The sequence below is a fragment of the Narcine bancroftii genome, chromosome 1 (assembly GCF_036971445.1).
Source record: "Narcine bancroftii isolate sNarBan1 chromosome 1, sNarBan1.hap1, whole genome shotgun sequence".
Lineage (NCBI taxonomy): Eukaryota > Metazoa > Chordata > Chondrichthyes > Torpediniformes > Narcinidae > Narcine > Narcine bancroftii.
This window is the reverse complement of record NC_091469.1, coordinates 491,911,834-491,983,922: the sequence shown is the minus strand read 5'-3', so window position 1 is coordinate 491,983,922 and position 72,089 is coordinate 491,911,834. Positions and strand designations below refer to the sequence as shown.

Here is a 72,089-nt window from a genome sequence, read left to right as displayed (position 1 = left end):
TCTATCGAGCTCTGGAAAATAATTCTTAAAGCATCTGCTAGCTGAATGGCCACTTCCTTGAGTACCCTAGGATGTAGATTATCAGGCCCTTGGGATTTATCGGCCTTCAATCCCATCAATTTCCCCAAGACCATGTCCTTAGAGATACTGATTTCTTTCAGTTCCTCCCTTGCATTAGTCTCTATGTTTCCCAACATCCTTGGGAGGTTATTTGTATCCTCCCTTGTAAAAACGGAACTAAAGTAAGAATTTAATTGGTCTGCCATTTCCTTATTCCCCATTATATATTCCCCTGATTCCGACTGCAAAGGACCTACTCTGGATTTCACCAATCTTTTCCTCTTGACATATTTATAAAAGCTTTTGCAGTCGGTTTTTATATTTGCCGCAAGCTTACTTTCGTAATTTAGTTTTGCTCTCTTGATTAATCCCTTTGTCCTCCTTTGGTGCATCTTGAACTGCTCCCAGTCTTCGGTTGCGGTACTTTTTTTGGCCAATTGATATGCTCTCTCTTTGGACCCAATGCTGTCTCTAATTTCCCTTGTTATCCACGGTTGAGTCATCTTTTTTGGTTTATTTTTATGCCAAACCGGTATAAATGATTTTTGCAATTTCTCCATTAGATCTGTGAATGCTTTCCATTGTCTATCCACAGTCAACTCCCCCATAAACACCACCCAATCAATCTTACTCAACTCCCGTCTCATACCATCATAATTCCCTTTATTTAAATTCAGGACCTTAGTCTCGGTTTTAATTTCATCACTCTCCATGTCGAGTGAGAATTCGATCATATTGTGATCGCTCCTACCCAAAGGGCCTCGTACAACAAAATTGTTGATTAGCCCCTTATCATTGCATAATACCCAATTTAAAATGGCCTGCTCCTGAGTTGGTTCCTCGACATATTGGTCTAGATAACCGTCCCGTAAACATTCAAGGATTTCCTCCTCCTCAGTATCCCCTCCAAACTGATCAGCAAACTCCAAAACCTCCAGACTATGATCAATTGGTAAGAATTTCTCCTCTACAATCTCCATTAGTACTGGAGCACCACAGGGTTATGTTCTTATCCCCCTGCTCTACTCATTTTACACCTATGACTGTGTGGCTCGGTCCGACAACAAATTTGCCAACAATTCCATGGTGATCTCCCAATGATCACTAGAGCCTCCACCTCTGGTTTTCCCTTTCCTGAAGTCAACAGTCAGATCCTGGTTATTGTTGACATTGAGTGCAAGGTTGTTGTTGGTGCACCATTCAGCCAAGTTTTCAATCTCCCTCCTGTGTCCTGTCTCATCACCCAACTACCATGGTATCTGCAGATCGTGTTGTTGTCGTACCAATCCACACAGACTAGAGTGGTTGAGTGAGAAATGGGAAGAGTAAAATGACTCTGTTGGCCGTTATATTATGACCTCCAGGCAGCAGCTGGGATGTGGACATCAAATTCTAACAACAGATAGAAGAGATGGCCAATGTTAACGTCATCATGATGGATTTTAACATCGATCTCGCGATAGATTTGGTAAAAACCCTACGAGATGGTGTTTTAGAACAGCTTGTTGACAAGCCCTTTGGAGGATCGGGTGCACTGGACTGGGTGTTGTGTAATACACCTGAGGTGATTAGAGAACTTAGAACAAAGGAACCATGAGGTGCAGTGATCACACGATGATTGCGTTCAATCTGAGATTTAACATGGAGAAACTAAAGTCGGTATTTCAGTGGAGTGAGGGAACTGGCCAATGTAGATTGGACGGGGGCACCGAATAGGGAATGTGGAAAAGTAGCCATGGGTGGAGGTTCTACAAGAAATGGGGAAGGTGCAAGATAAATGTACATCAAAAAAAAGGAGCTGTTCGAATTGGAAAATGTCACAACAGTGGCTGCCAGGGGAAGTCAAAGCCAAGGTGAAGGCAGGGGGCATGTAAGGAATCAAAAATGGGTGGGAAGAGAAAGGATTAATATTCAAAACTGAAAGAAGGTGACTATAAGGATGGAACAGATGACATATGAACTAAGCCAAGCAAATCAAATCAAAAAGGAAACAAAAAACTTCTTCAAGTATATAAAGAGGTGAGAGTAGTTACAGGACTTCTGGAAAATGACGTTGGTGAAATAATAATGAGAGACAAGGAGCTGTCAGAGGTCTTCCCAGCGGAAGACACTAGCAATGGGCCAGATTTCGAAGGATGTTGGGGAAATGAAATGAGTGCTGTTACTATTTCAAGGGAGAAAGTGATCAGAAAGCAGAATTATGGCAGAGTGGGTAAGTCTCCTGGACCAGATTGGATTCACCCTCGGGTCCTGAAAACGGCAGCGGGGAGAGGTTGTGAAGGTATCTCTAATGCTCTTTTGGAAATCAATAAATTCTGGCATGGTCCCGGAGTATTGAAGAAAGTAGTGGGGGGGGGGGGGCGCAGCAGAAAGGGAATTATCAGCCGGTAAGGCTGATGTCAGTGGTTGGGAAGGTGTTGGAGGCGATTGTAAAGAATGAGGTTAAGGGGTATTTGGATGACAGGACAGATTAGGGTGGTTTCCTTCAGAGAAAATCTTGCTTGTCAAAACTATTAGAATCCTTTGAGGAAGTGACAAGCAGGCTTCACATGGGAGGTGTGGTGGATGTGTATTTGGAATTCACAAGGTGTTGTACATGAGACTACTGAACAATGCGGAGCACTCATGCCCCATGCCAACACGGCAACTGGGGCCAAGATTTTCTCTCCTTCAGGATGTAATGAGAGAGGATTGGAGACAACAAATCATCCTCCATAATTCGCAACACCGGAGCACAGCCATTACTGACTACATGGCCAAACTTAAGCTCGATCCATACATAAATGACACCTCCATCATGGGCAGGATCTGTGGCAATGCCGAGCCGGAGTACAGAAGGGAGATAGTGGCTTGGAGCGAGGAGAACAGCCTGTGCCTCAATGTCACAAAGACCAAAGGCAGGTTATTGTCTTCCAGAGGAAGGATGGAGCCCATCGCACAGTCTGTGAAACACGGTCACCAGGTATTAAAAATATACCATCACCAGAAAATACACCTGGAATGTATTCCAGGGAACCTCTAGGTAATTTAATTGAGTTTTTTAATGTAACCCAGAAGGGCGGCCTGGTTATCATAGCGGTTAACGCATCACTGTTACGGCGCCAGCAACTGTGACAGGGGTTCGAATCCCCTGTAAGGAGTTTGTACGTTCTTCCCGTGACTGCGTGGGTTTTCCCCAGGTTCTCCAGTTTCCTCCCACCCTTCAAAACGTACCGGGGCTTTGTTGTGAGTGAGGGAACAGGTTTGGTCAGTCTCAAAGTCAAGGAGTCTGGTCACAGAGTTTTGGTAGTGAAGGATTTTAATTACAGAATGCAAATGTGGGAATGGCAGTAGAGGCAACAACACAGACACCAGCGCGTGCACACCCACACACCCGCAGATCTGCACGCGCACTTACGCGCGCACTTACGCGCGCACTTACAAGTGCATATGCACGCAGGCACACTCATTCACACACACCGTACAACAGCTGTTGGAAAATACCACTGCCAATGAATCAGCATGTAGTTTAATAGCCAGATCAGCAATAACACACATGTACAATTAATAACGATCATGGGAAAATCACGTGGGAACAAAGTACAATGAACTGGGTACATACAGTAATCCAGGAAAAATCAGTACGATGCCTCACCACCCCTAGTCCAAGGCACGTCTCTATACCACTAGGGACACCAAATTAGCATAATACCTCCAAACCCTATTAGCACTGCACATCTTACTGACAATTTCTTCAGTGCCGCTCCATGGTTCTAGGCCTGGAGTGAAGCAGAATGGGCCCAAGATGGCAAAGAGGGTGATTTGTGGCGCCCTTTATAGTGCTGGAGGGCTGGGAAGTCCAACCCAAGTCACTATCAGGGTCCCAATGGGTCAGTGTCAGCACAATTAATCCAACTATAACAGCCAATGGCCCAAGGCCAAGTACAGGCAGGCTGGAGAGTCCAGCCCAAGTCATTTACATGGTTACAATGGCCCGGTGGCAGCAGGGTTAATCCAATTACAAAGGCCAATGGCCCAATGCCAAGTGCAATGGCCAATTTAATAGGTGGGTTGGGGCCAAATTTGATTGGCAGGTGGTGTATTTTCTGGCTAGCTAGTGGGCAGTGCTGTCACGTGACAGCCATGACCCAATACAATCCACCCCTCGGAGGTCACACCACTCACCAATCATTATGAAGGAAATCAATAACTTGATGTATATTTTAAAAATAGAACAAAACGTAGAGCAGTGGATGTTGTCTATCTGGACTTCAGTAAGGCCTTCGATAAGGTTCCACATGCGAGTTAGTTAGGAAGGCTAAGTCCTTGGGTATTAATTTGGAGATAGTCAAATGGATTCAACAGTGGCTGGAAGGAAGGTGCCAGAGAGTAGTAGTAGATAATTGTTTGTCAGGATGGAGGCCGGTGACAAGCGGTGTACCTCAGGGTTCGGTATTGGGACTGTTGCTGTTTGTCATATATATTAATGATCTGGAGGATGGGGTGGTAAATTGGATTAGTAAATATGCAGATGATGCTAAAATAGGGGAATTGTGGATGATGAAGAGGGTTTTCAAAGATTGCAGAGGGATTTAAACTGCTTAAAGGAATGGGCAGAAAGATGGCAGATGGAGTTTAATGCTGATAAGTGTGAGGTGCTTCATTTTGGAAAGAATAATCAAGCAAGGCATATGTGGTAAATGGGAGGGTGTTGAAGAATGCAGTGGAGCAGGAAGATCTAGGAATAACGGTGCATTGTTCCCTGAAGGTAGGAGCACATGTGGACAGGTTGGTAAAGAAGGCCTTTAGTATGCTTGCCTATATAAATCAATGCATGGAATATAGGAGTTGGGAAGTCATGATGAAACTGTACAAGGCATTGGTGAGGCCAAATTTAGAGTACTGTGTGTAGTTCTGGTCACTGATTTATAGGAAGGATATTAACAAGATGGAGAGAGTGCAGAGAAGATTTACAAAAATGTTGCCTGGGTTTCAGCATCTGGAATACAAGGGAAGATTGAGCAAATTAGGTCTTTATTCCTTGGAATGTAGAAGGCTGAGAGGGGCTTTGATAGAGGTGTTTAAGATAATGAGAGGGATAGATAGAGTTGATGTGGAAAGGCTTTTCCCATTGAGAGTAGGAGAGATGGATACAAGAGTTCATGGGTTGAGAGTTGGCGGGCAAAGGTTTAGGAGTGACATGAGGGGGAACTGTGTGGAATGGGCTTCCGGAAAAGGTGGTGGAGCAGGGTCAATTTTGTCATTTAAGAAAGAGTTGGATAAGTATATAGATGGGAGGGAGACGGAGGGATATGGGCAGAGTGCTGGTAAGTGGGATTAAAGGAGGGTACTTGGATCAGTGCAGACTAGAAGGACCAAATTGGCCTGTTTCCGTGCTCCAATTGTTATATGGTTATATGGTTTTTAAAAAGATACTAATCAAGGGGTCAATATATAGACCAGTGCCTTCCGTATGCTGGACAAGACACAAAAATTCAATCACAACACCTCCCCCACCTTGACCAAACAAGGCCGCTGGGTTACCAATGGAGTGGGAGATGCTCCCCAGTGTGAGAGTGGAAGATAGATAAAAGGAACTTGTTTGGCTACTGCCTGGTTTCTCAGGCTTGGCTAGCCAATATGAGCACCCTCCCACCCACATCAGCGAGCAGGCCGTGCAAGGTCATCCATCAGGTGCCAGGGCCCTCTCTTGGCTTGTGCATCCCATGCCTTGGCCTCGCACTTGGACATTCCCTATGCCCAGATCCCAGATGCATGTCCCCATGCTATCCCGTGGTGAAGCGGGAGCAGGGGAGACCAGCAGGCATACATCCAGGGTGAACCCAGGTGCCCTTTTTCTGGCCTGGCGTTTGGACACCCAGACGAAGTTCCCGCTCACCTTCTCTTTCAGTGGGTGCTGCCAGTGCCCTTGCAATGATAGCCAGGAGGGTTCGGGACTGAAAGTTAGAGAATTTCGTGTTTTTAAATAAAAGCTCCCACAGGCCCCCACCTCGGGAGGGAGTTCAGAAGTGAAACTAAATATATACTGTAGCGGGTCGCTACAGCAGAGAGGGGAAGAACGACCCACACTCACCGCGGTTGAAGTCAAGACTGGTTTATTGAGATCAATATTATTGATTTTAAAAGATTTGGAGCCCATATTTGGATTATTTTAATTTGAAAATCTGAAACTGGTCGTGTGCAGCTGGACCTCCACATTGAATAGTAAATAAATGATTGAAGATGTTCTCCTTATCTTTTTTTTTCTTTTTTTATGTGGAATGGGGGGTAGATTAAGGTTAAAAGGAGGAGTAGAGGGAGGGTTGGGGGGATTAAGATGTAGATTTTTAAATTTTAGATTCTACAGTTTTTTTTCTATGTAACCATGTAAATTTCTTTTTGATAATTCATTAATTTTAATTCTGTAATTATGGTAGTTACTTTGTTTTCTAATAAATAAAATATTTTTTTAAAAAGACTGGTTTATTGAACTGTCCTACTCCTGTTTATTTAGGCCCGGTTTTCTGCCACTGGGATTGGTTTTCCCACCATGGTCGGTGGGTGTTCCGGTCACTGATTGCCCGGTCTTCCCAGCCAGCCGGGGCGAAAGGTTGTGAACCTCCGCAGGCCTTGCGAGCTCGTGTGTTCATCCGCTATTTTGTGTCGCGGGCTGCTACAATACAATGCTTCCTACCATGGCCTAATCGATGGTAGTCCACCTACAAATGGTAACTGCACCTCGAGACCGCAATTATGCATGTATAAATTGTAATTTCAACTCCTCTGGGTTTGGTTAGAGACATTGTGCCTAGTAAATACCAAGCTCAGGGTGCCATTAAAAATGGCCAATACAGAGGACATTGGAATGTCCAGTGATAATGTTTCCAAAGCAAGAGCTGGTCCCTTGCTGAGGCTTCTTTCCAGAAGTGACAAACTGTGGGCGCATTGTCCTGCTGGCAGAGATTTCCTGTCTCAGCAGGTCTCTGAGCTCAGCTTTGAGGGCAGGAGAGACTGTTTTGTGTGGAGGGTGGGGGGAGGGGGGCAGGGGCAGAGGCAGTGTCAATGTATCTCAGGAGGGAAGCAATCAGGCCAGAAGCCACACCATTGACTCAGCTTAGCCTTGAGGAAATCCAAATTCTTAAGGACGGAGAGCAAGTGGTGCCTCAGTTACTCACCACACAGGTCTAACTGCTCGTACCAGTCCACTGGCTTACCTTGGCCTGCCAGCTTGCTGGCCAAGCTCTCAAATCCACCCCCTAGTTGGTCCACACGGGAATCCTATCCTTGGGGCCTGCACTGGCCTTCTTGCCTCTGTTCCTGAGCATTTCCCCATGCCTGTGTCCAGCCAAGATCCCAGAGGCCCTGTTCTCAGTGCCAGTTGCTGTGAGTGAGGGAACAGGTTTAGTCGGCCTCAAAGGCAAGGAGTCTGGACCCATAGTTTTGGTAGGGAAGGATTTTATTTACAGAAGACAAATGTGTGAAAATGGCATAGAGGCAACTCAACACACACACATAAACATACATACTTACAACGAACTGGGTACATACAATAAGCAAGGAAAAATCACTGTGATGCACCCCACCCCTTGACTCAGTGCAGGCTTGTCTCTATTCTACCAGGGACACTAATTAACACTCCCAACCCTATTACCAGTGCACATCTTACCAACCATTTCTTCACCTCCTTTCCACGATTCTAGGCCTGGAGTGGATTAGGGTGGTCCCAAGATGGTAAAGAGGTTGATTTGAGCACACGTGGTGCCCTTTATAGTGCTGGAAGGCTGAGGGGTCCAGGCCAGGTAATTTACAGGAGCCCAATCGTTAGGTGGGAGCAGGGTTAATCCAATTACAAAGGCCAATGGCCCAAGACCAAGAACAAAGGTTTTCCATGAGATTGCCAGCTTGTCCTGTTCCAGTCCCAGCTGCCGTCTGCTGGCTGTAACACTGTAGAAGTGATCTCTCTCTCTCTCTCTCTCTCTCTCTCTCTCTCTCTCTCTCTCTCTCTCTCTCTCTCTCTCTCTAAGAGAAAGCCTGTTTTACTCTCTCTGCTTGCAAAAGCACATGACCCTCTTAGAACAGCACATTCCACTCCAGACAGAATGTGATTCCGACAAGATCTTTCATCTGTTGTCTTTTTTTAAACAACAATCCATTAGTGAAGACTCTTGAGCACTCTCCAAAGCTTCTGCAAAGTCTCTTGGTCCAGACATGTCCAGCATGGGGCAGAGCTCCAGTATTTTAAGTAAGATCTGTTTTAAAGTGTTTGTATGTGACCTACTGTATCAAATCTTTCCCAATTTATCTCCCAAAAACATATCTATATAGTCACAAGTTGACAAGCTCATTATGGGTGCATAAGATAGCCCCGATGTAGTTGTCTATATACCAGAGGAGAGGAAGAGTTGAGAGGTCTTTCCTGTGTAGGCTTGCTGCATGCAAAGCCCACAAACAGGCAGGCATATCTGGGACCCATGGCTACTCCTTTGATTTGGAAGAAGAGGGATGAGTTGAAGGAAAAGTTATTTGAAGTGAGGACAAGTTCTGCCAGGTGGAGGACTGTGGTGGTGGTGGGTGTTTTGTCCAGAAAGATGCAAAGTGCTTTCAGACCTTTTGTGAGGGGGATTGAGGTATAAAGGGATTGGGCATCCATCGTGAAGATGAGGCAGTCTAGTTGGGGGAATCTGAAGTCATTAGAGTGTCGCAGATGTAGGTGGTGAGGGATTGGACCAGGGGAGAAAGGATAGAGTGGCGGTAAGATGAAACTAGTTCAGTGGGGCAAGAACAGGTATAAACAATGGGTCTACCCAGATGGTTGGGTTTGTGTATCTTGGGTCGAAGGTAGAGACGAGCAGTGCAGGGATGGCCATAGGGGAAGTGGAATGGAGAATGGCAATTGTCCTCCCGAGATCAGTGACTAGTGGATTCTGTGGGGACCAGTTCTGGGACCCCTGCTCTGTGATTTTTATAAATCATCAAGATGAAAAGGCGAAAGCAGATGATTCGAAGGTAACAAAAGGATAGAGACAGGATGCAGAGTTGGGCAGAGAAGTGGCGGATGGAGTTCAATCCGGAGAAGTGCGAGGTGATGCATTTTGGAAGGATAAACCAGAAGGCTCCTTAAGGGTGTAGATGAACAGAAAGACCTTGGGGACCAAATCCATCCATCCTTCAAGGTCACTCAAGTTGATGGGATAGTTAAGAAGGCCAATGGGATGTCTGGCTTCATTGATAGGGGAATGAGTTCAAGATTTGAGAGGTCATGTTGCAATGGTGAGACCACCCTGGTAATATTGTGTTCATTTCTGGTCACCTCATTATAGGAAAGATGTGGAAGCTTTGGCGAAGGTGCAGATGAAATTTACCAGGATGTTGCTTGGATTGGAAAATATTTCTGAGGCAAGTTTAGCTGAGCTACGACTTCTGCCTTTGAGAGGTGACTTGAGAAAGAGCTACAATACTCTGACATCACAGTTAAGGTGGACACCCAACACACTTTCCAGGACAGGAATAATAGACATCAGAGGATGTCTGTACAAAGTGAAAAGAGGGAAGTTTAGGGGAGACGTCAGGGATAATCTTTTTCACCCAGAGAGTTGTAGATACCTGGAATGATTTGCCAGGGAGGGTGGCAAAGGCTGAAACATTAGGGGTAGAGGTTCTCAACCTTTTTCTTTCCACTCACATACCACATTCCCTATGCCATCGGTGCTCTGTGATTAGTAAGGGATTGCTTAAGGTGATCTGTGAGCGGAAAGGAAAAGTTTGAAAATCACTGTTTTATTCGTACCTCATTGATTCATTCTGTGCACTGTTTCAGAACTCCAAAGGAAATGGACCAATGACAATTTTTCTCAATCAAAATATTTTCAGTAACAATTGGGTCTAGAGCAGTGATTCTCAACCTTCCCTTCCCACCCACATCCCACCTTAAGCAATCCTTTACTAATCACAGAGCACCGATGGTAGAGGGATCACTTAAAGTGGGATGTGAGTGGAAAGAAAAAGGTCGCGAGCCAGTGGTTTAGGGCCAGTTACAAATGCTTGCAATGACACTTGGGATTCACTATCAATAATACCAAACGGCTGGAGATACAGCACGACAGGCTTCTAATACCTTAACACTTGGACCATTCTCCTGTTCTGGCCCCAATCCCAGGACTGAGGGAGGGACTTGGTGTAACTACCTTTATTAGGGAATTCCAGGGGGTGGAGTCACCAAAGGAAGGCAGGCTAGCCACACATATGAACCACATACAAAGATAAGCGCATACAGAGCCGTTGTCATACCCACACTCCTGTTCGGCTCAGAATCATGGGTCCTCTACCGGCATCATCTACGGCTCCTAGAACGCTTCCACCAGCGTTGTCTCCGCTCCATCCTCAACATTCATTGGAGCGCTTTCATCCCTAACGTCGAAGTACTCGAGATGGCAGAGGCCGACAGCATCGAGTCCACGCTGCTGAAGATCCAGCTGCGCTGGGTGGGTCACGTCTCCAGAATGGAGGACCATCGCCTTCCCAAGATCGTGTTATATGGCGAGCTCTCCACTGGCCACCGTGACAGAGGTGCACCAAAGAAAAGGTACAAGGACTGCCTAAAGAAATCTCTTGGTGCCTGCCACATTGACCACCCCCAGTGGGCTGATATCCCCATCTTGGCGCCTCACAGTTTGGCGGGCAGCAACCTCCTTTGAAGAAGACCGCAGAGCCCACCTCACTGACAGAAGGCAAAGGAGGAAAAACCCAACACCCAACCCCAACCCACCAATATTCCCCTGCAACCGCTGCAACCGTGTCTGCCTGTCCCGCATCGGACTTGTCAGCCACAAACAAGCCTGCAACTGACGTGGACATTTACCCCCTCCATAAATCTTCGTCCGTGAAGCCAAGCCAAAGAAGAAGATATATATATACACACAGTGCCAGTAACCAAGTAACAGCATACAGTGGTGTATCACCGCAGCATGGATGGAGGATCCTTGAGGATTACGAGGGAGGAGGGGTTTATTATTTTTTTGGTCAGAATGTATAGGTTCATGGAACATCGAGGCACGAGGGGCCTGAACTGTGCTTTAGTGTTCTATGTTGTATGTCTGGCACCAAAAGGGATAAGATCTTTAACTGTTTTCCATCTAGATTTACTCAGGAAATTGGCAGATAGTCTATGAAAGTGAGGGTAAGAAGCAGTGAGATAATGGAAACGATTCAGCTTGCTGTCTTAATGTAAATAAGAGTGGATACATCCTCAGGGCCTGACAAGGTCTTCTCCTGGATCTTGAGGCAAAAATGGTTGGGGACCTAGCTGATATATTTAACACATCCTTATTCCGGGGTGAGGTGCCAGAGGATTGGACGGTCGTCCATATTTTAAGAAAGTCGCTGGTAGAAGATTGTTATGAGGCAGGACATTTTATTTATTTTCAAAGAATGAGAGAGGAATATGATGTACCTTCGAGTACTCATTTTACTTATTATCAGATTAAAGCGTTATTGTTAGATAATTTTGGGCCTACCCTGTGCCTTCCTAGAAGATCTAAATTTGAGAGTTTACTTACTGATGGTGGTAGGAAAGGATTAATATCGAACATGTATTATTTATTGTAGATATAGATAAACCTAGAGTGAAATGGAAAAAGGACTTAGGAATAAGTATCCATCTCCCCAGAAGAGTGGATGTCGATATATGAAGACAGTGTGATTAAAATTGTGAATGTGCGATACTGTTTGGTTCATCATAATTTTATTCATCCATTGTATTTAACTCGAGAGAAATTAAAGAAATTGAAATATGTCACCTCAGATTTATGGTTTAGATGTCATAAGAAAGTAGGAACCTTTTTACATTCGGTTTGGTTATGTGAGACAGTTAAATCTTTTTGGAATAAAATTAAAGAATTTTTGAAAGTTACGTTTAAATTTAAAATTCCATTTGTCCCTATGATATTTTTATTGGGTGATATTAGATCATTATGTTTAGAGTTAAAATTAGATAAATTTAAATTGCTTTTATAAGGTTGGCTTTAGCAGTAGCTAGGAAATGTCTAACATGGAACAATTAGATTCAGTTGAATATTTAACATTGGCATGCGGAGATGGGATCATGTATTCCTTTAGAGAAGATAACGTATAATTTACGAAATAACTATCCTTTTTTTGGTTAAGGTTTGGAGTCTGTACATGGATTGGATGTGTTCTAATTGTTCAAATATTTTCCCATACATTGGTGGCGTGGTCCCCAACCGTGACATGTACTGCTTTAATTACTCTTCCCCATCTTTCCTTTTCTTCTTTCTGTCTTTGTGGTAGTTTAGTAGTGGGTTGGGTGGGGTGGGAGGGATAGGGATGGGGAGTAGTGGTTGTTTATGGGATAAAATATGTATTGCATTATATTTTGTATGTATCATTTATTATTGATTATAAATAAAGTTTCCAAAAAACACCGAAATGATCCAGGAAATTATTGTCCGGTGATCCTGTCGTCAGCAGTTGGTGAGTTATTGGGAAGTCTTCTTGGGGGTTGATGAAAATTCACCTTCCATTGTGTAATCGTTCACGGAGAGCGGAAGGAGAGGCGTCGGGGAAGGGGTAGGTCATGTCGAGTTTTCAGAAGTGATTACTTGGAAAGGCGGTGATTGGTGACTAATGACCTGGGCTGGATCCTCCAGCATTATAACCTTTGTTAAGATCCCACATGGCTTGTCAGGAATTTAGAGTTGGCCCTCTGTCTGGAGGGCTGTTATTTGGTGCTGTGCCTCAAGGATCAGTGTTGCTTGTCATTTGTCTGGGTTGGGGACAGAACTTCGAGCACTGATGCACATCAGACCTGTGTGACGACCCGCTCACGTTCACGCTTCTGACCCACGACTGCATCGCCAGATTCAGCTCCAAGAGTGTCATCGTTTGAAAATGGCAAGAAGGCAGTTGGGCCTTATTAAGCAGTAACAATAATTCGCAAAACCAAAAAGAGGTGGAACATCTTATGTCGCGGTGCGAGAGTTACATCCTGGACCAAAGAACTTTTCTGAACTTACATGCACATTACACACACACATGCTCTTAAAATTAAAAGGGGGTTAAGTTGGGTTAGTTAAGTCAATAGAGATAAGTTAAAGTGTGATTCTGTTTTCATGTTTAAAGATAATTAAAAGCAGCTTTTGTTTGAGTCACCATTTGTCTTGGTGAATGTTTACTGCTGCTGGGTTTTGGGGTCCTCTGGGCTCGTAACAGTGATTTATAACAAGGGGATCTGGGAATACTGATCCATACCTGTTCGGGCACTGCACAAACAAATTCCTGTACGGGTGCACGGACATATTCAGCACCTCATCGTTCCCACAGGGTTCAAAACAGCCACCTTCATCCTGTTATGCAGGAATGAATCAAATACAGATCTCAATAGCTTCTGCCCTGTGACAGTGACCTCCACCATTATGAAATGCTTCAAGCGTCTGGTGATGGAATGCAGTCAAACACACCTCCCAGAGACGTTAGACCCATTTTAATTCTCTGACGTAAGAAGCCATTCCAGAAACAAAGCTATAGCCTTGTCCCTTCACCCCGTCCTGATCCACCCAGAGAACTATGCCTCAATCGCCAGCCTGCTGTTCATTTAGTTCAACTCCCAGAGGCTGGTGAGAAGCTGTCCCCGCTGGGACTCAACACCCCTCTCTGTAACTGGATTCTGGGCTACCTCATTCTCATGTGCAAAATCATCGAGGACCCTTTCCACCCCACACACGGCATCTTCATCTGCTCCCGTTGGGGAAGAGATCCAGGAGGATCAGAGCCAGCCCCACCATGTGGAGGAACAGCTTCTTCCCACGGGCAGTGAGAATGACTGAACAACCAAAGGATCTGCTCACACTGACCTTCCTAGACTCTCATATTCATGAAACAATATCAATTTGTTTATAGTATATATGAATACTTGTCCTGGTGAATTGTCAGTCTGTATGTGTGCTGTGTCTGGTGGTGTGTCTGCATGTTTTGCACTGAGGACTGGAGAACGCTGTTTCGTCGGGTTGTAATTATACACTCAGATGTCAATTAACTGGACATAATTCCCTGAAAGTGCCGTCACAGGTAGATACGATCGTAAAAAGAGACTGTGGCATATTGACCTTCAAAAACCAAAGTATTGGGTACAAGGGTCTGGAAGTTATGTCGAACTGGTGATGGCAGCGCTCATAAGACACTGATATGCAGAGGGGTTTGAGGTTCACATCCATGGAACCATGTGACAGGCAAGTAGATAGGGAAGTAAAAAAGATGTATGGGGCACTTGGCTTCATTGGGTGGGTCGTTGAATATAAAAGGCAGTCTTATTGCAACTAAAAATAAAAATTGATGGCTCTGTTAGAACTGCTGTGCACCCAGGAGGGCGGAGTGCAGAGATGAAGTGCTGTTCCGAAGAGTTCAACCACTGGGTCCTAATTCCCACGGTTCAGCACTAGCTTTAAATGGCCCTGTTAAAGGAGCAGAAGGTGTTTTATTTTCGACTGCAGACTCTGTGCCAGACTCCCAGGGAGTAGCTGACCGGCGCAGGGCATTAAAATCGGGGAGAATACCACCACCTTCATCGCAACCCCTCCCCCAGCCACATTGTGGAGAAGGGAAGCAAAGGAGATGACCCTCTGGGGCAGACTAGCGGGGGTGGGGGGGTGGGCTCAGTGGGTGAGGGTTCCACACAGGTTGCAAGTGATTTGCGGGCAGTCTGAGAAAACAGGTTTTGGAGTCGGGATTCGGTAGAGGGCGGAGAGCAAAGGCTTTTGAATGGACTCAGGCACTGGAAACCCCCGACCTTATCGGAGGTTTGGGGACGGAGATCTGGTTTCCACTAGACCCAACTGCAGAAGCTCCCTGAGGGATGGAAGCAAATCCACCGACTCCATGTGACTGTGAAGGGATCTTTAACTTTCATTAAAAGAGGCGCCGAGTGACACAAGTGGCGGAAAGAGGCAGGATTAAACTTTGAGCAGGTTGCAATTAGAATACAGTTAAAATTCCATTACAGGAAAGGTGTGGAGACTTGGGAAAGTGTATAAAAGCGATTTACCAGAATGTTGGTTGGATTGGAAGGTCTGAGATTGAATAAACACGGGATGATTTTGTTGGAGTGTCGAAGGCTGAGGGGAAACCTGATAACCGTGTATATAATAGGATGGACAGTCAGAATCCTTTTCCCAAGGTAATATGTCGTAGAGAACATCGTTCAAGATTAATTCTCTGAAAGTGGCATCAGAGTTGGGTAGGGTTGTAAAGAGAGTTTTTGGCATCTTGGCCTTCATAAATCAAAGTATTGAGTACTGGAGTTGGGATGTTATGGTCAAGTTGTCTAAGACATTGGTGAGGCCAAATTTGGAGAATTGTGTACAGTTTTGGTCACCGAACTACAGGAAAGATATCAATAAGATAGAAGGAGTGCAGAGAAGATTTACTAGGATGTTGTCCGGACTTCAGGAACTGCATTACAGGGAAAGGTTCAACAGGTTAGGACTTTATTCCTGGAGCGTAGAAGAATAAGGGGAGATTTGATAGAGGTATTTAAAATTATGTAGGGTATAGACAGAATAAATGTAGGTCGACTTTTTTCCACTGAGGGTAGGTGAGATACAAACCAGAGGGCATGGGTTAAGGGTGAAAGGGGAGCATATTAGGGTAATGTCAGGGGGAATTTCTTCACAAAGAGAGTGGTGGGTGTGTAGAATGAGCTGCCAGATGAAATGGTGAATGTGGGCTCAATTTTAACATTTAAGAAGGATTGGATGTATGGGGTATGGACTGAGTGCAGGTCAGTGGGACAAGGCAGAAAAATGGATCTGCACTAACTAGGAAGGGTCTTGTTCTCTGCTGCATTGTTCTATCGTTCTCTGAAGACTGAACGTTTAGAGGAGATGAAACTTTGGTTTACCACGGAAGATTACGTGCCTGGAACCGGCAACAGGGTGAGTGGTGGAAGCAGATGGAACGGTAACATTAAAGAGGCTGCATATCAGACCCAAGTGATATGTATGTATGCACCGTCTTCTGCAGAACAAGGCCCCATTCCCGCAGTTTCATCAGTACAGTACAGCCAGCATTCACGTCTGGCAGGACAGTGTTCCCTCACCACCCAATTTCCAATTGAGAGGAACTGCATTAGTGCTAAGCTGTTGTAATGGTCTTCTCATGCCACATGAAGTCGGAACTTCCTCAATGAGCTCCAAACACTTCCCACTGAACAATTCCTGACAAAATAATCCACATCTCCATCTCTCACTGATCTCTCCGAGACAATTAATGTCACAACTGGGACAGGTTGCCAATCAAATGGTTTTATTTTCAGGAAGAATGTTGGGTTGGAATGAGAGTCTGGCCAAGCCACTGGGATATGTCAGATGATATCTGTCGAAGCTGAATGTGCGAATCCCTCTCCAGCGTTGGGATGCGCTCCGGGAAATCTATGGAAATGAAACAGGGAAGAGCAATGGAATTTTACCGTCCCTGAAACGCGGCCCTGTCCACCCTGCCGAGTCGATGTGACCAATGGGATCTCCTACAAACAGTCAGCAGTTTCCCCCCGTGGAGCGAGGCTCAACAATGGCCTCTGAAGGAACAGTGCCCATCCCACATCAAAGTTGTCCACCAGCATTGCTGTCCAATTATTCAGTCCTATCTTGGCATTCGGAATGTTAAAGCACAGTACAGGGCCAACGTTGTACCATACCAACTGTGATGTACCTACTCTAAATACTAATCCCCCATCTCACAACCATTTCTCATTCATCTATTGCATGTCTAAGTGTATTCTCATTGTACATCAAAGTATTGAATATAGGGGTATGTATCCACACCACCCCATGCAACGCAGTCTAGGCCCCCCGTATTCTCTGTGTGAAAACATACTTCTCACATCTCCACCTAAACCTTTCTCCACTCACTTTGTACAGATGTCCTCTGGTGTATGCTGCTCTCACCCCGGGAAAAATGGTGCTGGCTGTCCATCCTCTCTGCGCCTTTCAAGATCTTGTAGAACTCCATTTAGTTACCTCTCATCTTTCCTCGCTCCAAAGGGAAAATCTCTAGCTCTGCTAACTTTTCCACATATGACGCGCTCTCTAATCCAGTCAATTCCTTCTGCACCTCGCCATAGCTTGTACATCCTTCCCGCAATGAGGCAGCCAGAACTGAACACAATATCTTACCGAAGAAACTTGCCCCATCATGGATTTTTCAAATGATCACCTCTTCTTCCAGGTCACCACAGAGTTCCTCTTGTTTCCTTTATTTCAGGAGAAACGCTCTGGCAAACTATTTCCACTTGTAAGATCTATAAGGGTTTTCAACAGGCTGAACTCAGAAATTACAACCTGTCCTCAAAATGGGGTTTTCAACAAGCTGCCAACTTGCCATGTTGCAGCCTCCAGAAGCTACTGCAAAACTCAGTTCTCTCTCTCTCTCTCTCTCTCTCTCTCTCTCTCTCTCTCTCTCTCTCTCTCTCTCTCTCTCTCTCTGTCTCTCTCTCTCTCTCTCTCTCTCTCTCTCTCTCTCTCTCTCTCTCTCTCTCTCTCTCTCTCTCTCTCTCTAAGAGAAAGCCTGTTGGTTCTTTCCTCTCTCTGTCTGCTTGTAAAAACCAGAACTTCTTGCGGGGCTCCAAACCCAATCCTTGAAAGATCTTTATCAGCACTTGAACCCCCGGATCCTCAATTTGCATCTGCTTTTTGAAATTCCTTCCAAAGCAATTTCATTATCTTTGCCAAGGCACTCGGAGCCTGGATGTCTGGCATCGGCATAGCCCTGGCATTTTATATGAAATGTGTTTTGTAAGTATCTGTACACACTAAACCCCCCACAATCTATCTCTTTTAAAGACATATTAATATATAATATAAAATATAATGTAACCCATAACCCCATTGTCTTGGTGAATTTCTGTTGCTGCTGGATTTTAGAGTCCTCTGGGCTCGTAACAGACTCACGTGACTATAACTCCCAGGATTCTCCCTATTATCTTATTTAAACAAGTGGGCTACATTTACCATTCTCCTCCCCTCTGGCCAGAAGGGAGGCAAAAATCAGGGCAACACTCCAACAATCTCTTCCCTGTCACTTGAAGCGACAGGGCTGGCGTAACAGATATTCGAATTCCTCACTGTCTGTTTGTACATCCTCCCTGTGTCTGCGTGGGTTTTCCCCGGGGGCTCCGGTTTCCTCCCATCATTCAAAATGCACCGGGGTTGCATGTCGATTGGATGTAAACTGGGCAGCATGGACGCGAAGGCCGAAATGGCCTGTTAACGGGCTGTATATCTAAATTTATTTATTTTTTAATATCCTGTGATAACCTGGGGTATATCTCATACCATGCCTTCGGTAAGATCCAGCACTTCCTTCAGCTTAACATGCTCCAGCACCTACTCTTGTTCCACTATGCCCTCACCCTGACCAACGTCCCTCTCGCTGGGCAACACTGAAGCCAAGTATTCATTTTGAACCTACCCAAGCTCCTCTTCCTGCTTTACCCTTAAGCGACTCCTACCTTCATCATCCTCCTGTTCTCCGTGTCTGCATAGAAGGCCTTAGGATTTTCATTACTGCCACTTGCCAAGGCCTTCTCATGCCCCCTTCGAGCTCTCTTAAATCACTGTTTTAAGTTCACCGTGCAAGTGGTCCTCAATCATCCTCCACGTCTTCTGTGTTTTCCCGGAGAACAACTGTTCCAAATTTACTCTCCATTGTTCCAATTTATTCCAATCATAAGGAAACCTTCACCAATCAAACACTTTACCAATTTCCTTGCTCTTATCCTTGACCATACGGTCAGGAAGTTGTGGTTACTTTCCACAAAATGCTAGCACACTGTGTGGTCTGTCACCTGACGAAGTTCATGACCCAGTATTAGATCCATTATGAACTATCCCCATGTTGGTTCGACCATTACTCAGTCAGGTATCCTTCCTGGACCCACCTTACAAGTGCTGCCCTGTCTATCTCTCTTGCAGTACGAAGGTGCCAGTCATATTTGGGAAGTTGTCGACTCTCATAAAAGCACCATTCCTAAATATGCCCACTATTCTCTACATTAGTGTCCCCAATGGTTATTTGTGGGGTCCATTGATCGTTCCCAATAAAGAGATCACTCCCTCCCTATTTATGCCTTCCACCCACACTGAAACTGTCAAAAATTCCTCCACAACATCCTCCCTTTCTGCAACTGTGATACCATCCCTGATTAGTCAAGCTCCCCCCCACCCCCCCAACCCCCACCTCCCCCACCCTATTCCTTTCAAACGATCTAAACCCGGTCGCTGAATCAGCCAATCCTGTAACAGTCACAACATCGTAATTTCACGGTCTTGCCCATTATCTAAGTTCAACTTCTTCACGCCGACCAAAGGACAAACCTGACTGTTTTTGGCCCATACACCATCATATCCCTGTATAGATCCATTTTTATTGTTATAGAACTTTTACAGTGGGATGAGAGAGGAACTGGCCCAAGTTGACTGGAAAAGTGAGCTAGATGGAGGGACGGCAGAGTAGAATTGGATGATATTTCTACAAGAAATAAAGAAAGCGTAGGATAGATATATTCCAAGAAAAAAGGAAAATTATGAATGGAAAAATGGCAAAAACGTGGCTTATGAGAGGTTAAGGGAAAATAAAAGCAAAAGGGAGGGGAGACAAGGAAGAAAAAATTAGTGGGAAAACAGAGGACTGGGAAACTTTTAAAAACTTACAGAAAGAGACAAAGAAAGTTGTTGGGAAAGAAAAGATTAATTATGAAAGGAAGTTGGCAAATAACGAACAAAAAGATATGAAGAGTTTTTTAAATATATAAAGATTAAAAGAGAGACACGGGTAGATATAGGACCAATTGAAAATGATGCTGGAGAAATTAGCATGGGTAACAAAGAGATGGCAGATGAACTAAATGAATATTTTGCCTCAGTCTTCACTGAGGAAGAGAATAGCCATATACCTTAGAGGTTGCAGAGAGACTTGGACGAATTAGGAGAGAGAGGGAAAAGGAATGACAGATGAGATACAATGTTGAGAAATGTATGGTTGTACAGTTTGGAAGGAGAAATAAATAGGCCACTTATTATTTGGATGGGGATAAAATTCAAAATTCGGAAGTGCAAAGGGTCCTCGTGCAGGATAACCTAATGGTTAACCACCAGGTTGGATCGGCATAAAGAAAGCGAATGCCATGTTGGGATTTGTTTGAAGGGAAATAGTGTACAAGAGTAAAGAGGTGTTGATGAGGCTCCATGGGGCACTGGTGAGTCCTTATTTGGAGAAATGTGTGCAGTTTTGGGCCCTTTATCTTAGAAGCAATGTAATGATGTTGGAGAAAGTACAGAGATTTACCAGGATGATTCCTGGAATGCTGGGCTAACATATGAGGAATGTTTTGTGGGTCTTGGACTCTATTCATTGAGAGGGGATCTCATAGAAACATTGTAAATGCTGAAAGGATTGAATCCAGGACAAGGGGGCACAGTCTTGGAATGAGAAGGTACCCATTTAAAACAGAGATGAGGAGAAATGTTTTTAGCCAGAGGGTCATGGATTTGTGGAATTCATTGCCACATCCAGCCGTGGAGGCTGGATCAGAGGAAGAGTTTAAGGGGGAGATTGATGGTCTCATTAGTCAGGGTGTCGAGGGATAGGGGGAAAAAGCCAGAACTTGGAACTAGATGTGAGAATGGTTTAGCTCAGGGTGGAGTTGAGGAAGACTCAATGGGCCCAATAGACTACTTCTGTTCCTTTATCTTGTGATCCATCTTAATATTGCCCATGTCCTCAGGACTTAGACAGTTGATTCAACATTTACATTCGGCCCATCTTTCTAATTTGGATAGAGTAAAACCGACTATTAAACAATAGTTTATATACTTCGAAAATTTAGAGATGCCCCTAACAGACATTTCTAGCCCTCCAGCAAAATATACTAACTTACTAACCCCTATCTCTTTGGAGTGTGGGACGACACTAGAGAACCTGGAAGAAACCTACATGGACCCCGACATATCTTTGCAGATCTGCGTCGGATTCGATCCTTAATAGTATTCACTAATGGTCAACTAATATATCTGCTACTGACAATGCATGAAAGTCCCTTCAGGCAATTTTCCAAATCCTCGCCCTTATTTCAGATGAGGACTCTGGTTTTGAGCAGCCGTGGTCATCATCAGTCTCTATTTGTTGGGTGTAAAAGCCCAAAAATTCATTGACTATCGTGTCCCCCTCAATCCTATCGCCTCTTATAAACGAACATAAATGATCTATTCCCCATAAGAATCATGTCACACGTTTGTAAAAGGAAAACTCCCGATAACGTCCTTCTGAACCTGTCCCACTCCCCAATGACTCCCATATGAATCTGTCCCACTCCCCAACGACCCCTATCCAAACCCATCCCACTCCCCAATGACTCCCATCTGAACCCGTCCCACTCTCCAACGACCCCGATCCAAACCCATCCTGCTCCCCAACAATCCCAATTCAATCCCATCCCACTTCTCAATTACCCTGATCAGAGCCTGTCCCACTCCCCAATAAACCCCATCTGAACCCCGTCCCACTCCCCAACAACCCCAATCTATTCCCATCCCACTCCTCAATTACCCCGATCTGAACCTGTCCCACTCCCCAATGACCTCCATCCAAACCCGTTCCACTCCTCAATGACCCCGATCCAAATCTGTCTCGCTCCCAACGACGCCAGTCTGAACCCGTCCCACTCCCCAACAACCCCAGTCTGAACCCATCCCACTCCCCAACAACCCTGATCTGAACCCGTCCTACTCCCCAACGACCTCATCTGAACCCATCCCACTCCCCAATGACCCCAATCCAAACCCATCCCACTCCCCAAGGACCCCTATCCAAACCCATCCCACACCCCAATGACCCCGATTGAAACAGTCCTACTCCCCAATGACTCTGATCCAAATTCGTCCCACTCCCCAACGTCCTCCATCCAAATCCATTTCACACCACAACGACCTCTATCTGAACCCATCATATTCCCCAACGACCCCGATCTGAACCCGTCCCACTCCCCAATGACCATGAACTGAATCCATCCTGCTCCTTATTAACCCAGATCCAAACCTGTCCCACTCCCTAATGACCCTGATCCGAACCCGTCCCGACCCCCAATGCCCTAGATCTGAACCCATCCCGCCCCACGATGCCCCTGATCTGAACCCGTCCCGCCCCCCCCCCCCCCCCCGATGCCCCTGTATCAATATCACTAGTCACTGTTATTGTGGTAACAAGTTTGATGTAAAATTAAATTTCTGGTTCCCGTTAGAAATTAGACCCCCCGTTCCCCCCCCCTTCCTCCCACATAAACCCCTCCCCAAATGTCTTCATCGCCCATTCTGTGGAGATTTGGAAGAGGAACGTACTCGTCCTATTTAATAGCCCTGTTGAACTTTCCAGCCGTAAACCTCAAATTCACACAGACTCAGGATTTTAAGTTGTCCTGGGATGATGATGTTCACATATCGACCCGCCAGTCCATGGCAGGTGAAGTTGTTCGTCGGTGTCGTGACGGATCGCACGGTTCCGCAGCTGGAAGATACAATAATCGCAGGGTGAAGAAGCGCGTCTGACCATCTGCTGAAGTGTATGAAACTGCGGGGGAAACTCAGCAGGTCGCACATTGGAAAAGGCTCCGACCCGCTGCGTCCGCTGCCTTTAAACTTCCCGCTGATGCAGCGAGACCTGCTCAGTTTCTCCTGCACTTTTGCGCGCTGCTCTGGACCCCAGTGCCTGCAGAGTTTCTGGTTACCACGATCTCCTGGGACGTTGGAACTCACGGACCTATTGATGCCCCAAGGAAACCACAAGGAGTTTGCTCCGGATAAATCAGATTTTCCCCCAGGCATTGGGTAGAACAGCATGTCCACATTGGACGAGGATGCGTGACTACAACCATCCATGGCATCAGTGAACAGAAGGGTCATTCCCAAAACCCAGCAGATTCGTGGGTTTTTTTATTATAGAGAGAAAATAATATTGTGAACTTCCGGATGTGCTAAGCAGAGAACGTTGCCCTTCATGTTCCACGTGGATGGTGGCTATTTCTTTAACAGTTGCTCTCATCAATGACCCACTACAACGCCACACTCAGATCTGCATCAGAGATACTGGCCTCTGGATTCTTCTGCAGTAACATGGAAAGAACTCTCCACCCCCACACAACTCATGTACTTTAGAACGATCACAGTAATCCTGCTGCATCCACCTATATCAGTGGTTCTCAACCTTTATCTTCCAACTCATCCCACTTTAAGTAATCCCTCTGCCATCGGTGCTTTGTGATTAGTAAGGGATCACTAAAGGTGGGATTGGGTGGAAAGGGAAGGTTGAGAATCACTGCTCTAGACCCAATTGTTACTGAAATATTTTGCTTGAGAAAAATGGTCATTGGCCCATTTCCTTTGGAGTTCTGAAACGGTGCACATAATGAGTCAATGAGGGACAATTAAAAGAGTGGTGTTCAAACTTTTTATTTCCACTCACATCCCACCTTAAGCAATCCCTTACTAATCACAGAGCACCCACGGCATAGGGATTACTTAAAGTGGGACGTGGGTGGGAAGAAAAAGGTTGAGAACCACTGAGGAGAGCGCTTGCTGCGGAATACATACAGTCTGTTGTTATTCCCGTAGTTCTTCAACGAGTTCCCGATGCGGATCTCGGCTCCAATCAACCGCTCAGAGCAGCAGTCCCCTCGGTTACTGAGCTTCACTATTGACACGGCGTGGATTCCCTTCAGATCGACTTGCCACCAGGGGTTGGTACTCCTCTTGGTGTGTGTGCAGGAACCTTTCTGCCACATGTTTTTGGCGTTGCCGTCAATGGCTCGGCTGGCACTTCCTCCGTAAGAGGTGCTGGACTGGGTCGCCTTGCCCCTCCACGCCACGTTCACTGCTGAGTGGGAGCAAGAGAACGGAACGTTATGATAAAGTCGCTCATTTCTTGCTCGAACTGAAACCGTGATCTTACACATTTGTCCTACGTTTATTATGTTTTCCTGTCTCAGCGTATTATAAGTTCTTTCTAGAGCATTGCAGTTGTGTCTTATGTACCTGTGCAGCCACACAGGTAAGGCTCTCATTGCAACAGCATACTCTACTAATGAGGTCAATCTAAAGCCAGGGCAATAATCAGCTGGAAGCACGGATAGCCTAGCGGTTATCATAACACTATTACAGCACCACACACCCAGCTTCCAGTCTGATGCTGTCAGGACAGAGTCTGCACGTTCTCCCTGTAGCGCTATCAATCAACCACATTGGGCAGAGAGTTGTGATTAATAGGCTTTAATAAGACACAAACATGTCTCACCCGTTGCTGGCCCGGTTCCAAGGCAGGTACTGAGGGAAGAGTTTGGCCGTAACAGCCTTTAGACCAGTGGTTCTCAACCTTTTTCTTTCCACTCACATCCCACTTTAAGTGATCCCTCCGCCATCGGAGCTCTGTGATTAGTAAGGGATTGCTTAAGGTGGGATGTGAGTGGGAAGAGAAGGTTGAGAATCACTGCTCTAGACCCAATTGTTACTGAAATATTTTGCTTCAGAAAAATTGTCCTTGGCCCATTTCCTTTGGAGTTCAGAAACCGTGCACATAACGAGTCAATGAGGGACAAATAAAACAGTGATTTTCAAACTTTTCCTTTCCGCTCACAGATCACCTTAAGCAATCCCTTACTGATCACAGAGCACCAATGGCATAGGGATTACTTAAAGTGGACTGTGAGTGGGAAGGAAAAGGTTGAGTACCACCGGTTTATAGGGATTTCTGGGAGGCAGGGGTCACAGGTTCAGGGGGCAGGCCAACCGATACAATACAGACATGCACCACACTCTCCGTGTCTGTGTGGGTTTCCTCCCATCTTTCAAAAACGTACTGGATACGTAGGTTCATGGATGTATTAGGCGAGGGGGGCATGGGGTCCGAGAGCCAGGACCTGCTGTTGGTCTAAAGAAAATCTCGTCGGGGGACTGTGAGAGCAGGACTGTGAAGGAAAGGAGGAGAGGTTCTTCTTTGGCTTGGCTTCGCGGACGAAGATTTATGGAGGGGGTAAAAGTCCACGTCAGCTGCAGGCTCGTTTGTGGCTGACAAGTCCGATGCGGGACAGGCAGAGGAGAGGTTACAAATCGGGTTAACGGCATTGGAAAGGTAGGTGCTCTCGTCAGGACGATGAGACCAGGTCTGTGAACGGGAGGTGCAGCAGTTTATAAGAGGTTTGAAAGCACCAGAAGAGGGAGGTTAACCCAGTCTGTTGGCCAATTCGCTCTACCCAATATAAAGAAGGGAAGTTCATGCCAGTGGGTGAAGGACCCACAGCGGGACTGGGGATTTAAAGGCATTGACTCCAGAGGATTCCGCCAGTAGAGGTAAGGTAGTTGCACAGTATCAAACATTAGATATTTGAATGGGAACTCGGGCAGTGGGATGGTCTGATTACAAAATGTGGGAAATCTGGGAGAACATCATTCTCCCCGATGACTACATTTGCAAGAGGCATATCCACCTGCGGCTCCTTACAGTCTGAATTAGGGAAATGGAGCTGGAGGAGGAGACCGAATCTATCAGGAGACACTCACACTGATAAGACGAGAGGCAGGTAACTAGGTGACTGCTAGGAGAGGGAAGGGGGAACAGGCTTTTCCCTTCAACAATAAGTATACCGTTATGGATAATATTGGGATGGGGTGATCTACCCGGGATGATTCACAGTGATCAGGTCTCTGGCACAGAGTCTGGGCCTTCGGCTCAGAAGGGAATGGGGCAGAAGATGAGAGCTATAGAGATTGGGGATTCGATAGTTGGGAGAATATGATCAAGACTCCCGGCACCATGGTCAAGGACGTCTCTGATGGAGTACACACATTCGGAGGTGGGAGAGTGAGTTGACAGATGTTGTGGTCCACATTGGTACGAATGGCATAGAATGAGGTCCTGAAGAGGTTATATAGGAAGTTACAAAGCTTAAAATCAGGACCTCATGGGTTGTAATCTTAGGTTTACTGCCTGTGTCACGCACCAGAGAGGGTAGGGAGAGGAAGTCATGGCAGGTGAACGTGTGGCTGAAGAGTTGGAGCAGGGGACAGGGGTTCAGATTTGTGGGTCATTGAGATCTCATTTGGGGAAGGTGTTACGCATACAAGAAGGATGGGCTGGACAGGAGAGGGGCTATTATCCTGGCGGGCAGGTTTGCCAGGGGTGTTGGGGAGAGTTAATCTAGTTTGTCGGGGGGGGGGTGGGAATGTGAGGGCAGAAGGTGGAAAGGACGATGAAGTGGGGGAAACATACATGTCATCAGTCGGAGGGTTTTAAATGTGTCTATTTCAATGCAGAGAGCGTTAGGCACAATGGGGATGACCTTAGAGCATGGATCCGCACATGGAAATACAAGGCTGTGACCGTCATAGAGAAATGGTTGTCGCAAGAACAGAATTGGCTGATGCAGGGCCCGGGGTTTCATTGTCTGTTTTATAGGGATTGGAAGGGAGGTAAAAGAGAGGGGAGTAGCAGTACTGGCCATAGATAGGATCACGGCTCCAGAAAGGGAGGACGCTGTGGAGGGATTGCCTGCTGAGTTGGTTTGGGTTGGAGTCAGAAATAGGAAGAGACCAATGAGAAATCTATTGGCCCCTGGGCATTGAGGAAGTAGGCAGACATTGAAATGGTGCAGAACTTACAGGGTGGTTATGGGAGACTTCAAATCTTGACTGGCCCCTACAAGTGGGATAGATGGGACAGAATCTTTCAGATGTATCCGAGAAGGATTCCTGCAACACGACGTGAACCAGGTGACTGGAGGGGAGGCCATAATGGATCTCGAAGTAGGTAATGAACCTGGGCAGGTGATAGTCGGCTCAGTGGGGGAATATTTCGGTGAGTGAGTACAACTCCCTGAGTTTCAGCCCAGTGATGTAAACTGGATAAAATGGTGCAGTGTTGAATTGGGGAACAGCTAATTAAGGAGGGGTGAGGCAGGAACTAGGGAAAGTAAATGGGAAAACCGATATCCTCAGGAGAAAGCACGAGGTTAATGTGGAGTTTAGTTAGGGACCCCTTCCATGGGGTTCTGGAAAGGTTTGTTCCACAGTGACAGGATAAAAGTCGTAGGAAAAGGGAACAGTGGTTGACAAAGCAGGTGAACCATCGAGCTAAGATGAATAAGGGAGTGCACATTGGATTTCGGAAGCAAAGCTCAGGACAGGCTAACGAGAATTATACGGTTGCCAGGATAGACCATACAAAGCACAAAGGAGAGCGAGAAAGGGCCATGGGACATAGGATTGAGGAAAACCCCAACGTCTTCTATGCTTGTGTGAAGACCAGGAGGATGACAAGAGTGAAGGTAGGGTCGGCGAATGATAAAAGGAGACAACATGTGCTGGAGTCGGAAGAGGAGGTTGGGGAGGTCCAAAGTTAATACCTTTATAACCATATAACCATATAACCATATAACCACTTACAGCACAGAACAGGCCAGTTCGGCCCTACTAGTCCATGCCGTAGCAAATCCCTACCCTCCTAGTCCCACTGACCAGCACCCGGTCCATACCCCTCCAGTCCCCTCCTATCCATGTAACGATCCAGTCTTTCCTTAAATGTAACCAATTAACCTGCAAAAGGACCTTGATCAAGGTGAGGTCAGTATAGAACATGCTGACGTGCTGAAGCATGCTCAGGGTAAGAGAAAAGAGCGAGATCTTCCTAAAACATTAGGATTGATAAGTACCCATGAATGGACGAGATATACCCCGGGTTGCTGTGGAAAGGGAGGGAAGAATTTGCCGGGGATCTGGCAATGATCTTTGCATCCTCCTTGGCCACAGGGGAGGTGCCGGAGGATTGGAGAATGGCAAATGAGGTCCCCTTGTTTAAAAAAAAGGTAACAGGGAGAATCCTCACCACTAGTTTTCCCACCACTGATATAAAACACTTAGAATATTGTTTGAACTCACACAATTAAGACTCGGAGACGTGATGCCTTCTCATCCTTTACTTCTATAAGACTAACCTGGCTACTGACATACAGGGTTATTTATATATATGGAAGGGTGACATCATGACATGGGAACCATGATGTCCAGCAGAGGGCAGGCTTGTACCCAACATAGAATTTTGGGTTGAGTTCTGGTCACCCCATTGCAGGAAGGATGTGGAATCCATGGAGAGGGGACAGAGGAGATTTACCAGGATGTTGCCTGGATTGGAGAACGTGTCTTATGAGGCAGCGTTTGCACAGCATGGATAGGGTGGACAGCCAGCATCTTTCTCCCAGGGCAGGTGTAGCAAACATCAGAGGGCGTCTGGACAGAGTGAAGGGAGGGAAATTTAAGGGAGATGTCAGGGGTAGGTTTTTTTTTCTACACAGAGAGTTGTGGGGGCCTGGAATGCCTTGCCAGGGTGGAACATTAGGGGCATTTATGAGACTCTTAGACAGGCTCATGGATAGAAGAAAAATGGAGGATTCTGAAGTAGGAAGGGTTTAGTCTTATTAGAATTATACAGGTCAGCCCAACATAGTGGGCTGAAAGGCCTGTACTATGCTGTAATATCCGTGTTCTAAAATCTCATTCCTGTTCAACACACGCAGTTTGGGGTGTAAAGTCCCATGTCATCGGATCGTAGATGAGGGACAAGTAAGGCTTGCCTGGACCAGAATGCTTGTGAGGGTGGAACTGTTCAGAAGGTGGCTTAAGTCGCGTTCATATGAATGGTCGTGATTTGACCAAGTTTTAAGTTTTTTAGTTATTGATATCTTGTACATTGAGAGGATTTTCTTTCTGCGAGCAGTCCAACAGTTCATACAGCCGTGTAAAGAGGAAAAGAGTCGAAGTTCACGTTGAGAAGAAGATCAGTTAGCACAAGAAGAGACACCGGCATGAGGATCAGTCAGGAGCCTGATGGCTGTGGGGAATAAACTCTGTTTCAGCCTGCTGATGTGCTATTCCACAGTCTTTTCCCCCTTTCTCGATGGTGGGAGAGAGAGGAGAGTGTGCCTGGTCTGTGATGGCCCCTTTGGTCTGTCAGCTGCCTTCTCTCAGCAGCAGGAGGTGTAGATGGAGCCCATGGAGAGGGCGGGGTGTGTGCTATGTCCCGAAAAGGGTTTACCATCTTCTGTGGGAACCATGAGCCAGGCACAAACCCAAAGTTCGCAGGTGAGGAAGGAGTTTGTGCTGGATTTCAGAAGACATATATGGTGCCCCTGACGATGAACGGGACGGAGACAGGCATCTCTGCCTACCGAGAGCGAGGGAACATTTTGATTTCTGGGCGACATGAACACCAGAGGAGGAACGATTTCCTGTGTTGTGGGCTTGCATTAAGACTGTTCTCTCTACATTCTGATTCCCATCCCCCTAACACCATTGGCAAATCTGCACACCAGGACACTAGAACCTCTCCAGTTCAGGTAGAGCCTCCTCTATGCCCTCCAGGTAGGATTCCATCTGGAACGGATTTTGTGCGAGTCCGTGTATGTAGTCAGTGCTTTAGACAAGACTTGGCTGGGAAATCCACCACAAACTGAACTATAGGGGTGGTCTGCAAGCTCGCTGTCAGGACAGGTCTTTACCTCTGGACTTTTGGGCTCTTTTATTTATAGCGTTATTTACATCACTTCTCTTTTAATGTGCCTGATGGGGTGTGAAATTATTTATGTCTTCTCGTTGTATAAACATAAATGTTTCTGATGGAGTGCCTGAGTGTGGTGAGCTGTTATTATGCCACTGGCACTGCGTCCATACATATGGCTGGCCTGCCTTCCCTCAGTTGATCCCTAATAGAGGCGGTTACGCCAAGGCCCTCCCTCAGCACGAGTCCTGGGATCAGGCTAGAACAGGAGCATGGGTCCACGTCTTATAGTATTAAAAACCTGTCATCCTGCAACTCCAGCCTATTGATAGTCCAGTGACGAGCGCATGTACAAAGCAAACCCGAGCCGGGGATTTGAGCCCACCTTTGTCTGATTGGGACAGGACCTTACGTCCAAAGATCTCAACCTCGCACAAAGCCAAGACTTTATTGTGTCCCGGGACCCTGATGTTCATGTATCGTCCAGCCAATCCAGAACAATCCAAAGTATAGCTTCCGGCCACTGAACGAATGGTTCCACAACTGAAAGAAAGCAGAACACTATAAGGAAGAGCATTAGTGACCACAAGGCTATTGTTTTTAAATAGAAATGGAGAAAGATAGATCCGATTCATATGGTGAAGCTCTAAATTGGGGCAATGCCAATTTTGGAGTCATCAGATCCAGATTAATCAAGACTGGATGTTTCAATTAAGGGAACAGATGGAAAGTGGTTGGCTTTTAAAAGTGAGGTAGCAAGAGTTGAGGTTCAGGGATAGCGTGGTCCTTTTACGGTGAGGGGACAAGTTGACAAGGGAAGGCTACACTGGTTGACGAGGGATATTGAGGGCCTTATCAATATATAAAGGGAAGTAACGGTCAGAGTGAAGAAGTTATGATCCCTCGGTGAATATGGGTAGGATACGGCAGAGAGAGAGAGAGAGAGAGAGAGAGAGAGAAAGAGAGAGAGATCAAAAGGCAAACGAGTCCAATATGGATTACGCATGTCAGGTAAACGATAATACAAGAGTGAAAGCGTGTCTAGGGAGAGAATTGGTCTCAGTGAAGATCAAGATCACCGTGTTTGTGATTTTAAACTTTATTTCTCATTATTCCTTACTGTATATAAGATGGAGGCTGTGGAATCGAGGTAAACAAGTGGTGATATCCTGAACCATGTACAAATTACCAGAGAGCATATGTTGGCAGCCTTGGAGCACATTAAGGTCGTCCCTTCCTCAGGGCTGGATCAGGCACATCCTTGAACATTGTGGGAATCAAGGGGGTAAAAAAATAGAAGTGTTGGATCTTCTGTCTCCAGGCCTGACGCGATATACCCCAGGCTGCAGTGGGAAGTGAGAGAAGGTAAAGCTGGGGCAGTAGCTATGAACTTTGAGTCCTCTTTGGCCACAGGGGAGGTGCCGGAGAATTGGAGAATGACAAATATAGTCCCCTTGTTTAAAAAAGGTAACAGGGAGAAGAGTGTTGAGACTAACGTCAGCGGTGTGCAAAATTATGGAGAGGGTTCTTAAGGATAGAATCTATGAGCATTTGGAGAAGTCCAGTCTACTCAAGGATAGTCAGCAGGGCTTTGTGAAGGGAAGGTCGTGTCTTATGAGGAGATAACAAAAGAAATTGATGAGGGTAGGGGGGTAGATGTGGTCGACATGGATTTTAGCAAGGTATTTGACAAGATCCCCCACAAGAGACTTATCCAGAAGGACGTGAGACATGAGATCAGTGGAACCTTGACTGTGGGTATAAAATTAGCTTGTAGGAAGAAAGAAGAGAGTAGCAGAGGAAGGAAAGTATTCTGCCTGGAGGGCGGTGACTAGTGCAGGGGCTGCAGGGATCAGTTCTGGGACCCCTGCTCTTTGTGATTTTATAAATGACCTGGATGAAGAGGCGGAAGGATGGGTCTGTAAGTTTGCAGATGATAGGAAGGCTGGAGGAGGTGTGGATGGAGCTGAAGGTTGTCGAAGGTTACAAGAAGATATAGACAGGATGCAGAGATGGGCAGAAAAGTGGCAGATGGAGTTCAATCTGGATAAGTGTGAGGTGATGCATTTTGGAAGGATAAACCAGAAGGCTGAGTACAGGGTTAATGTTCGGTTACTTAAGAGTATGGATGAACAGAGGGGCCTTGGGGTTCAAATCCATACATCCCTCAAGGTCACCATGCAGGTTGATAGGATAGTTAAGAAGGTCTATGAGATGCTGGGCTTCATTAATAGGGGGATTGAGTTCAGGAGTAGAGAGGTCACGTTACAACTCTACAAATCTCTGGTGAGACCATACTTAGAGTCTTGTGTTCAGTTCTGGTCACCTCATTACAGGAAGGATGTGGAAGCTGTGGAGAGGGGTCAGAGGAGATTTACCAGGATGTTTCCTGGATTGGGAAAAAGTCTTATGAGGCAAGGTTAGCAGAGATGGGACATTTTTCCTTGGAGCCTAGAAGGATGAGAGGAGACGATAGAGGTCCACAAGATTCTAAGAGGCATAGATAGGGTGAACAGTCAGTGCCTGTTTCCCAGGGCAGGATCAGCAAACACCAGAGGACATGTGTACAAAGTGAAGAGAGGGAAGTTTTGGGGAGATGTCAGGGGTAAGTTTTTTTTTTACACAGAGGGTAGTGGGTGCCTGAAATGCCTTGCCAGGGGTAGTAGCGGAGGCTGGAACATTAGGGGCATTGAAGAGACTCTTAGACAGACACATGGATGAAAGTGAAATAGAGGATTACAGGGTAGGAAGGGTTTTGTACTTTTTTAGGAAGGAATATATGGCTCGGCACAACATCGATGTCCAAAGGGCCTGTACTGTGCTGTATTATTCTATGTTCTATGACACGGAGATTAGGGACATAGTGGACAGTGAAGAAGGTTTTCAAAGCTTCAAAGGGATCTGGACCAGCTGGAAAAATGGGATGAAAATGGCTGATGAAATTTAATGCAGACAAGTGTGAGGTGTTGCAGTTTGGAAGGACAAACCAGGAAAGGATGTACACGGTAAATGGTCGGGCACTGAGGAGTGGGGTAGAACAGAGGGATCTGGGAATACAGATACATAATTCCCTGAAAGTGGTGTCACAGGTGGACAGGGTTGTAAAGAGAGCTTTTGGCATCTTGGCCTTCATAAATCACAGTACAGGAGTTGGGATGTTATGGTAAAGTTGGATAAGACATTGATGGGAAAGATATCAATAAGATAGAAAGAGAGCAGAGAAGATATACTAGGATGTTGCCCTGACTCCAGGAACTGAGTTACAGGGAAAGGACTTTATTCCCTGGAGTGTAGAAGAATGAGGGGAGATTTGATCGAGGTGTTTAAAATTATGAGGGGGACAGACAGAGTAAATGTAGGTCGGCTTTTTCCACTGAGGGTGGGTGAGATACAAACCAGAGGACATGGGCTAAGAATGAAAGGGGAAAAGTTTCAGGGGAACATTAGGATACATCCTCACACACACAGAGTGGTGGAGGAGTGGAACGAGCTGCCAGCTGAAGCAGTGAATGCTGGCTCAATTTTCACATTTAAGGAGAATTTGGCAGGTGCATGGATGGGAGGGGTATGGACTGACTTCAGGACAGTGGAACTAGGCAGAATAATACTTTGGCAGATAAAAGAAAGGCCGAAGGGCCTGATATCTGTGCTGCAATGTACCGTGATTATTTGGGCCCCCCCAATGGGCTGAAGGCACAGCAGCTTTCCTCATCGTGTCCAAGGTTTGGGTCTGGGTTCTGCTTTACTACATGTCAATAAAATAGTTTTTAATCGAATTTTCCTTGTGAACAAAGGATTCGAGAAATTCACCACCTCTGGTTTCCCAGTGCAAAAATATGACCATTTCGTTCCATCGTCCTCTATTCTGCAGTGGTGTGAAAATATACCTTATAAAATGGAACGGAGGTTCAGAGACTCCAATCTGCACAAATTTAATCCAGCCCTTAACATAACATACATAACAATTACAGCACGGAAACAGGCCATTAGGCCCTTCTAGTCCGCACCGAACCAAACACCCCTTTCTAGTCCCACCTCCCTGCACAATGCCCATAACCCTCCATCTTTTTCTCATCCATATACCTGTCCAACCTTTTCTTAAATAATACAATTGACTCCGCCGCCACTATTTCTCCCGGAAGATCATTCCACACAGCTACCACTCTCTGAGTAAAGAAGTTCCCCCTCATGTTACCTCTAAACCTCTGCCCCTTAATTCTTAACTCATGTCCTCTTGTTTTAATCTTTCCTCCTCTTAACGGAAATAGTCTATCCACATCCATTCTGTCTATCCCTTTCATAATCTTAAATACTTCTATCAAATCCCCTCTCAACCTTCTACGCTCCAAAGAATAAAGACCCAATCTGTCCAATCTCTCCCCATACTCCAGATGCTTAAACCCAGGCAACATTCTGGTCAACCTTCTCTGCACTCTCTCCACTCTGTTTATATCCTTCCTATAATTAGGCGACCAGAACTGCACACAGAACTCCAAATGAGGCCGCACCAACATCTTATACAGTCTCAACATCACCTCCCAACTCCTATATTCCATGCAATGATTGATAAAGGCCAGCATACTAAAAGCCTTCTTCACCACCCTATTCACGTGAGTTTCTACCTTCAGGGAACGATGTACCGTTACTCCTAAATCTTTCTGCTCTTCTGTATTCCTCAATGCTCTCCCATTTACCACGTATGTCCTGTTCTGATTCTTCTTACCAAAATGAAGCACCTCACACTTATCAGCATTAAATTCCATCTGCCATTTTTCAGCCCACTTTTCTAAGCAGCCCAAATCCCTCTGCAATCCTTGAAAACCTTCTTCATTATCCACTATTCCACCTATCTTAGTATCGTCTGCATATTTACTAATCCAATTCACCACCCCATCATCTAGATCATTAATGTATATAACGAACAACAATGGGCCCAATACAGATCCTTGAGGCACACCACTGGTCACCGGCCTCCAACCTGACAGACAATTATCCACTACCATTCTCTAGCCTCTCCCTTTCAGCCAATGCTCAATCCATTTGACTATCTTAAAATTTATACCTAAAGACTGCACCTTCCTAACTAACCTTCCATGTGGTACCTTATCGAAGGCCTTACTGAAGTCCATATAGACAACATCCACTGCGCTACCCTCATCCACATTCCTAGTCACCTCTTCAAAAAATTCAATCAGATTGGTCAAACATGACCTTCCTCCCACAAATCCATGTTGAGTGTTGCCACTGTCAACTTACAGTTTGTTCCTGTTCCCATCATTCTCCAGCGAGTTCCCGATACGGACTTCGGCTCCTCCGATGGCATCTGAGCAACAATCTCCCCTGTTCGTGATCCGAATTTTGAAAAAAACGTAGGTGCTTTTTAAATCGACTCTCCACCAGGGATCCTTGGACCTTTTGGTCTGCGTACAGGAACCCAAGTTCGCATTCCAGTTGTTATTGCCGTCGATGGCTCGGTCGGCAACTGCCGAGAGCTCGGTCGTGGACTGCGTCGCTGTTCCGCCCAGAGCTACGTTTGCTGTTGGGTGAGAAAAAAGGTAGATTACCACCAGCGGTTAAATATCATCCTAAGCCTAGTGTCAGCCACACCCTCATCTTCAACAAAGAGATCACATTTCCTCTCTGGGATTGGAGGCTTCAATAAGGCAAGGGGATTGGACCGGGAAATCGTCTCTGTTGCCAGGGCCAGTCGACATACGGGTGGCTGCGTGCATGGCTGTGTGGTTGTCGACATAACTGTTGGGACTGAATTGGTGGCTGCCGAAACTGTAGCTCCAAAATTTCACGTGGCCGATTGGCATCACAGAAGGTCAGCAAATTGAGAGGGAGGGTGGGTAGGTCCAAGCATTTCTGTGAGTGCCGGATGGACTGTGGACCATTACGTCCTCTAACAGCAACTGAGAGGCACATAAATGAATGGGTTAAATTTAACACCAAATTTATTAACAAACTAACAAATAATAGAATTAACCCGATAAACTTAACACCCGAATGCCAGCCTTAACGGAAACTTTATACGAACAACAAATTATTATCCAGCGTATGTAGGGGAAAAAACCAGGCCATTACAATCTAAGCTCAAAAGGCCCAAAAATTCACCAAAATTTCCAAAACAAACCCCCCACCCCAGTCTTTTACGTCAAGAAGGAACAACTCACGGATCTGATCTCCAGGCTTGGGATTATTTGTTTCCTTGCTCCCTGTCTTTTAGTTTGAGGCTGTGTCCAGGTGACCATGGTCCCTATAGACTCACAACCCTGTCAGGGGAGCTCGAGACTGGCTTGAGATTCAAATGTGGCAACAACCACCTTGACTTCCTTCACCCGGGAATTTTCACCGTGACCTCCTGGTCACCAGACGAGGTTCACGCCTCCGAAGCCCTCTTCAGGGTTAACAAGTGACCTGCTGTCACGCGTGTCTTCTCCTTTGGGTACCCTGGCTCAAGTGGTCCCGTGACTCCTGCCACACAAAGTCCTCCTCGTGAAAGGGGATGGGAGAGGCACTGGTCAGTCCCACATACACTCTGGGTATCAGAGTTCCCCAAACTGCTGTCAGGTCAATAGTATTGACACCTGTGGACAAAGTAGCTCAGTCTTGTGCAGAATAAAAGGAGTCTGACCAGGACGAAAGTTTGGGTGATGTCATTTCATGAAGTCCACCAAACCAACCGGAATCCACACTCGTCAAGAGGAAGAAGGAAGCATACATTAGATATAGGGAGCAGGAAACAGGAAGGGATCATGAGAAGTGTATGGTAGCCAGGAAGGAACTTAGGAGAGCTCGAAGGGGGCGTGAGAAGGCCTTGGCATGTTGGATTAAGGAGAGCCCCAAGGTGATCTATGCATTGGTGAAGAACAGAAGGATGACAGAAATGAAGGTGGGGCCGCTAAAGGATAAAGGGGGAAACATGTGTCTGGGAGGTCCTAAATGAATTTTGCTTAAATATTCACAAGAGAAAAGGACCTTGATCAGGGTGAGGTCAGAATAGAACAGGCCTGTGTGCTGGACAATGTGGAGATTAAGGAAGAGGAAGTGTCGGATCTTCTTAAAAACATCAAGATTGGTAAGTTTCTGGGGCCAGACACGATATACCCCAAGCTGCTGTGGGAAGGGAGGGAAAAGGTAGCTATGATCTTTGAGACCTCTTTGGCCACAGGGGAGGTGACGGAGGATTGGAGAATGGCAAATATAGACCCCTTGTTTATAAAAGGTTACAGGGAGAATCCTGGGAATTATAGACCAGTGAGTTTTATATCAGTGGGGTGTAAACTACTGGAGAGGATTCTTAAGGATACGATCTATGAGCATTTGGAAAAGTCCAGCCTACTCAAGGATAGTCAGCGTGGCTTTGTGAAGGGACAGTCGTGCCTTACGAGCCTAACTGAGATTTTTGAGGAGGTAACTAAAGAAATTGATGAGGGTAGGGGGGTAGATATGTCTACATGGATTTTAATAAGGCATTTGACAAATTCCCCCATGAGAGACTCATCCAGAAAGTCATGAGTCACGGGGTCAGTAGAATCTTGGCTGTGGGTATAAAATTGAACTTATAGGAAGAAAGCAGAGAGTAGTAGTGGAAAGAAAGTATTCTGCCTGGAGGTCGATTTTTATAAATTACCTGGATGAAGAGGCAGAAGGATGGGTCAGGAAGTTTGCGGATGATGCGAAGGTTGGAGGAGTTGTGGATGGAGCTGAAGGTTGTCGAAGGTTACAAGAGGATATAGGCAGGATGAAGAGTTGGGCGGAGAAGTGGCAGATGGAGTTCAATCCGGATAAGTGTGTTGTGATGCATTTTGGAAAGTCAAACCAGAAGGCTGAGGACTGGGTTACTTAAGAGTGTGGTTCAAATCCATACATCCCTCAAGGTCACCACACAGGTTGATAGGATAGTTAAGAAGGTCTGATGCTAGGCTTCATTAATAAGAGGGTTGAGTTCAAGAGTAGAGAGGTCATGTGGCAACTCTACAAATCTCTGGACTTAGAGTATTCTGTCCAGTTCTGGGCACCTCATTACAGGATGTGGAAGCTGTGGAGAGGGGGCAGAGGAGATTTACTAGGACGTTGCCTGGATTGGGAAATGTCTTATGAGGCAAGGTTAGCAGAGCTGGGACTTTTCTCTTTGGAGCATAGAAGGATGAGACGAGACTTGATAGAAATCGACAAGATTATGAGAGGCACAGATAGAGTGGACGGACAGCGCCTGTTTCCCAGGGCAGGATCAGCAAACACCAGAGGATGTGTGTACAGTGAAGGGAGAGAAGTTTAGGGTAGACATCAGGGGTAAGTTTTTTGCACAGAGAGTTGTGGGGGCCTGGAATGGCTTGCCGGGGTTAGGTCCTCTTGTTAGGTGACCACACATTAAGGTTAATCCAGATTTGGCCTCACCAATGTCTTATAAAACTCTACCACACATCCCAACTCCTGCACTTAATCCTTTGATTTATGAAGTCTAATATGCCAAATGCTCTCTTTACAACCCAAGCATCCTCCACATTTCTGCTGTGCATTTCCCTGAGAAGATCCAATCTTAATATACTCTCTCACATTCTTGCTTAAATACCCCACCTTAATTTGCCCTTTCCTAATTCAACAGTTTCTCATTTCAACTGCTGTGTCCTCATCCATGGATGTGCTAAAGGTCAGGGATTTGTGGTCACTCTCTCCAAAATGCTCACCCACCAAGAGGCAGTTCACTTGAAAAGATTTATTTCCCAGATTACATCCAGTATGGCCTCTCCTGTAGACGGCCTTGACTCAACTTACAATTTCTACCCCTTTGGTATGATTAAGGTGCTAATCATTGGCTGGGAAGTTGAAGTCCCATATTTAAAAATAACCTTTATAAATCTCTGCTCCCCACTGGCCTGGAAACTACTGGGAAGTCCATAATGACACACCCAATAATGTTCCTCCCTTCCTGACTTTTACCTGTGCAAACTCAGTCTGGAATCCCTCCACAACGTCCTCCTTTTCAGCACCTGCATTTACAGCTCTCATTAAAGCCCTCCTCTGTGACCAAATTGCTCTCGGATATACTGAAGCAGAATCTTTCTGACGAGAAGTCGGAGGGAACCTTGGAGTGGAACCTACCTGCACCATATTTAAACGGGACTGTCCGAGGCAGGTACGTAAATCCTAACAGGTTGTGCAGAGCTCTCCTGTATGGAAGACAAAAACCAAGTTCAAGTTTTTTTTTGTCATCCGATTGCACAAATATAACCCAACAGAACAGCCTTTCTGGACGTCAGAGAAACACATCCATCTCACAGCCATGACTGTGAGCCGATACGTTCATCATTCTATATTCTCACTGCCCATGGGAAGAAAATGTTTTTCAGTTCGCCGGCGGGAGTAGCTGAAAGATGCTGTGTGCAGGGTGGCAGGGGTCCTTAACGATTTTGCCCATCCTCTTCAGACAACAATCCCGGTGGATCATGTAGATTATGGAAGTGAGGACCCAGTGATCCTCTCTGCCACTCTTCTGCTCCTGTGTATTGACCTCCAAACCAATTCTCTCCAGCAATCTGACTGTGGAGGCCCATTCAACTAGGCATGCGAGCTGGCCCCCAAAATGGCGGTCGCACATCGGCAAAGAGGTCAGTCCCCAAGGTGGCACGGGGCTTCCTTCATCGAGGGGAGAAAGCCTGTGCACAGGAAGAACCCTTCGTGTTCGCCAGGGACGTCATTTCCACCGGCAATGGCGGAAATGGAAGTGCACATGAAGTCGGACCTGCAGGCCCAAATAAAGTATTTTCAAGCTCAGCTCCAAATGTGCATGTTGTTGTCATTTCTGCCCTGTGTGTAGCACATCGCCACAGTACCGCGCTGAGATGCACCCGGCTAGGCCCCTCTCGGTAGAGCTCCTATTGAAGGTTGACACAATAGTGGCTGGTAGCCTTGCCCACTTTAGTCTTCTCAGGAAGTGCAGCCACTTTTGCCGCTTCCCGACAAGCGAGGGGATGTTGGGCGTCCACGATGGGTCATTCGTTAAGTAGACTCCAAGGAACGTGATGCTCTCCACATTCTCAATGAAAGGAATTGTCTCAATGGCAAGAAAAATCCGATCTACAGCCAGTTCAGTAAAAAAGGTTAAGGACTTGAAGTACTGACAGGGATAGCTGAGAAATGACTCTAGTTCTGTGGGGCCAGCTCCTGAGGTGGGTTTCCATTCTGAATCGGGGAAAATTATGCTGCCGAAGGATAAGTCAACAGATATATATGAAGGATGAAGGTTCCATTATTGTCACGTGATACTACATTTAGAATATAACAAACATGAAATTCTTTGTCTACCGTGAGGCAGACAGAGTGTCTCCACTTTGTTCAGTGCCCCTCATGGAAATGAGGGCCCAGTGAGGAACAAGCTCGCATCCCCTGGTTTACAAGGCCAGTGAGCTATCGGACCCTCTAATGTTACCGGCAGAATACAGAGGTAGGGTTACGTTTCAGACTAACTTTACCGTAATGAGGTGGAAAGAGTGAGGCATTGAGAGCAGGCAGCAAAGATGGTATGCTTAGGGAATGTTGGTTTAAGAAGAATATTGAAGCTTGGATCTTGGTAAAGAAGGTGGTATATTTACTGTTTTGGAAATTGATTTCGAATGAGTCAAATGGAGGTCATGTAAAAGGGAAGAGTTCGAATGGTAGGACTTTGAGGGCATTGAAGTACAGAGGGTTCTGTGCATTTACATTCAAAGCTCCCTGGAAGTGATCTTGCAAGTGGATAATATGTTAAAGGAGGTGTAGGGTATGATTGCCTTCATTTCACGGGGTATTGATTGTCAGGGTTAGGGCAGTGATACAGTATATAACTGTGATCCGGGCCATATGGAGGCCTGACAGCAATTCTGGTCACCTCATTACAGTTGGTTTGGGAAAATAACCATAACCATATAACCACTTACAGCACAGAACAGGCCAGTTTGGCCCTACTAGTCCATGCCGTAGCAAATCCCCACCCTCTTAGTCCCACTGACCAGCACCCGGTCCATACCCCTCTAGTCCCCTCCTATCCATGTAACGATCCAGTCTTTCCTTAAATGTAACCAATGATCCCGCCTCGACCACGTCTGTCGGAAGCTCATTCCACATCCCCACCACCCTTTGCAAGAACATTTCCCAAGATGATTAAGGCATGGGAGGTGGGACAAATTTAGTTTGTTTTCTGTGGAGATCGGAGACTGGGTGCTGACCTGTGGCTAATGAGATAATGAAGAAAGTCGACTAATAATCTTTACCTCAGGGTAAATGTCAAATATTAGAGGGCACGTGGTCAAGGGCTTTTAAAAGGAGATCTGGAAAGGCGAGCTCGGGTAGTGGTGGAAACAGACATAATGCGAGCTGAGATGTAGACATCACCAACCCATGGGACTCTTCCATTTTATACCTTGTGAGTCATTGTATTTTGTGTTGGCTTTTGTAGAGAAGAAAAAAATAAGATTAATTTAGTTAATTTGGAATGGCACAGATGGTGAAGCAGTTGGTGCAATGTGGTTTCAACGCCTTTACAGCGCCAGCGGTTTGAATCCCACACTGTATGGAGTTTGTACATTCCCCTGTGTCTGCATGGGCTTTCCCCGGGAGCTCCGGTTTCCTCCCACCATTTGAAACATACCAGGGGCTGTAGGTCAATCGGGTGTAAATTGGGCAGCATGGGTTCGTGGGCCGAAAACGTCTGTCACCGCGCTTGTATATCTAAATGTTTAAATAAATAAAAATTAACAGGCCAAGGTGGGACAATGAAATAATGTACTGGTCATCCTGCATCTCAGAGCGATTAAATCAATCTGGGTTATTTCCCCTAGTTTAATTGCATCAACATCATTAAAAGTGGGAGTGTGATCTTATTCGCAGGTGGATTCCTGTCCTGGAATATTACACACGAAGAGAGAAAGTGTTCACTGTCAAAGAGATGATGAAAATTAAACGTTGACAGAAAGGGACTGGAAGTGTAAAGAAGGAACAGGCACATGGCTGAAACTGAAGGCGAGGTGCAGATAAACAATAACAACAAATAGAAGAGCAGATTATTATATAAATGGTGAAAAACTGCAGGCTGCTGTCATGCAGAAGGACTTGGGCGGGCTCGTGCACGGATCCCAAAAAGTTGGGTTGCATATTAAGAAGGCAAATGGAATGTTGGTCTTCATCGCTCGGGGAATTGGATTCGAGAGCAGGGAGGTCATGCTGCAACTGTACAAGGTCCCGATGAGGCCGCACCTGGAGTACTGTGTACAGTTCTGGTCTCCGTACTTAAGGAGGTGCACCAGGTCGATCCTAGAGATGAGGGGATTGAGAGACTAAATCGCCTGGGGTTATACTCACTCAAATTCAGAAGAATGAGAGGAGATCTTATAGAAACATATGAAATTATGAAAGGGAGAGAGAAGATTGAGGCAGGAAAGTTGTTTTCACTGGTAGTTGAGACCAGAACTAGGGGACTCGGCCTCAAGATTCAGAGGAGTAAATCTGTGGAATTCTCTGCCCAGTTGAGGCAACTTCATATTTAAGGTTCAGTTCGATTTTTATATTAAAAAGGAATTAAGGGATATGGGGTAAAATGCAGGTAGGTGGAGTTGAGTCATGATCAGATCAGCCATGATCCTATTGAACGGTAGAGCAGGCTCGACGGGCTGAATGGCCGACTCCTGCTCCTATTTCTTATGTTCTTATGTTCATTCAAGAGGCTTCCTAACCAAGCTTACGCAATATTTTACAGCAACTCGATGGGGCTTCAGCGCATTTAGAAATAGCCCAGATTGATTTAATCGTGAAAAACAGTTGTGAGGTGCCCAGTCCTGGCAAATGAAATGGCAGGTTGATGGATGTCCCAACGAAACGTGTGCAGAAAGAGCCAAAGGTAGTGCAGTGAGATCAATCAGCGCAATGGCCGGTAGTGATGGGGATCCGGAACGGCTTGAATGGAAATAACCAAGGAGGAGCTGATTGAAAGAGTTTGTAGCTTCCTGTTATTTTACAGCTTGAGAGAACAATTAATCAATTGGGAAAAAAATCAAATGCATCTCAGAAGGACCTGCCATTGGGATGAATGGTTTAAAAATCTGCACGTGAAGAAATGAAACTTGAAATGGTTCTGTGGAGATCCAAGTTAAGGTGAGCCCCTATGGTTGTTTCACTGATCTATTTTGTCCTGAAAAGAGGTAAGAATACAAAGATAATTAATCACTGAGGGTCCTTTAGGCACACAGCACAGGCCATTTCGGCCCACAAGTCCGTGCTGCCCAATTTACACCCAATTAACCTACATCCCTGGATATTTTGAAGAAACCCAAGCAGACACGGGGAGAACGTACAAAGTCCTCACGGGATTCGAAACCCGGTCCCGATCACTGGTGCTGCAAAGGCCTTGCACTGACCACTACGCCAACTTTAGGAAGGAATGATTGTAGATAACACAAGACATGGAACGCTGTGAAGGCCCTTTAAACAGTCTCCTGCATTTCACATGGACAAACGCAAAGCGTTACGTGGATGCTCAGACACCTTCGTCACGGTCTCCATGATGCACTCTTCTCTCTGGAACACCGTCAGATAAAGGACAGATGAAGCCAAGGGTTGAATCCCCATTGTTCCTCAGTCACCAGGTAACACGTTCCTCTCATTGTTTCCTCTGTGCCTTTGCTTGAAGATGTGGTGCAATATTACTCTCACATTTTCCGACACTAAAAAGTGCAGATGGGCAGCAGCCCCACCCTGGCCCGCTGAAGTGAAATAGACGGTCTTGTGTTTGGGAAAATCACCTTGAGTGTTCCATCTGTGATCTCCTTCCACTCCGCCTGCACAATGCGCTGGCTCTGGGAAAGTGCATGATGGATTTGGCAAACGCGATTTGTCCGATTGCGAATTTGATTCCGTTAAAGGTAGAAGTGGTGGTGGAGAAGGAGCTCATCTTAAAGGGAAAGGTGGGAAATTAGACCTGCAGTGCAAGAGTAGAAGTAAATTGAGGACATTGCCCAGCCGGGCAGAGGAGCTGAGGGGGATAATGGCTCAGCCATTGATTAAATGGTGGGGCAGCCTTGATGGGCTGAATGAACTGTCTCTGTCCCTCCATATCATATTCTTATGACCCTTAACTAAAATGGCATATGCTAGCCATAAACAGAGTGTAACTAAGATGTATCAGATGGAAGGAAGTTTGCCATTTGGTGCATCTTTTAAGCCGACGTGCAGTGGAATGAATCAGGGGTGAGAGCAAATCTCATGGGTAATTGTCCATTCTGTGCAGCCTGGCATTTTGGATTCTGGGAGGTTTAATTAGAGCTGAGGAACTGAAGCACTGAGAAGAGGAAATTATGTCCATTTTGGACTGAAATGAGAAGTTGTGCGGTTGACGTTTCAAATTCTCTATCCACAGGACAGTGGAAGATGAGCAATTGTGTAAATTTGATGTCAATAAATTGGAGAATTGAAGGGCAATCATGGGATCAGAAGAAGAGTGAATGAAATGGCACTGTGATATTTAATCACCTCCGTGATTGTGGAGATTGAAGACGCGCTGGATGGAAAGTCCTGACCGTGGCCTTGCTATCCAACATACTATGACATTGAAAACCCTTGCATGAGGAGCATTTATCCATCTCACATTCTGGGTACCACTCTGCCATATCAACGCCCCAACCAACAGGTTTGGCAACAGGTGTTTCACCCACAGTGAATCTTTATGGTCATACCTTTGGCCCATCATTCTCACATCTACATGTCCCACTCACATCTAAACCAATCCTATTTGAAAAGTACCGGGGTGGGGGAGGTTAATGGGGTGTGATTGGGCGACACGGACTCCTGGGCCGAGGTGGCCTGTTACTATGCAGTATGGTTAAATTTTTTTTTAAATTAAATCGTGTATCCATCCATTTTTTTTCTTCATACCAATGACATGGAGGGTGATGCAACTTCTTCAACACTCCAGGAACCTGGGGTTGATCTCGGATGCAACCAATGTGGAATTTGAGTGTTCTCCCTTTGACCGAGCCGTTCACTTCTAGAGTAACACAACATGGCAATAGACCCTTTGAACCAACCAGTCGAGGTCGAACAAGGGTCAACCAGAGAGACCATGGAATATTATAGGTCAGAATGAGAAGGTACCCATTTAAAACAGAGATGAGGAGAAATTTCTTCAGCCAGAGGGTCATGGATTTGTGGAATTCGTTACCACATCCAACCGTGGAGGCTGGGTGATTGGTGGAGTTGGAGGAGGAGATTGATGGCTATCTAATTAGTCAGGATATCAAGGGTTATGGGGAAAAGGCCAGAATTTGGAGCTAGATGTGAGAACAGTTTAACCCAGGGTGGAGCTGCAGAGAAAACTCGATGGGCCATTCCTTTATCTTGTGAATACAGCAAAAATCACGAAGAAGTGGTTAACGTTCTCTTTTTATTGTCCAACCTGTTGTCGTTCCAGCCAAGGACCTCAACCTCGCACAGGTTCAGTTGTTTTTTATCTCCCGGGACGATGATGGTCACATATCGGCCCATGAAAGCACCGCAATTGAAGGTCAACGTGGCCAAAATGGCTTGGGCGGTTCCACAGCTGGAAGAGACGCAAAGCAGAACCGTCAGAAGCCAGCACCTCGGACTATTCATTCATCCAAAATGTAGCTCTGTACAAAATCAGTGTGGTGGGCCCGATTTGATGGGCGCCAATGCGCAGATACCGATGATCTGCTTGGAGCGTTTGACGGAGTATAGTTTAATCGAACTGTAATTTGCCATTTTAACCAAAAGAGGCAGGAAGCTGTAGGGAGCCCCTGGAGTTACACATAAATCCGCAGCTAAGGGCAGTAGATTTCCTTCCTGTAGGCTCAGTGAGCAGCGAAGGCCCCATGATCAGAATCCAACGGGTTAACGTATGTTTCTGGAGAGGTCCTGATTTTACATTTCAAAACTGTTTCATCCATCAAATTTACATTCCAATTTCTCCCGAAACCTCACCCACCTCCAATCAGCTACCCACGTAGAGCCTTTGCACCAGTTGATCACATTGACGAAACAGAAACTATCTTTAACTTTACATTTCCCAGTGATGCCTTCAAAGTCTCAGAACCTGGCAAACGTCCGTAACGTGCAAACACCAGAGGACATGCGTACAAAGTGAAGGGATGGAAGTTTAGGGGAGATATTGGGGAATTTTATTTTACACAGAAAGTTGTGGGGGCCGAGTCTGAGACATGATGGTCCCTTAAGACATTTTTTCACAAGCACAAGCACATGGAGGAAAGGAAATTAGAGGGTTATGGAATAGGAGGGTTTAGTTTGGTTTTGGTAGGAATATATAGGTTAGCACCACATTGAGGGCCGAAGGGCCTGTACTGAGCTGTAATGTGCCCAATGTATTTAATAGCTTAGTTATGCATATCAGAAGTGACCTAAATAAGGCAAGTTTTCACAACATTTTATCTGGATGGACAAATCCAGACTGAAGGGCACAGGTTTAAGGTGAGGGGAGAAGGTTTTAAGAGAGAACTGATGAGCCCAATTTCCATCCAGAACCCCAGCAGGTATCTAGAATGAAATGGCTAGTAAAAACTATAAGAGCACGTCCATGAGATATTTCTGCAGATTAGGCTATTCAACCCATCGAGTCTACCCTGACATTCAATCATTTCCCAATCAGCCCCACTGTCCTGCCTTCTCCCCTTAACCTGTGATGTCCTGGCTCCTCAAGAACCTTTCAATATCTCCCATTAATTTACCCAATATCTTGGCCTCCATAACCGCCTGTGGTAACAAATTCCACAGACTTACCACCCGAAAGAAATTCCTCCGCATCTCTGTTCTAAGTGGATGCCCCTCAATCCTGAAGTAGTGCCCTCTTGTCCTGGACTCTCCCACCATAGGAAGCAACCTTTCTACATCTACTCTGTCCACGCCTTTGAACTTTTGAAATGTTTCAATGAGATCCTCCCCCCCATCATATTCTCCTAGATTCCAATGAGTACAGGCCAAGAACTGTCAAACACTTCCATTTCCTGAATCATCCTTGTGAATCTCTTCTGAACTCTCCCCAGTGTCCAAACATACCTTTCTTAAACAAAGACCCCAAAACTGCTCTCAAGTGAGGTCTCACCAGTGTCTTATAAAGCCTCAACATCATATCCCTGCTCTTCTATTCTATTCCTTTACAGCCATATAACAATTACAGCACAGAAACAGGCTAGTTCGCCCCTTCTAGTCCATGCCGAACACCTTCTCCCACCTAGTCCCATTGACCTGTATCTGACCCATAACCTCTCTCATCCATGTACCTCTCCAACTTTTCTTTAAATATTAAAATCGAGCCCGCATCTACCACTTCGGCCGGAAGCTCATTTCACACTCCCACCACCCTCTGACTGAAGAGATTCCCCCTCACGTTTCCTTGCATATCGTCTCTTTTGCTTTTTTATTGGCTTTATATCCCCCTGTCAGCCACAGTCACAAAATTTTCACATTTGAATATTTCCTCTTTTCTGGTCTGTATTTACCCTGCTTCATTTCTTGCACAAACTCCATCCATTGCTGTTCTGCCGTCTTCCGTACGAGTGCCCCATTTCCATCCTACTTTGTCCAGTTCCTCTCTCATGCTGCTCTAATCCCCTTCTCTCCACTGAAATACCGATGCATCTGCCTGCAATTTCTCTTTGTTGAATCCCAAATTGAACTCAACCATATTGTGATCACTGGTCCCTTTCATCACAACTCCCAGCCCTGTCCAGCGGATCCTCTAGTAGGCCTCATTAACAAGTTGCTCCAAAAAGCCATCCCGTGGGCATTCGACAAAATTTCTCTCTTGAGGTCCAGTCCCAACCTGGTTTTCAAAATCTACTTGCCTGTTAAAATCCCCCACGACGACCATAACGTTGCCCTTCTGACACGCCTTTTCTATATGCCTTTGTAATTAATGGTCCACATCCCGGCAATTGTGTGGAGGTCTGGATATAACTGCCAACAGTGTCTTTTTACCCTTTCTGTTTCTTAACTCTACATCTTCTGATCGTTGTCACCTCTTTCTAATAATTTCATGTTATTCCTACTGTGTGGAGGCCTGGATATAACAGCCAACAGTGTCCTTGTTTTATCCTTGCTATTTTTAAACTCAACCTACAATTACTTTTTACCTTCTGATGCACTTACCCATTTCTAATGATTGAATGTTATTTCTTACCAACAGAGCCGCGCCACTCCCTCTGCTTGACTGCCTATCCTTTCGATATCCTGTGTATCCTTGAACGTTCAGCTCCCAGTGACATCCCTCCTTTAGTCACGACTCCGTGTTGGCCACAAAGTGTTGCTGTACTACAAGGTCATACAGTTTGCGTGCATTTAAATATCAAACCTTGAGTACTTATTGCTACCTCTCTGGCTTGGGACCCTGTGGCTTTGCATTTCATCCCCGTGGATGCAATTTTGCCCTATCTGCCTGTCTTTCCACACTCCTTCCAACTGTCCTTAATGTTCTGCACAGAACATGACAGCCTTCCAACCACGATGTTGCAATGACCTTTGTACACCTACTCACACCCAAAATCTATTTGTCTCGCATCTATGTGCCTGTCTAATAGATATTTTTTCAATATCCCTTTGTACTAGCCTTCACAACTTGCCCTGGAAATGCACTCAAAATGGACATCGGACGTCTCTTCCCCCCCCCCCCCACAAACTTTCCTCGCATCACCTTGTAGAGATGCCCCCTGGCATTTGCGAGTCTCTCTCCAGGAGAAGGTGCTGATTATGCCCCCTTTCTATTGCTCCCATGATCGTGTGGACCTCCACCGTGAAGTCGCCTCTCATGCTTCTTCACTTCATGGAGAAAAGCTCGAGCTGCCCTGGTCTCACCTCATAAGACACGCTCTCCAATCCGAGCAACCTCCCGGTCAATCTCTGCCCTCGCTCAAAACTTGCACACCCTTCCTGTAATGAGGTGCCCAGAATGGAATAGAATGTTCCAAGTGTGGTCTAACCAGTGTTTTACGACCGACGACTCCTGAATTCAATCCCCCTGACTGATGAAGGTCAGCATGCCATAAGCTTTCCTAACTACCCTCTCAACCTGCGCAACAGCATAAAGGGATCTGTCGATTTGGACCCCAAGTTCCCTCTGTTCTTCCACACTCTTTAGAATCCACCATGTACTCTGCCTTTAAGAGTGGCCTTCCAGCATGCATGACTTCTCATTTATCCAGCTCAAACTCCATATGCCACTTTTCCGCCCAACTCTGCATTGTGTTGAAATCCTTTGGTAACCAACGGCGACTTTCCACACGATAGACTTCACTTCCAACCTTCACATCCATTCCTCCTCTCCTTTGTCCAGGTCATTCAGAAAAATTACAAAGATCAGGGATTTCAGAACAGATCCTGCAGAACGCAGCTGAGATCAAGGCAGAATACGTTCCAGCGACCATTATGTTCTGATTTCTTCAGAAAGCCAAGTCTGCCGCATGACAGGCAAAATCCCACCAGTCTCATCCCTCAGGACTTTCTGGATGGGTTTACCATGGGGTGGGGCTTTTCTAATGCCTTACTAACATCCACATTTACCTCCCTACCTTCATAAATTTCATTTCTTTCTTGCCCAATTTGGCTCATAGGTATGACCTACCACTTAACCAGCCTTGCTAACTACCCCCTGAGAAGACCATATTTCTCTAACCTCCTATAACTCCTGTCCCTGTCTCCACCCGCTTACGAGTCCATAATTCCCAAAATATTGCTGTCCTCTCTTATTAAACAAGGGACCACATTTGCCATTCCCAAATGCTCCGGTAACCCATTATTCGACCTGGAAGGCAGCAAAAAGTGTTATCAACACACCAGAAATCTCTCCACTCACTCCTGTTCTAATGTGGGGAATATCTCATCCGGTCACAGGACCTTATGAATCCTAAAGTAGAGAGCTGGTGTTGGCCCTTGAATACTTACAGCCTGCTGAAATTCCCATTGTTATTCGCCGAGTTTCCGATGTGGACCTCTGCCCCTCGGAGCTGTTCCGTGCAGCAGTCTTCCCTGTTGGTGATTCTCACTGCTGCCACGATGTGGGACGCACCCAAATCGACTCTCCACCAGGGGTTGGTGGATTCATCTGTGCGACTACAGGAATTCTTCTTGGCGTCTGTGTTCTTGTTGCCGTCAATGGCTCGGGCGGCAACTGCCTTACTGTTGGTGCTGGACTGGGTGGCTATGTTCTTCATCGCCAGGTTTACTGTTGAAAGGTATGTATAATTCACTCATTTCAGTCATCAGGGAGAGTTAACATTAAGGCCATTTGGCCTGAAACCTCCGCTTTAACAGGCGAGAAATGTTATCCTATCTCTGGGGCAGGATGCCCCACCAAGATTAAGTCTGTCAGAAAGGCCCGCCTCAGTAAAGGATATGAAGTGTGTACAGCAAGAACTTAAGGGCGGATATGAACCTACCTGTGTCTTCCAGCGACAGGAGCTTGGTACCAAAGACCTCAACCTCGCAGAGGGTCAGGATTTTCTGAGAGCCCGGGAGCAGGATGTTCACGTATCGGCCGACCAATCCATCACAGTGGAAGGTGTAACTTTGGGCAACTGATTGGACGGTCGCACAGCTGAAGGAGATGAAATACCAGGCTGAGGACAATAATGGATTCCACAACCTTCTGGAAAGTGTTTCCACGGGTCTGAGAGCTGATGTGTCTGGATATCGCTGTCCGTGACCAGTAGTTGGTGGCTCGTTGCGAGCTTTTAATGGTATTTGTGTGGGCCCCAAATCTACAACTCAAGGCAGATACTGACCCGCTCTTATGGTGAAGGAAGGATTGTAATGACCAGGGGCCAGCTTAAGACAGCAGTGTTGTTCCCTTCGGGCCGATGGATTTTAAGACAGTGAATGCATTTTTTTACAGAGTCTTGGTTGACAAAAATTGGATCAGCAAGTTTGCAGATGATATTAAGGTGATTGGAGACATTGTGGAGAGTGAGGAAGGTTTTCAAAGTTTGCAGAGGGATCTGGACCACCTGGAAACATGGGGTGAAAAATGGCCGATGAAATTTAATTCAGTCAAAAGTGAGGTGTTGCATTTTGGAAGGACAAACCAAGAAAGGACGTACACGGTAAATGGTCGGGCACTGAGGAGTGGGGTAGAACAGCGGGATCTGGGAATACAGATACAGAATTCCCTGAAAGTGGCATCACAGGGTTGTAAAGAGAGCTTTTGGCATCTTGGCCTTCATAAATCAAAGTATTGAGTACAGGAGCTGGGATGTTATGGTAAATTGTATCAGGTATTGGTGAGGCCAGATTTGGAGTATTGTGTGCAGTTTTGGTCACCGAACTACAGGAAAGGTATGAATAAGGTAGAAAGAGGATTTACTAGGATGTTGCCCGGACTTCAGGAACTGAGTTGAGCAAGATTAAACAGGTTAGGACTTTATACCTTGTCGTGTAGAAGGATGAGGGGTGATATGATGGAGGTATTTAAAATTATGAGGGGGACAGACAGAGTAAATGTAGACAGGCTTTTTCCACTGAGGGTAGGTGAGATACAAATGAGAGGACATGCGTTAAGAGTGAAAGGGGAAATGTTTAGGGGGAACATGAGGGGGAACTTCTTCAAACAGAGAGTGGTGGGGGTGTGGAACGAGCTGCCAGCTGAAGTGGTGAGCTCAGGCTCAATTTTAACATTTAAGAAAATTTTGGACAGGTATATGGTTGGGAGGGGTATGGAGGGGTGTGGGCTGGGTGCAGGTTAGCAGGACAAAGCAAAAAAAAAATGATTTGGCACAGACTGGAAGGGCCAAAGTGGCCTGTTTCTTGCTATTGTGTTCTGTGGTTTTATGGCATAACAAGGTCATGAATTATTGAAACAAGTAGTGGGATTTAGCTCTTTCAAAAGGGATAAGATGGGAGATAAGAGAGGTGGGGGACAGGGTAGGGATAGCAGCAAGCTGCAGAAGGGAGGATGCTGTGGAGGGATTGTCTACTGTGTCAGGGTTGGGTGGAAGTCAGAAACACAAAGGGAGTCATTACTGTATTGGGAGCAGACCATGGTCCTCCAATCGCCCTCGGGTCACCGGGCGTCAGATTTTGGAATGCTGCACAAACCAGAGTTGGCATTTTGAGAGAATTCAGCTTCGCAGACACTGACCGACGCGTCCTAACTGCAAGGGGTAGAGACAGGGCAGAATTTATCAGGTGTGTCCAAGAAAGATTCCTGACCAGCCAACGAGAAAAGAGGTCACACTGGATCTAGTACTGATCAGGGACGGACCTCTCGGTGGGGGCGGACCTCTTGGTGGGGGTGGACCTCTCGGTGGGGGAGCATTTTGGTGAGCGTGACCACAACTCCCTGAGCTTTAGCAGAGCCGTGCACATGGATATGAGCAGACAAAATGGGAACGTGTTTAATTGGAGAAGGGCTAATTACAACGGGATGTGGTGGGACCTTGGGTGAGTAAATTGGGAACAAATATTCACGGGAGGAAACACAGACGTAATGTAGAAGATGTTTGGAGACCACTTGCACATGGTTCTGGATCAGGTTATCCCAGGATAAGGAAACGTAGACAAAAAGTGCGAGGCAGCTAGTTTGTAAAAAGAAGGAATCATAGATAAGATTTAGGAAGCAAACGATAGAATTATATAGTAGCAAGGAAGGAATTTAAAAAAAGGATGAAAGAGGGTTAAAAGTGGCGCAAGAAGGCCTTGGCAGGTAGGATTAAGGGACACCCCAAGGCGTTCTATGTATAACAGAACGATGAGCATGAAGTTAACGGCACTAAGGATGAAAATTGTTGAATCCAAGAGACAAAGTTAGAGGATCCTTAGGCCTCGATCTTGTCTTATGCATCCTTGAGTGGATAAGTAGGAGCTGTCGGAAGGACGAGCAGCCTGACCGTGGCACCATGGTTCTGGAAATCATTCAAGAGGGAGGGAAATGTAGTGCTAATCAGGGAGAGTATAGTGACGGGTATTGACAAAGATTTCTGTCGCAGGATAGAGTGCCCCGAAGGCTACGGTTCCTGTCTGGTGCCCAGGCTTGGGATATCCTACCTGACCTGCTGAAGAATTTTCAGTGGGAAGGACGTCTTCATGTGTTTACCAATGATGTCAGCAGAATGAGGAAAGAAGGTTTGCTCAGGGAATTTAAGGAGATAGGGTCCAAATTAAAATGCCGAAGAAGAAAGGTGCTCATCTCTGGAATACTACCAGAGTCTCGTGCAAATTGGCGCAGAACCCAGAAGCTTAGAGAGTTAATTTTGTGGCTCAAGGATTAGTGTTCTAATTCATGGGAAAATGGCACCATACTGTGGACCGGCTCTACCTAAACCGTGATGGGACCTGGAATCTGGCAAATAGCATATCTTGAACTGAGGCCAGGGGTTTAAACTAAATAGTGGGGGAGGGTGGGCCAACTTTGCAGAGAGATGGATAAAGTAAAAGAGTGTGGAAAAGGTATAAGCAAAATGTAGAAGAAAGAGAAAACTAAGAATGGGATGGCGGGGATCAATGTCAACTGATAAAGAGGCAACGATTACCAGATTTTAATTGCACACTGGGTAAAACGACACTTTATTTGAATTCCCGTAGTATTTGAAACAAGGCCAGTGAACTTGTGGCACAAATCTGTACAAAGGGGTATGATTTAGTGGCCATGACAGAAAGGTGGTTGCAGGGTGGAGAGGATTGGGAATTAAATATCCAAGGATATCAGGTGATAAGGAAGAACGGGTTGGAAGGTGAGGGAGGTGGGGATCAGGAGAATAGTGAGAGATTATGTAAAATCCAAGGAGCAAAATGTTGGATTCATTTGGGTCGAGATCAGAAATAGTAAAATGGGAGTTGTCTCTTAGCCACCCAATAACAACATTACAGGCAATAAACCAAGGAAGGTAAAGATAAAGGAGGGTCTGGCTGTAAATACTGTAAATATAACCAAAAAATGATTATTGTACTTTGTTGGGAGCTCTGGGGCAGTTGGAGAGGTTGTAGGGTGGGTAAATGGGTGCAATGAGCACACTCTAGGATGTGGAGGGAGGTGGCACCAAGGTTTTGTGGGATGGTGCTGGGGGTGGGAGGGGTTATTTGGGGGTGATTTTTTGTCTTTTTTTAAGAATTGCTAATTTTTTTTCGCTTGTTTAGGTTTTGTTTGGATCGTGGTCGTCTGCACCAGAGATCGACAGCAGATAAGCAGGATGGAAGTATAAGGGGAAAAGAAGGAAGAGGAGGGGCTCTGGGATAATGAATAAGACAATAAAATTTGTAAGTTACAATGTGAATGGGATAAACAGACCGATAAAGAGAAAGAGAGTTTTGGCACACCTTAAAAATTGCAGGTAGACACAGTAATTTTACAAGAAATCCAGCTTACAATTTAAGAACATATAAAGTTAAAGAGGGAGTGGGTTGGCCAGGTGGCAATATCCTCCTTCAATTCCAGAGCCAGGAGAGTGGCTATCCTGATAGGAAAGAATGTTCCAGTGGTGGTCTGGGATGTGGTCGCCAATCTGGCCAGGAGAATTGTGATGATGCATTGTCAGACATACTCTGAATTGTGGACACTTATGAATACATATGTCCAAAATTTTGATGATGAACAATTTATACAAGGTATGTTCTTGAAGATAACAGAGGGGTGTGAGAATGTCTTGTTTGGAGGGGATTTCAATTTTTGTCTGGATCCGTTCATGGACAAGTCACCAAAGAAAGTAATGAGGGCCAAGGTGACTAGGTCTACCTTGGCCTTTATGAAAAAGCTGAATTTAATAGACATCTGGAGAAAGCAGAATTTGAGAGAAAGGGATTATTCCTTTTACTCAAGACCACATGATTCGGACACTAGAATTTATCTTATTTTTAGCATCAGCCCAGTTGGAGAGTAGGAGATTGGAGACCGAGTACAAGGCTCAATTGCTGTCAAACAATTCACCCTTGACTCTGTTCATTGTAAAGCCAGATAAGCAGGCCACGACAAGTAGATGGTGCCTGAACTCGTTGCTGTTGGGAAAACTGGAATTTTGTAGCTTCGTTATAGCTCAGATAGAATTGTTCTGTGAGACAAATTGCCCCTCTACTGACAATAATTTCCTAACATGGGTCACATTGAAAGCTTATTTCAGGGGACAGATAATTGGATATACCAAAGGTATCAACAAAGGGGCAAATGAAGGAGATCAATAATTTGGAACAGGAAATAACTCATCTGGAATAAGACTATCAAAGAGCACTACAATAACTTAATGAATAAGAAGCTCACATGTAATATACTGCAAACATACAAGACTCAACAGTTGATCTTAAGAGCTAGACAACAGTATTGCGAGCTGGGGGAGAGGGCCCATAAAGTCTTGTCCTGGCAGGTGAGGGCGGAAGATGTCTCAAGAACAATCAATGCAATTCAAACAGGGGGAAGGCAAGATTTCACATAAACCAAAGGAAATAAACGAAACATTTAGATCGATCTATTAAGAGCTGTATAAATCTATCTGGGGGGAGCGGGGAGCAACTGCTTTTCCCAGAGAGTAGTGAATCTGTAGAATTTGCTTCCCATTGAGGCAGTGGAGGGGACCTCAGTAAATCTATTTTAGACCATGTTGGATAGGTAGCTACACGGTAAGAGATATAAGGTAAATAAAGGTGGGTGGAGATGAGCATTGAATGATGGAGCAGACTCGGTGGGCCAAATGGCAAACTCTTGCGCTCTTATGTTCTTAAATGCCTGGAGGTGGAGGATGTAGGGAGGTCCTAAATGAACACTTTGCTTCTGCGTTCACCAGGGAGGGGGGACCTTGGCAAGGTAAAGTCAGAATAGAAGAGGTGTATGTGCTGGAACATGCTGAGTTTACAAAGGAGGAAATATTGGATCTTCTTTGAAACATTGGGATTACTAATTCATGTTCAATGTGGGAAAATAGAGAGATATTGGGGTCGAAATCCATCCATCTCTGGCTGTTACCATGCAGGCCGATCAGCTCGGTAACAAGCCTTCTGCTTCTCTGGTTTTCAGGGGGAGGGTTGAAACCAAGAGTCGAGAAGCAATATTGCAGCCCCATAGAACTCTGGTTGGACCACACTTGGAGCACTGCGTTGAGTTCTCATTGCCTCTTTCCATAAATTACGTGGAAACTATGGAGAGAGAGCAGAGGAGATTTGGGAGGATTTTGTCTGATTTGGAGAGCGTGCCTTATGAGGCAAGGTTTGCAGAGTTAGGGCTGTTCTCCTTGCAGCGACAATGGATGAGAGGTGACTTAACAGACGCCTACAAGAAGCAGAGCTCAGGCGAACTGCCAGCAGCCCTTTCCAGGCTGAGAGTAGTACGTGCCTGGAGGGCATTGCCAGGGGTGGCAGTGGAGGCCTGGACAATCGTGACTTGTACAAGAATTAGTCAGGCACGTGGATGAAAGAGAGGGTTTTGTTTTTTGAGGAGGTTTCATTAGGTTGGCACAACATCGTGGGCCGAAGCTCATGTACGATGTTGTACTGGTCAATGCTCTGTGAATGTTCTGGACTCTGTCGGGATTTATTGTTCATCCTCACTTGTCCTTGGTTGATGTAGCGATGAACCCCAGACAATTTCCAGACGACAGATAAACCTGACGGATGAAGTGGGTAGAGTTTCTTCCCTGCAGCGCTGGAAATTTTCATATTATTTCCACAACCAGGTAGCTCCGTTCTTATCGTTACCAAGAGGAGTTTAATTGTTACGGTGCAGATTTATTTAATTAAACTTAACCACTACTTGCTGACAAGACAGGAGTTGAACTCCTGCCTCCGGATCAGTGATCTGAGACCTACACCGTTCGATCAGCGGCCGTAACCTTCAGGGTGACATAAACTACCTCATGATAGTAAGAAAAACTAAACTTTCAGAGCGACGGTCACGTAAAAAATAGCGGCAGATTTTGTTCTCCACTGAATACTTACAGACCATTGGAATCCACCTTCATCGAGTTCCCAATGCGGATCTGGGCTCCCAGGATCCTGTTCGAGCAACAGTCCATTCTGTTGGTGATTTTAACGACTGACACAATGTACGGTTGTTTTAAATCGACTTTCCACCAGGGGTTGCGTGATTGCTTTGTGTGCGTACAGGAACCGTTCTGGAAATATGATATTTTGTTGCCATCAATGGCTCTTTTGGGAGGGGCCTTCCAATCGATGCTGGATTGGAGTGCCATTCCATTCCTCGCCAGGTTTACTGTTGGATGTGAGAGTAACTCACGTCAATAAATCCCATCCATCAGTCTACAGTAGGTCACACTTTGTATAGTAAAGGTAAAGATACATGACCAACGTTTCGGGCACAAGCCCTTCATCGCAGTATGAGCTAAATGATGGCAGGCACCTGAATAAAATGGCGGGGGAAGAAGGGGCAGAGCGAGAAGCACGGACCCACAGTCACAAGGTGATAGGTGGATAACAGAGAGGGGGCACCACATAAAACAAGGGGAGGGGGAAGAGCTCTGTGAATGGACAGGGAAAGGATGAAGAGATGGAGAAATAAGATAGAGGGATAGGGAAAGAGAAAATGGTGAGTGGGCTAGCAGGATCTGGAGAGGCCAATGTTAATGCCATCCATTTGGAGAGGGCTTAGTCGGAATATGAAGTGTTGTTCCTCCAATGTTAAGGGTGTCTTTGGTTTGGCAGTACAGGAGGCCATGGACAGATACGTCAATGTGGCAGTGGGGTGCAAAATTGAAATGGTTGGCCACTGAGAATCCCTGTCATTGGCGTGGGCAGAGTGAATGTCCTCAGGAAAGTGATTTCCCAGTCTGCGTCCAGTCTTTCCGATGTACAGAAGGCCACACTGGAGCATCAGAAACAATAAGTGACTCCTGCAAATTCATAAGTGAAGTGTTGTTTCACTTGGAAGGACTATTTGGGGTCCAGAATGGTGGTGAGGGGGAGGTGCACACGTAACTTTGTGCAGCACCAAGGGGGCGATTAATGGAAAAGGATGACTTGAGGGGATCATGGAGGGAGCGGTCCCTGCAGATGGTGGAGAGGGGAATATGTATCTGGAGGTGGGATCATGTTGTAGCTTGTGGGAATTACAGATGGTATGTTGAATGCTGACGCTGGTAGGGCAGGAGTTGAGGACAAGGAAAATCCCATTTTTGTTACATTTTGGTGGCAGAGGGCAGGTGAGCAGGAAATGATGGAGATATGGGTAAGGCCCATGCTGACAGTGGTGGAGGGGAAGCCACAATTTTGGCAGAAGTCGGACATGTCAGTGATCTTGACTGGAAGACCTCATCATGGGAGCAGATGCAACGGAGACGGATGAATTGGGAGAAAGGATTGGAATCCTTGCAGGAGACTGGGTGTGAAAAGTTGTCGCTGTGGAAGCTGGTTGGAGTGCAAAAGGAACATCAGTAGAAAACCTGTGCAGCACAGATGGCTCTACGTAGCCAACAGAAAGGCAGAATAGCTGGGACCCCTGCGGCTCCCTATGGCTACTCCTTTGATTTGGCCAAAGTGGAATGGGTCAAAGGAGAAGTTACTAAGGGTGGGATCAAATTTTGCCAGGTAGTAGCAGAGGAGTACTGGTTCAGTCTTTTGTCAAGAAAGAAACAAATGTCTTTGAGAACTTTTGTGTGGAAGTGTAAAGAGGTTGGACGGCCACAGTGAAAATGAGGCGGTCAAATTCAGGGAATTGGAAGTTATTGAGGGCATGAAGGACATGTGAGGCATCATGGCTGTAGGCAGAGAGGGACTGGATCAGGGGAGATAAAATGGAGTCAAGGTCAGATGATACTATTTCAGTGGGACAGGAGCATGTGGGAACAATGGAGATAATTGGGTTGGTTATCTTAGGTAGGAGGTTGACCTGGGCAGTGCAGAGATGGGAAACAATGAGGTTGGAGGCTGTGGGAGAGAGATGACCAGAGTTAATGAGGTCAGAGGTGGTACTTGAAACAGTGGCGTAATGTTCTGGGGGGAGGGTGGGGGGGGGGGGGGGGGTTCTGTCGAAGAAGAAAGTAAAAAGAGACATGGGAGACCACAACAGCAGCTCACTTGTCAGCGTTGGGATTGTTGCGGAGAGAGCGGAGGGTAGAGCGTTCAGAGGAAGTGAGATTGGAATAAGAGAGGGGAGTGGTGAAAATGGGACAGCTGGTGTCTAGACGGCAATTGGGTATAAAATGATCCAGTGAGGTCAGCTGGCCAGGACCAAGTGTTCATGACAATGGATCTACCTGGTTAATTGGGTTTGTGTACCGGCATGTTCCTGTCCCACTGAGCTAGTGTCATCTTGCCTCAACTCAATTTTTTTCCTGGTCCATTTGCTCCCTACCACGTCCCATCTACTACTTCTATCTGCTCTCTGCAAGCCAATTCCAAATCTGCACAGCCAAGGTTCGATGAATCTCAAGCCTCATGATTTTCTGAATGTTCCTTCCATGGGGGACCTTGCAAAAGCCTTACTAAACCCCAGAAAAGTCACATCTACTGCCCGACTTTCTTTTGCTACTTGTTCAACAAACTCAATTCAGCTCGCGAGGCACGACCTTCGCCTCACAAAGCAGCCTGAGAAGCTGCTCTAAATGCTCATTCATCCAGTCCCCAAGATCTCTCTTCAATCAGGCAGCATGGTCAACGTAGCGGTTTGTGCAAGCCCTTTACAGAACCAGCAGTCGGGAGTGGAGTTCAAATCCTGCTCTGTCTGTAAGGAGTTTTACGTTCTCCCTGTGACCGCATGGGTTTTCCCCCAGGGCTCCAGTTACCTCCCACATTTAAAAGCATACTGCAGGTGTAGGTTAATTGCGTGTAAATTAGGCAGCGCGGACTCATGGCCCGAGGTGGCTTGTTATCGTGCTGTATGTCTAAAATTGTAAGTTTGCCCATCACAGAAGCAAGGCACAGGTCTATAATTTTCAGATCCACCCGATTCTTTGTGTTTAAATGAGGGGACTGTATTTACCTTTTTCCCATCCTCCAGATGTCTCCCATGGTCATGGAGAGCAAAAAGATCGTTGTCAACACCCCAGCAATCTCTTTCTCTGTTTCCTGTATTAACCTAGGGTATTTATCGTCCCATGCCAGGGAGGTATCAGTCTACATATCTGTAAAAACATTCAGCACTTTCTTAACTGCAAAGTGCTTTCTCTAGACTGACTTCACATTGACCAAAGTCCCTCTCTCTGGTGAACACGAAAGGAACACATTCACTTAGGAGTCCCCCTTTTCCGAAGCCTCAGGTAACACATTGCCACCTTAAGTGGCCGAAGCTCTCTCATCATCCTTGAAGGCTTCCCTTATGAATAGATCATCTAAGGGGATTCCTTATTCCTTATTCCTACTGCCCCCAAAATGTAACAAAAATGGGATTTTCCTTGTCCTCAACTCCTGCCCTACCAGCGTCAGCATTCAACATACCATCTGTAATTCCCACAAGCTACAACATGATCCCACCTCCAGATACATATTCCCCTCTCCACCATCTGCAGGGACCGCTCCCTCCATGATCCCCTCAAGTCATCCTTTTCCATTAATCGCCCCCTTGGTGCTGCACAAAGTTACGTGTGCACCTCCCCCTCACCACCATTCTGGACCCCAAATAGTCCTTCCAAGTGAAACAACACTTCACTTATGAATTTGCAGGAGTCACTTATTATTTCTGATGCTCCAGTGTGGCCTTCTGTTGGTCGGAAAGACTGGACGCAGACTGGGAAATCACTTTTCTGAGGACATTCACTCTGCCCACGCCAATGACAGGGATTCTCAGTGGCCAACCATTTCAATTTTGCACCCCACTGCCACATTGACGTATCTGTCCATGGCCTCCTGTACTGCCAAACCAAAGACACCCTTAACATTGGAGGAACAACACCTCATATTCCGACTAGGCCCTCTCCAAATGGATGGCATTAACATTGGCCTCTCCAGATCCTGCTAGCCCACTCACCATTTTCTCTCTCCCTATCCCTCTATCTTATTTCTCCATCTCTTGTTGTGCAGAGGGACTTGGGAGGGCTTGTGCATGAATCGCAAAACGTTAGGTTGCAGGTGCAGCAGGTTATTAAGAAGGCAAATGGAATGTTGGCCTTCATCGCTAGAGGAATTGAATTCAGGAGTAGGGAGGTCATGTTGCAACTGTATAAGGTACTGGTGAGACCGCACCTGGAGTACTGAGTCCAGTTCTGGTCTCCATATTTGAGGAAGGATATACTGGCTTTGGAGACGGACCAGAGGAGGTTTACTAGGTTGATCCCTGGGATGAAGGGGTTGACTTATGATGAAAGATTAAATCGTCTAGGATTGTATTCGCTCGAGTTCAGAAGGATGAGAGGAGATCTTAGAGAAACATATAGGATTATGAAGGGTATGAATAGGATAGATGTAGGAAGGTTTTTGGAGCTGGCCGGGGAAACTAAAACGAGAGGACACAGTCTCAAGATTCGGGGGAGTAGATTTAGGACAGAGATGAGGAAAAATAGTTTTTCCCAGAGAGTAGTGAATGTTTGGAATTCTCTATCCAGGGAAATGGTTGAGGCTGCCTCATTAAACATATTTAAAATTCGGTTAGATAAATTTTTACATGATAGAGGAATTAGGGGATATGGGGAGAAGGCAGGTAGGTGGAGTTAGGTCATAAATTAGATCAGCCATGATCGTATTGAATGGCGGAGCAGGCTCGATGGGCCCTTTTTGGCCTCCTCCTGTTCCTACTTCCTATGTTCCTATGTTCCTATGTCCTTCTCGTGCTCCTTTTTACCTCTCAAAGTCCTTTCTGAAGGTCCTTCCTGCCTCCTGTATTATTTTCATCCGCCCTTCTTGATATTTGTTTCCTTAACCTTATATATGCTTCCATCTTAATCTTAACCAGCTGCTCCATCTCTTTAGTCAACCATCTTTTCCCTGTCCCAATAGAGCAAACCTATGCAGAGCCCCTCACAAATGGACCCCAAATATTCTCCACGTTACATATGTGTTTTCACCAAGAACATCTGCCCCCAATTTACTTCCCCAGTTCCTGCCTCATCCCTTCCCCAATCTATTACTTTGTCTACTCCTACCTATGCCAGATCTCAGGGAGTTGTGGTCATTGTTGCCGAAATGCTCCACTGTTGAGAGATATGTCATCTGCCAAGGTTCATTACCCATTACGAGATCCAGTAAGACCTCCCCTCTTGTCGGCTGGTCAGCATACTGTGTCAGGAATCCTTCTTGAACACACCTGATGGGATTCCTACTTGGATAAACCTGACAGTTTCTGCCCCACCTTGAATAAAGGAGGTGCCAGTCAATACTCGGAAGCTGATGTCTCTCATAACTATAATTCTGTTGTTTTTCCACCATTCCCATCTTCCTATTTATCTGCTCTGAAGTGTATTGAAGTCAATCTGGGGACTTTTAGATGGTTTCCAATAGAGTGATGGTTCCTTTCCTGTTTCTAATTCAGTAGTCAGTCCCTCCACAATGTCCGTCCCTGTATAGTAATGCAACTTAACCATTTTACCTCCTTTCCTATCCCTTTAGAAATATCTATATGAAGGAACTTGCATCAGCCAATCCACTTCTTGCATCGGCCAAGTGTCTGCAACGGCCACACAATGCTAATTCCACGCTCTAAGCTCATCTCCTTTCTTGCTAATACTCCTTGCATTGAAATGAACACATTTCTATCCTTCCTGCATCAATGCTCTTTCCACCACCTGTCCTCACTATCTCACTACATGGACATTTCCATCATCTGCTCCATTCTCAGCCAGATCATTCCAATTCCCAAAATAGTTTAAACCCATCCCAAAAGCTCCACCAAACCTTTCTGCCAGGGTATTCGCCCTCGTGCAGTTCAGGGATAACCAGCCCTTTGTGTACAGTTTATCTCTTCACCAGAAGAGTATTTACGGCCAGATTTCACTGGAAGACGCAAATGTGGTGCCAGGGACTCCAGTATCAGGGGCAGAAGTGAGAATCAGCTAGAAGAAGATGTTCTGGATGTGAAGGGTCCGGGGACAGACATGTCACCTGGACAGGATTGACTAACCCCCAGGAGAGCAGAACTGATAGTGAACGCATTGGTGGTGGTTGTTCATGGATCTCTGGAGTCAGAAATAGTTCCAGAGATCAGTAAACTGCAAAAATCACTCTGTTCCAAGAAGGAAGGATAGTTGATCAGCCTAATGCCAGTGGTTGGTGAGATTCCACAGATTGGGAGAGGTGAAGGATAGTTGATCAGCCCTAATGGCAGTGGTTGGCGAGGATCCACAGATTGGGAGAGGTGAAGGATAGTTGATCAGCCTAACGGCAGTGGTTGGCGAGGTTCCAGAGATTGGGAGAGGCGAAGAATAGTTGATCAGCCTAACGGCAGTGGTTGGCAAGGTTCCAGAGATTGGGAGAGGCGAAGGATAGTTGATCAGCCTAACGGCAGTGGTTGGCGAGGTTCCAGAGATTGGGAGAGGCGAAGAATAGTTGATCAGCCTAACGGCAGTGGTTGGCAAGGTTCCAGAGATTGGGAGAGGCGAAGGATAGTTGATCAGCCTAACGGCAGTGGTTGGAGAGGTTCCAGAGATTGGGAGAGGCGAAGGATAGTTGATCAGCCTAACGGCAGTGGTTGGCGAGGTTCCAGAGATTGAGAGAGGTGAAGGATAGTTGATCAGCTTAATAGCAGTGGTTGGCAAGTTTCCAGAGATTGGGAGAGGTGAAGGATAGTTGATCAGCCTAATGGCAGTGGTTGGCGAGGATCCACAGATTGGGAGAGGCGAAGGATAGTTGATCAGCCTAATGGCAGTGGTTGGCGAGGTTCCAGAGATTGGGAGAGGTGAAGGATAGTTGATCAGCTTAAGAGCAGTGGTTGGCGAGGTTCCAGAGATTGGGAGAGGCGAAGGATAGTTGATCAGTCTAACGGCAGTGATTGACGAGGTTCCAGAGGCCATTATTAAGGTTGAGGTTTTGGGCTTCTTGATAAAATATCAGATAAAAATATCCCAGGGTCAGCAAGGTTTCCTTCAAATGATGGATCTAGAAGCCTAGAACTATAAAGCTACATGGAACAGACCGGATGGGCCACAACATTATAAATATGTTGGAATTTTTGCAGGAATTTCTATGCAGGACAGACAAAAATGTGGCAGCAGACGGTGTTTACTTGGATTTTCAGGTCTTTGAGAAGGGGCCACACAGGAGGCTGCTAAATGTCTATCTAAAAACGCCCTTAGCAAGGTGATGATGTGTTTATATTTATGCATAATGTTCAATGTACAGAAAACTGTGTTGTCCACATCCATGTGGATAGGACGAAATTCTTGCAAGTTCCTGTTGCTATTAATGCTTTGGGCGGCCTCTGTCCTGTTGTTGGAGCTGGAAGGAGTTCAGGGTTATGGGGATAAGGCTGGAAAGGGGTACTGATGGTAGTGATCAGCCATGATCTGTAAAATGGCGGTGCTGGCTCGAGGGGCCGAAGGGCATACTCCAGCTCCTATTGTCTATTGTCTATTGTCTATTGTCTATTGACTGGGTGGCGATATTCCTCGACATCAAGTTTACTGTTTGGCGGGAAAGTAATTCACTCATTTCATTCATCAGGAACAGATTCCTCAAAGACCATTCGGCCTCACACCTGCATTTTAGGAGGCGAGAAATGTCGCCCTTTCCTCGGGGCAAGAAGCATCCTTGAAATTAGGTCTAGCAGACAGGTCCATGCCAGTCAGAGCTTTAAAGTGTGTACAGCGAGCACTTGTTCGCGGATGTGAACCTACCTGTACCTTCCAACGATAAGAGTTTGGTGCCAAAAACCTCAACCTCACACAGGGTCAGGATTTTCCCAGGACCCGGGAGCAGGACATTCACGTATCGGCCGACGAATCCATTGCAGCGGAAGGTGTAATTTTGGGCAACTGATTGGATGGTCGCACAGCTGAAAGAGAATAAATTCTCACAGTGAACACGATCAGGGATTGCACAATCTTCTGAAAAGTATATCCAGGTGAGTGAGTGCTCCCGTGTCCGGATATCGCTGTCTGTATTTTGTGGTTCCTGTTATGAGCCCAGAGGACCCCAAAACCCAGCAGCAATACATATTCACCAAGACAAATGGTTACTTAGACAAAAGTTGCCTTTAATTATCTTTAAACATGAAAACAGAATCACAACTGTAACTTATCATTATTGACTTAATCTAACTTAACCCCCTTCTAATTCTAAGCCCACATGTATGTAATGTGTGCGCAAGTTCAAAAAAGTTCTTTGGTTCACAGTCCAATCTCACTTCTCATTCCTCCAAGTTCACTGGTTGCAGGCAATTCTTATACTGTGCACAGAATTCACCAGGCTTTGGTGCTTGAAAGGTAAATGGTTAGCACTCAGGAAGGTTCTTGTCGGTTTTCAGAGAGAGATTTGTTGTTCCAAGTCACCCACGACTGATTTACTTCCATCAGCCACTTCAGTGTCTTGCTGATAAAACTTGCCCCCTTCAGGGTTCTCCAGATGATAACCTCTCCTTTTTGTTTCCCTTATTCCAAGTGAAACATTAGCCAGCCAGTCCTCTCCTCTTGCATGAACCACAAGAGCTTTGACCAGGCTAAACTAAGCACTCACAACCCATCTTCCAAATGGGGTTTTCCACAAGCTTGCCGGATTGTCCTGTTCCAGTTCCAGTTGCTGCTGCTGGATGTAACACTGTAGAAGTGATCTCTGTGTATCTCTCTCTCTTTCACAGAGAAAGCCTGTTTGACTCTCTCTGCTTGTAAAACCATCTGACCCTCCTAGAACAGCAAGTTCCACTCCAGACAATCTGCTGCTCCAACAAACTCTTTCATCTGTTGCCTTTTTGTAAACAACAATCCATTAGTGAAGACTCTTGGGCTCTCTCCAAAACTTTTTCAAAGACTCTGAGGCTCCAACATGTCTAGCATGAGCAGAGCTCCAGTATTTTAAATAAGATCTGTTTTAAATTGTTTGTATATGACCTGCACTAACAAAACTGCCCCAATTTATCTCCAAAAAAACATATCTGTATATTCTGTCACAATCCTAAATCTACAACATAAGACAGATACCAACCTGTTCTTCTGTGAAAGGAAGGATTCTATTTACCCCGACCAGCATGAGACAGCAGTTGATCCTTTCATGTTGTAGAATTTTAAGACAGTGAAGAGGCTGGTTTTTGATTTGAACTAAAAGGCGGAATAGAGTTCGGTTTATTATGAAGGTTACAGACTGCAGCAGAAAGTATTGTTCATCCTCAATTATCTGTGTTGAATGTTGCAATGTCCAGATTCCGCACACACACGATGGGCAACTTCCTTGCAGCACTGGTAATTATCCAGTGACTTTGCGTATGTTGTTACCGAGATGAACTTAATTGTTTAACAGTGCAGATTTTTTTTAATTGAATGTAGTCACCACTTACAGCCCCCATAAGATTTGAAAACCTGCCTCCAGATCAGCATTTGACGCCACTTCATTTAATTTTAAATTTAGACATCATTCATTCATTCAGGTGCCTTTCCGTTCAGCGTGGGTGACCTCCATCCGTCATGCTATCCAACCCTCCAAACTGTAGTTGTTGCTTCCCTCGTTCTCCTTCGGTCAACCTCCGTCTTTGAGTTGAGTCGATGCTGAGTTTGTGATTATGCAAGGGAGATTTACACATCCAGCACGGTTACGGGCCATTGCGGCCCCACAAACCTGTGCTGCCAATTTACACCCGGTATGTCTTGAACAATGGGAGGAAACTAGAGCTGCCAGGGAAAACCCACACAGACACGGGGAGAGCGTGCAAACTCCTTACAGACAGTATGGGATTTGAACCCGGTCCCAATCGCTGGCATTGCACTAACTGCTACACCAACCACTTGACCAGTGGCCCTTACCCTTGGCCCTTACCCTGCCACGCCCAACTCTACAAAAAGGACAATGAAACTTCCAGAACCACGGCCACGTAATGACTAGTTACGGAGTGATACAAAGTTGGTTCTCCGTTGAATACTTACAGTCTATTAGACTCCCCCTTGTTCGTCACGGAGTTCCCAATGCGGATCTGGGCTCCCAGGATCCTTTTCGAGCAACAGTCCATTCTGTTGGTGATTTTAACGACTGACACAATGTACGGTTGTTTTAAATCGACTTTCCACCAGGCATCGCGAGATTGCTTTGTGTGTGTACAGGAATTGGCCCAGTAATTTGAATTTTTGTTGCCATCAATGGCTCTTTTGGGAGGGCCATTCGAATTGATGCTGGATTGGAGTGCCATTCCATTCCTTGCCAGGTTTACTGTTGGATGTGAAAGTAACACACGTCAATAAATCCTATCCCTCTACCCCTCTCTCAATGGATGGTGCCCGCATCTCAGTCACACAAACGACAAATGTCATTCCCTCTCTGAGGCTGAGAGTTGGTCTGGCGAAGGAGGGAGGGGCAAGGAAATTACAGATCGGTTAGCCCAAGGTCAACGGTTGGGAAAACGTTGGAGTCTATCATCAAGGATGAGGTTACAGAGAACTTGGAGACACATGACAAGATAAGCCAAAACTTGCTATCCTGCTGGGGATTTTTGAAAAAAAATGACAACCAGGTTGGATAAAAGAAATGTAGTGAACATCCTGCGTTTGAATTATCTGAAGAAATTTGACAATCTGCCGCACATGAGGCTAATAAACGAGCTCAGAGCCCACGGTATAACAGGCAGCGCATGGTATGGGGAGAGAGTTGGCTGATTGTTAGGAAGCAGAGAGTTGGAAAACAGGGATCATATTCTGGTCAGCTGCCAGTTGCCGATGGTGTCCACAGAGGTCAGGCTTGCGGCCGCTTCTGTGTTGCATATTAATGGTTTAGATTCTGGACAGAATGGCCAAGATTGCAGATGATACAAAGGACAGTGGAGGAGCAGGTCATATAGAGGGAACAGGGAGGCTGCAGAAGGACTCGGACAGATTAGAAGAACGGGCAGGGAAGAGACCAATGAACTAGAATGTCAGAAAGTGTATGGTCACGCACTTTGGTGGAAGAAAGAAGCGAGAAGACTATTTACTAAATGGGAAGAATATTGAAAATCGCCAGATGCAAAGGGACTTGGGAGATCTCATGCAGGACACCCAGAAGGGAAACTTGCAGGTGGAGTCGGTGGTAAAGAAGGTAAATGCACTGTTGGCTTTCACTTCCACAGGAATAGAATCTCAGAGCAGGGATGCGATGTTGAGTGTTTATAAGGCCCTGGTGAGGCATCACGTGGAGCATTTTGAGCAGTTTTGGGCTCCTCATTTAAGAAAGGATGTGCAGACGTTGGAGAGGGTTCAGAGGAGCTTCACAGGGATGATCCCAGGAACAAAAGGGTTATCCATGAAAGGAAACATTGAATGCTCTTGGCCTGTACTCGTTGGAATTTAAGAGAATGGGGGGGGGGGGATCATTGAAACATTTCCAATGTTGAAAGGAGTGGACGGAGTAGATGTAGCAAGATTGGTTCCCATGACGGGAGAGTCGAGGACAAGAGGGAACACATTCAAGATTCAAGGGCGTTCGCTTAGAACAGAGATGCGGAGGGGGAGGTGGAAGGGGGGAGGAGGGGGGAGGGGGAGGGGGGAAGAGGGAGAGGAGGAGGGAGCAGGAGGGGGTAGAGGAGGGGAGGGGGGGAGGGACGGGGGGGTTCTCTGCATGGAGATCAATGACTAGTGGAGGGCCACAGGGATCAGTCCCTTGCTCTTTGTGATTTTTATAAATGATTTGGAATTTGACACAGAAAGTTGGGTGAGTAAGTTTGCGGATGACACGAAGATTGGAGGAATTGTCGATGGAGCTGAAGGTTGTCAGAGGTTGCAGGAGAACATAGACAGGATGCAGTGTTGGGCAGAAAAATGGCAAATGGAGTTCAATCCAGACAAGTGTGAGGTGATGCATTTGGCAGGACAAATCTAAAAGCTGAATATAGGGTTAACAGTCAGTTAATTAGGAACGTGGATGAACAGAGGGATCTTGAGATTCATGTCCATACATCCCCCCGAGGGAGTTGTTCAGGTTGATAGGGGAGTTAAAAAGCTTATGGGATTCTGGGCTTCATTAATAGGAGGATTGTGTATCAGAGCAGAGAAGTCATGTTGCAGCTTTAGACGTCTCTGACGAGACCACATTTGGAGTATTGTGTCCAGTTCTCGTCACCTCATTATATGAAGGATTTAGAGGCTATGGAAATGGTGCAGAGGAGATTTATAGGACATTGTCTGGATTGGAGGGCATGTCTTATGAGGCAAGGTTGGCAAAGCTGGGACTTTTCTCTTTGGAGCGTAGAAAGTTGAGAGGAGACTTGATCGAGGTCTACAAAATGATGAGAGGCATAGACGGGTTGGAGAGCCAACACCTGTTCCCTAGGGTTGGAACAATAACCACTAGAGGACGCATGTATAAGATTAAGGGAGGGGGGGTTTAAGGGAGACACCAGGGGTTTTTTTTTAATACAGAGAGTAGATGAGGCCTTGAATGCCTGGCCAGGAGTGGTGGAGGAGGCTGAAACATTAGGGGCCTTTAAAAGACTATTAGATAGGCATATGGATGAAAGGAAAGTAGAGGGTTATAGGGTAGGCAGGGTTTAGCACTTTTATACAGTTTGGCACAACCTGGAGGGCCGAAGGGCCTGTACAGCACTGAAATGCTTTTAATGATCAAATGGTGGAGCAGCTTCAATGGGCTACATCTGCTCCGTCTTATGGTCTAATGGTATTATGGTGCCTTGGTGTCTTGGTGCTATCCTGTGACATTGTTATGGTGTTGTGTTCTGGTGTGATGGAAATATGGGTTTATGGGTCTTAGGCTAACTGGCTTAGGCTAAAGAAATGGAAGCCGGTAGGGGTAGTGGGAATGAAAGAAGCAATCAATTTTTTTTTAAAAAAGATGGGCAGGTAATTTTACTACTGTGGAGAAAATGGAAAATTCCAGGGTGCAGAGGGACTTGGTAGTCCTTGTGCAGGATTCCTTGAAGGTAAACATGCAGGCTGAGTGGGTGGTGAAGGAGGCAAATGTAAAGCTGGGTTTCATTTCAAGAGGAATGAAATTTCATTTCTGGATCATTGGACTCTCTCCCAAGGAATGTGGGACCTGTTCTGACAGGACGGTTTGCATCTGAGCTGGAGGGGGACTAATAACTTTATGGGAAGGTTTGGTGGTGATGCTCTTGTGGGTTTAAATTAGATTTGCAGGGAGAGGGCCAGAGCAGAGTGGAGGAGGGAAAAGATGATGTGAAAATCACATGCACGGGTTGAATGTGGTGGAAATGCTCTCAGGTGCATCTAGTTCAGTGCAAGGAGTGTTGTAAGAAAGGCAGACGAGCTGAGAGCGGAGATTGGCACGTGAGATTATCACATGGTGGCCATTGGTGAAACTCGGTTGCAGGAGGGGTAGGACTGGTGGCTCAATGTTCCGGGCTTCAGTTGCTTTAGACATGATAGAACGGGGGAGGGGGAGGAATGGCACTGCTCTCGGGGAAAATATAACCGCTGTGACCAGGCAGGACAGAGCAGAGGATTCATCTACTGAGGCTATATGGGTGGAGCTGAGGAATGGGAAAGGTATGACCGCACTCACGGGGTTGAATTAAAGACCAACCAAAAGTTGATGAGAATTGGAGGTGCAAATCTGGAGATTTTAATTTTCCACTGGGACTCCCATACTGTGAAAGGGCTGGACGGCTTGGAGTTTGTAGAATGTGTTCAGGAAAGTTTTCTAAATCAATATGTAGAGGTAACAACTAGAGAGAGGGGAATACTGGATCTCCTATTAGGGAAGAAGATAGGATGAGTGACAGAAGCAGTGGTCCTCCACACATGCTCTGTGATTAAGGGTTGAAAAGAGTTTTTATCGCAGAGCCACATGTGAACTGAACCCCACCAAACACTGAATATTGGACTGTTTTATTATGCTATTGCTCTTGTTGTTTGTTTGATGTACATGTGTAACCTCAGTATGTGCACTCAATTTTATTCTACTTGTGCAGTGACAAGAAAGGTTATTTTATCTTTGAACAGAAATTAGGATTAGATTTCTTGGCTACAGAGCAGTGCATCTGCCAAAGATGGCTGTGGAGGACAGTGATAGGATATAATCAATGCAGAGGTAGATGTATTCTAGATTAGTTACTTTCAAACTTTATTAGTTTAGGTGCCAATGAGGGGCATCATAGTTATTACCACCCCCAAAACAAGGTGCTGTGCCCCTCCCTGGCTGTCAGACCTGCCCCACTTACTCCTGCATCAGTAGGTTGATGTACACCAGCGACTCTCTACCCACCCCTAGCCGCACCACTAGCATGCATCAAGCTGGATGCGATCAAAAGAGCACCCTCTTGTCCCATGTTCGATGCATGGCCTCCATGGACTGCAAGCACCCCCCCCCCCACCGCCATCGACAGGTCGGATCCTGTCAGCACCCCCTCCCCCATCGACAGGTCGGATCCTGTCCCCCTCTAACTCACTAATGACCCCTCCAACATGTATTCTGGCACTCTCCCTGCTTTATGGGGAGAGGGCTGGAGAATGGGGTTGTGAGGAGCATCAGCAATGTTTCGAATCTGAATCGATGGGCCGAAGGAGATGATTCTCCTTCAAGGTCTCTTGTTATCACGGAGGATTCGAGTGGGATTTGAACCTACCTGTACTTTCTGATGACGGGTGTTTAGTTTCAAAGACCTCAACCTCGCTCAGACTCAGGATTTTACGATGTCCCGGGATTGTGACGTGGACATATCGGCCCTCAAAACCATCGCACTTGAAGGTTAATGTGCTCTGAGAAACTGATTTGACTTTTCCACAGCTGAAAAACATGGAGGTCACACAGTGAGGAAACTGTGTCAGCTCCTGCCGTTCTTGCAAACCAGGTTAAGGGAATTAGGGCTGTTACAGGCCCAGAGGAACCCAAAACCCAGCAGCAATAGAAATTCACCAAGACAAATGGTTACTTCAACAAAAGCTGCTTTTAATTATCTTTAAACATAAAAAAAATCAAACATTAACTTATTAGTATTAACTTAACCCCCTTAACTTAACCCCCTTCTAATTCTAAGTGCACATGTATATAATGTGTGTATAAGTTCAGAAAAGTTCTTTGATTCACAGTCTAATCTCACTTCTCACTCCTCCAAGTTCACTGGTATCAGGCAATTCTTGGACTGTGCACAGAATTTAACATTTATGAATTTTCACCAGGCTTTGGTGCTTAAAGGTAAATGGTTACTGCTCAGGAAGGTTCTTTGTTTCAGAGAGAAATTTGTTGCTCGTTGGACACAAACTGATTCCCTCCGATCAGCCACTTCATTGCCTTGCTAAAGAAATTTGCCCCATGGGGTTTTCCAAATGATAACCTCTTCCAGGTCACCACAGAGTTCCTCTTGTTTCCCTTACACTCTATCCAGTCATTTCCTCTTGTAAGGACCACAAGGGATTCCAACAGGCTGAACGCAGAACTCTCAACTTGTCTTCAAATTCGAGGGAGGGAACACAAATGAGAACCAATTGTAGGACACTGGAAAAAGCATGAAGGGG

At 45.9% G+C, this 72,089-nt stretch overlaps 1 protein-coding gene across 1 annotated transcript; it reads right to left on the bottom strand.

Annotated features, from left to right (window-relative positions):
• Positions 1-22,448: 22,448 nt before the first annotated feature.
• LOC138761986 (uncharacterized) lies at positions 22,449-35,456 on the bottom strand. The gene is made up of 5 exons (XM_069935118.1): positions 35,354-35,456; positions 34,894-35,173; positions 30,023-30,180; positions 23,688-23,970; positions 22,449-22,605 (listed from the first exon to the last, which is right to left on the bottom strand). Exons 1-5 carry the CDS (start codon positions 35,454-35,456, stop codon positions 22,449-22,451), a joined length of 981 nt encoding a protein of 326 aa, XP_069791219.1.
• Positions 35,457-72,089: the final 36,633 nt, after the last annotated feature.

Excerpts from the sequence above, each read along its gene's own strand:
- LOC138761986 (XM_069935118.1), bottom strand. The coding sequence starts at position 35,456 with ATGCCAATCGGCCACGTGAAATTTTGGAGCTACAGTTTCGGCAGCCAC. Across the intron at positions 23,971-30,022 it reads CCTGTCCCAATCAGACAAAG|CAGTGAACGTGGCGTGGAGG; the intron begins GTGGGCTCAAAT and ends GCTCCCACTCAG. Across the intron at positions 22,606-23,687 it reads TACGGGAATAACAACAGACT|CTGCGGAACCGTGCGATCCG; the intron begins GTATGTATTCCG and ends TGTATCTTCCAG.